Here is a 70,531-nt window from a genome sequence, read left to right as displayed (position 1 = left end):
TCCTAGTTCGAGGTCGATTGTGAACTCTTATTATCGATCTGGCGGCGGTCCAGGTAACACTTCGGGAAAAACGTCTGGAAATTCTCGTACGACATCGACGTCTTCCACTTTCCGTTCCTCCTTCTCCTCTCCGTGGAGATAGACGAGATATGCAGGACGCCCTTTTCGTATCATTGCGGTAGTTTGTAGCGCAGAGATTATAGTGGTTCGCCGGTTCATCGAGATTCCATGGTACACGATGGGTTCCTTTCCCGGAGCTTGTAGAGATATTTGTCTCTCCCTACAACGAATTGTTGCAAAATTCGCGGTCAACCAATCCATTCCTAGGATTACGTCGATATCTCCCATTGCCATAACTTGCAGATCGTGAGCGACTAACTTAAGCTCTCCTAATAAAATTTCTACGTTCGAGCATATTCAGGATATTTATATTGTCCCACCCACTGGTGAAGACACTAACATCTTATCGATCAACAATTATCACATTAAAAGTCATGCATACTTCAGAATAAGCAAGTAACAAAATAACATTTCGCATCTACTTTCAACCATTTTCTTCAAACTCACACTTTTTCCTCAAAGTTTCCATATCGCCTCGTATAACGATTTTGATCTCGAGTCTGGTGCTAACAAGAAACTATTCCTTCATCTTTTCTCCAAGCATCCGATTATAACAAATATCTAAATTCTCCGCTTCGTTATTCATGCATTGATCATCAGCTACTCGTAAGCATATTTCATTTCTCAAGAGTTTATTGCTTAAGTTCGATCATCTAGCAGCTTGTGGCAGGTAGTTCGTTGTTGCAGAATATCTAACGTCTTGTTTATTGGTTATGTCGACGCTTTTAGTTGGTGTATAAAATTCCACGCGTGAACTTATTCTTCGTGTGTATCCGAAAAGCACAACTCTAACATTTCCTTGAGTCTAGTATCAATAATTCGAAAATTGATCAAACAGCCTTACTTGGATAGAAACTGATTTCAACTCGAAGAAGCACAACCAAGAATGTCTTTAATCGGAAAGGCTCCAAACTTAATCAAGGAAACAAGAACAACATTTCTAGCTCGACACTCTCAAATCTCATCATTGACAATTGGTTCGAAATAAAGCAAGGACTAAGTTCCATTGAACTTAACCCGTCCATTTTGAGGATTAAATGGTTTACATGTATCAAATAAAACAAATAAAACCCATAGAGCTTGAGAATTTACTTCTGACGAGAGCTCGAAGAACACGAGATAGGTCATGAAAACAGGATGAAACTGCAATAAATCTCAAATTCCATAGCAGACTGCCCGATCAAAATTTGAAAAAAATTCCGAACAACAATGAATGATATCGTTCGAACATGTCGAGGCCTAAAATAATCAGTCGTGGCAGGATTTAGAAAAATAGAAATTATGTCATGAAGTAGCACTAAAATGGTTCAGCGACATCATGTTATTGAAAAATGGAATCACATCAATGAATTCGCGGTTTGTTAAAGGCAACTTAAAGTGAATGGAACTTTTTAGAAATTTAATACGATCGACCCGTTAAGGAAGAAGAGAACATGATAGCCTTAACTTGGTGTTGAATAAAGAAATATCATTGAGTATGAAATAATATATGTAGTGAAACCGAGGTAAAAAGAATTTCACTTCTGCCAGAAAGAGCTTGCCACAAACATGGTTACAAAATAAAGGGGTGAACCAAAGTTCCAAGAAGAATATTCCATCCTTTGAAGAAAATATGTCTGGAAATGTAATCATACTGAAGGTCATAACTGCAAACAACTTTAGGATTAAAGTTCAATGACGGAAGCTCATAAAATCAAAATATCGTCCTTATGATGAATCAAAGGAGACTACTGAATCAAGATATCCAAAGTTACAAAGGCAAACACCAACTTTCGAGACAAGTGACTCATGACTCGATATAGGAAAAGATAATGGGTATTACATGCAAATTGTGAGTCCAACAAGGTCTTAGATAAACAAGGGCTCACTTTTAATCGATAGGTTCCGAAAAAATTTCTTAGGATCCAAGTAAGTACTGTTGACTAAAAAGAATCGTTCATTCTACCTACGAAGGTCGCACTCCCTCGCACATTTTTCCCGAGCCTGAACATGGCAACGTCGTTCTATGAAACCGTGGATTCCAAGTTGAGATTCATCGTATCGTCAAAATTAATAACTATTTTTGATGGTCGCATCTTCAAAGACTTCTTCTTGCCATGTCACATAGTCATTTTCGATTGCCATTATAGACGTGGTCTTAATGTGTCATAAACGTCATCGTATTTGTGTCGCGTCGCCACTTTGGCATGGTATGCAAGACTGCATAGTTTTATTAGATCTTAGGTATGATCTCATCATTGTAAGGATACACCAAAGTTGTTAATATACTGTATATTTTTTCATTGGTTCTATCACTTAGGAAAGTGATATTGCGGTTGTCCTCTTACAACTAAGTTCTAGCCTACTTCTTAGGCACTTGATAATTTCAAGCATAGCTTGAAGTCTCATACTTCAACATATATTCGATCATTACTTAAATGCTATTAAAGCTTCACAGGGCTTCTACGTTCGCAACAAAGTTCAAAAATTTCACATTTCACTCTCATAGTGATTCTATATGATACCTTGTACTTCATCGGTCATAGATTATCACCACATAAAACTTCTTTCATACATAGCACAATCAAACATGTTTATCCCCATAAGTCATATGACGTTCCATAGCATATAACACCCATCGTATATTAATATATGTAAAGATTAACACTTAGTCAATGCATCATCCACAAAATCGAATTTCCAACTTCATGGAGTTCATGTCCATCTATTTCACAATCACATAACTGCAACTACACACGCGTCATACTTCGCCTTCACATTTTCAAAATCATACAAATAAAAATCCCCCTTACCTATATCTATTAACTAGGATACCATCCGGATTCCAGTCCAAGTAACATGTCATAAAATTTTAGAATATAATTGAATTCAAAAATCAAACGAACATCAGTAAGAATGTAATGCAAAAAGTTCAAAGTAATTGCCAGATGAGAATATTGATCATAATTATAATAATAATCGGAGAGCTGAAGTGTATAATTAAACAAAATGGAAACAAGGCAATCTGTGCGATTTTCGAATAGAAAGGGAAGAGTATACAGTCTCGGAAGACGATGTTATCGCCTCTCTGCGAAAGAACGAAGAACTGGGAGATCATTACGATGAACCGCTAATCGCCACAACTCGGAGCGAGTCACATTTGTATTGACTGGTGTCATTCACTTGAGGGGAATTTTCGTTTCATTATTCATATTCTTTTATAATTTATAATTATTAAAACTTGTTTTGTTCAAGAATTCATTTCCAGTCTTCGAACTCACATCAACTATAAACGAATGATCATTTAGGAATGTGATCAAATGAAAACTCTAAATATTGTACAAACTCAAAACTATGATCTGGACCATTGAAAAATGTCAACAGATCACAAAAAAGCATCAACAAGAAAATTTCAACAGAGTTTCAACGGTAGTCAATGATTGATGCTGTGTTGATATTGTGTTGATACTGCGTTGATAGTAAAATCTTGAAATTTTACACTATGTTGATATTGTATTGAAACAGTATTGAAGTTGTGTTGAGGAGTTTTGAGTTTATACAATATATAAGTTTGCATTATATTACTACCCTGATCATTTATATAAAAGGATGTTACAAATTTCCAATCCTGCTAAAAGTATAAACGAATGATCATTTATATAAACCGATATTGTTTAATTATTTGAGTCACATTTTTTACTAAAAATACTAAATTAATTTTGTCTATTTCTTTTATGGAATAGTATTTGATTAAAACTATTCAAAAATTTATTTTCAATCTCCAAATACACGTCGATTTTTACAAAACCGGTGATCACTATAAAAGTATAAATAAAATTTACCATTTAATTAAAGATTAGAATTAGAGTAATACTATAGTTTAAATTGTAGGAGTATCAGCAATTTGGTTTGATTAATAAAATTAACGAACAAGATAACCTATTTAATGCATATTTGATGTATTATGAGCACGAAATAATACTGTAAAGTGGAGTAATGTTTTTGTTTAAAATGAAGCACTAGAAAATATCGGAAATACTAATAATAATACTAAGAGTGTCCACAGTGGGAGGGCTGCGGCCCTTGGCCCGGGCTTGGGCAGGGCGCGGTCCCCCACTACTGAGCCGCGGGTGGACGCGGCCATGGGTGGTGGACGAGAGAGAGCCGAGCTCACGGCCAGGCCGAGGCTCTTGGGCACGCGGCTCGGCCCACCACTGCAAGGGCCGAGAGCCGCGGCCCTTGGCCACCGATTTTATTTTATTTATTTATTTTTTTTTTCAAAATTTTTTATATATTCATCCTTTTCTCCTCCAGTTTTTTACCCCAAACCAAACTCTACTCTTTCCAATTGATTTCAATTTAGTTTCAAAACATGAATTCCGACGTTGAAAATTTTCAACGAGCGATCGATGAGGAGTTCGAAGAACTCGTTGCAGCGGTGCAAGCTGAAGCCGATGAGGAGGAGGCGGCTTTGGCGGCGACGGCGGCCATCCCTCGGCCGAGATACCGTCGCCGGTATATCAACCGTGACCATGTCAGAGCTGACCAGCGGTTGATGGAAGACTACTTCGGCGATAACCCCCGTTATACGCCGGAGATTTTTCGTCGGCGATTCAGAATATCATAACGACTCTTCATCCACATTGTGGATTGTTTGTCTCAGCGATACAGGTGCTTCACCTTGCGGAGTGATGCCACCGGTCGACCCGGATTGTCGACATATCAGAAGTGCACGACCACAATTAGGCAACTTTCCTATGCCGGGCCTACTGACATGTTCGACGAATATCTACAGATGGGCGAAACGACTGCCCTTAAGATGCTGAGACAGTTTTGCAAGGGTATCAAAGAAATCTTCAAAGGGGAGTACCTACGGAAACCAACGGCCGAGGAATGCCAGAGACTGATAAATATGCACGGGACTGTGCATCATTTTCCGGGCATGATGGGCAGCATCGATTGCATGCACTGGGAGTGGAGGAACTGCCCGGTGGCTTGGAAGGGGCAATTCACTTCTGGTTTCAAAGGGCGACATCCCACGATGATCCTTAAAGCCGTTGCTGACTACCGCTTGCGAATCTGGCATGCGTATTTTGGTGTCGTTGGGTCAAACAATGACATCAACGTTCTACAATCATCGCATCTCTTCAATGATGAGTCCCGGGGTGAGGGTCCGCAAATCAGCTTCGTGGCCAATGGCACGCAGTACAACAAGGAATACTATTTGGCCGATGGAATATACCCTCGTTGGCCCGTGTTTGTCAAGACGATCCGACAACCAGTTGGGCTGAAGTAGACCTATTTTGCAAAAAACAAGTGGGTGCTAGAAAGGATGTTGAGCGGGCTTTTGGAGTCCTCCAATCGCGATGGGCCATTTTACGGTGTCCGATTCGACAATGGCACGAAAATGATGTCGCAGACATCATGACTACGTGTATCATATTGCACAATATGATAATAGAGGATGAAGGCTTTACCGCAGAGCGCTGGGCACCAGAAGATGGTGCTAGCACAAGTCACGGTATTGCAACCCCTACTCTACAGATGGGTGTACCACGCAGTAATGAATACTTGATTCAGCGCTTCACCAATATGCGGAGTGAAATATCACATTCAACACTGCAGGCTGATTTGGTTGAAGAGGTCTGGAACCGCAGAGGAGGGGGCGCAGCGTGATAGGGGTTCTCTTTGTTGTTCGCGTTGTATCGAAAATTTTCGTTGTATAATTTTCCCTTTTATAATAATACAGCGAAAATTTTGTTATAATTTTGTTTATTTTAATTATTTCTATGTATTTTAATTATTATATGCAAATAATATTTATGATAGCTAAAATTAAAATATAACAAAAAAATGTTAAAAATAATTATAATTGGTGGCCCGGAGGGCCACCATTGTGGTGGCCAAGTTTTCATGGGCATGGCCAAGTTTGTTGGGCATGCCCAAGAAATGGTGGCTTGGGCATGCCCACTAGGGCCACCATTGTGGACACCCTAATATAATAGAGTGAACTACAAAAATAGTCCCTGGACTATGCGTTTATCGCGCCAGTAAACCCTGTACTTTAAAATATCCCCAAACAACCCTTGACTAAGCGTTTATATCAAAATTTGTCCTTTTGCCCATTTTCGAACCAAAAATGCCCTTTTGACCATTTGGGCAATTTGGTCCATACACAATTTTAACTTTTTGTCAACATCACCATTAATGATTCACCATGATTTGCATGTACAGTTATGTATTTAATTAATGATTTTGCATAGAGAGAGAGTGAGTGAATGAGGTGTATAGATATAATGTATATATATGCTACCAGAGAGACACTCTCACTTTGGATCGCAAAATTAATTTTCATTTATCAGAACCCTCAAATTATAAGGTTTCCATAAATTCGATTGTCATAATGAGAATTTAAGCCATTAAAATAAATATAATCTATACCTTTTGGTTTGCATATTGTTTTTCCTTTCATATAATCGTTTTGTTCAGTTTTTCGTTTAATAAATCTGGATCATTTTTCAGAGATAGACGCACAATCAATGCACACAACCATACCTCTCTATCTTCATTAGACATCATTATCTGAATAAAATAACAAAAGGTGAGGACTTTGAGTAGAAGTAGCAATAGCAATGCAGAGAGAGAAACTAGAGTGAGAGAGAGATGGTAAGTCGGAGCACTCAAAAAGGGGTTTTCTTTCGAGAAGAACAAGAAGAGAGAGATATAGATAGAAATTAGAATGTTGTGGTTTTGTAGATATAGAGACAGATATATAGAGAGAGAAAGGTGTGCGTGGACGGTGAAGTGTTTGAAAGGGCGGCAATTAAAGGCAAAACTGCAGCATTTGGTCTACGTAATCCTCAAAATCCCTCTCCTCACCAAATTCCCCTCCACCGTGCCAATTCGCACAAAATAGCTATTTGCGACACATACTTTTCGTATTCAAATCGGAGCCACTTACACCCATTCCCTCCTCCTTCCGCTGAATAGTTCGCGAAGAACAAAATCAACAAATAGGAGCTTTGAAGAGGGCAGCGTGAGGAAGAAGAAGAAGAGAAGAGAGAAGATGTGTGTGTTGATGTCTCTATTTTAAATGAAACAAGAGAGAGAAAAAGGGACAAACAAATGACATCCTGGAAATCATTAATGATGCTGATGACATCTTTAAAAAGTTAAATTGTGTAATGACCAAATTGCCCAAACCCTCAAAGGGTATTTTCGAACGAAAACAGTGTAAAAGGACCAATTTTGAGATAAACGCTTAATCCCAGGGTTGTCTGGAGATATTTTTAAAATGCATGGTTCATTAGCGAGATAAATGCATAGTACGGAGACTATTTTTATAGTTCACTCAATATAATAATAGTAGTAATAATAATTCCAGCTTAGAACCCTAAACCCAACGGTGGCTCACTCCTCACCATACTTGTGAGAGTCAATGCAACTCTGAAACCCCCAAATTTGTCCTACCCTACCCATGATGTCCTCGATAATTTCAAAAATCCCCTCCATGTCCCTCGCTAGGTCTCTCTGCACCGTCGTCGAGACTCGAACCCAAAAGCTCGAGCGAATTGCCGAGGACCTGATTGGCCTCAACAAGATCGAGCGCCATGATTACGTCATTCTCTTTCGTCACAAAATGGGCTTGAATCGGTTCGGCGCCGCCGCCTCACCCGCCGCGCAATCGCCTTCATCACCCGGATCATCTGCCCCTGCTGCTGCCGCCAAAGAGAAGACCGCGTTCGATGTGAAATTGGAGAAATTCGACGCTTCGGCGAAGCTGAAGGTGATTAAGGAGATCAGATCTTTCACTGATTTGGGGTTGAAGGAGGCGAAAGATTTGGTGGAGAAAACACCGGCTGTGGTGAAGAAGGGGGTTACCAAGGAGGAGGCGGAGAAAATCGTGGCGAAGCTCAAGGAAATTGGCGCCACTGTGGTTTTGGAATGAGGCCAGATTTGAATTAGTTCGGTAGTTTTCCTTGGCAGCAATTTTCGGTATTTTGATTGTCGTGAATAGAAATGAAACATTGCTTCAATGATTTCTCAGTTATTCGAAGCAATAGCATATAAATTCGATCAAGTTCATCTTAGTTATAAAAGATGGAATTTTGGACGAGATCAGATCTTCAGTGTGAATGAATGCATTACTGAGAAATCATGTCATTGCTATTACTGTTCACTATCTATGAATAAATGCATTATCAATTGCTTTGGTGTTGCATAACAGAGCTTTCTCGATAATGCCTTGTTTCTATGTTCCTTATTGTGGTGAGAACATGAATACCATACAAATCTAGCTCAGGCATTTAGGTCTGGTTATCGTTCGAGCCTCTGTGTTGTCCTGAAATAGTTTATTTCTCCTGCAAAGAATGTTCAAAGGTATGGTTTTGCTAAGTTTCTGTGTTCAGAGTGGCCTTAATGCAGAAGAATAAAGGGACATTTTCCACATCTGAATTCTGAAAAGCTTTGCGTGATCATATTTCTTCTTGTTGATGCTTACTTAGCTGTTGAAGCCAGGTACTCTCCATATCCTGCTTTTCTTGTTTTCTGCTTCAAAACCATGATGTTTCCAGAATCGGGTGAATTAGGACTGGGCAGTCGATTTTACGTGTAAGAGTTTGCATTTGTCATGGCCAGTTTTCCTCCTAGTAGGGGTGAGTTGGTATGTTCTCTTTGCATAATGTTGAACAACAGGGTAGAGTTTTTTATTTGAGATGAGATTAAATAGTTGATTTAATTTAATTTATGATCTTTTTGTTGTTGTTCTTTGAGTTAATTTTCCTAATAGGATTAAACCTGAGTTCCATTAGCAGCCTATATATATGGCTTGTTTGACATTTGATTTGGGGTGTTGCAAAATTTGAGTTGTATTTCGTTTCACTTGGTGTTATTTTCTTCATGAATCAGTGGATTTTCCATCTTAGTCTATGTTTTCGTTGCATCAATTTTACTGTGCAACAAGCCTAGGTGTATATAAGCGTTGTAGTTAGGGGTGGCGAAACGGGTTACTCGTGGGTACCCGCACCCGACAAGTCGGGTACCCGTACCCGATTTTAGCAAAATTTGTTGTCCCAATACCCGCCCCGCGACATACCGGGATTACCCGATACCTGTGTCGGATATCCCGTACCCGACATTGCGAGTACCCGTACCCGACCCGAAATCCTAATAAAAAATTTGAAAACCATAATAAACGTCAATGGTCCCTAATTTACTTTATTAATATCGATGGTAAACGTTGAATAGATTGAGAATAAAAGTGAAGGGACACTCTATAACTAGTTCCTGTGAGTTTTCAATTGTATGTTCGTTGGAATATGAAAAAGTTTTCAAAGAACTCTTAGATTATACTATAAAGTATAAAGTACTTCCACTACTCCGCCTTAATAAAGATATTTCATTTTCTTCACTCATTTTGAAAATATAATAATATAAATATTCCTCTCTACATTATTATTTCTCTTACTTTATTTTTTCTCCGTTCTAAATATTTATTTTTAATTTTTCAAAATGAGTGCGTATATGACTATTATTATTTAACTATTTACTTTTTTTCATCCACTTTAACTATTTGAAACACTTCTATTAATATGAAAAGGATGGAGTATTAAAATTGGAATATGGCTAATACTAATAATAACGGGTATTATCAGGACTAACCGGTATACCCACGCGGGTAGCGGATATACCCGCTACCCACAAAATTCTAAAACACACTACCCGATCCCGCCCCGTTTCCCGTTATCGTCGGGTAGAGGGTACCCAATACCCGGCAGGTAGCGGGTCGAGATGGAAATTACCCATTATCCGCTACCCATTTTGCCACCCCTAGTTGTAGTGAGACAGAAATGTAGTAGGATTTTGTAGTTTGATTGCTGTTATAACTGAATCGAACAAGAAAGCCAGAATCTCAGGCTTACAGAAGATTGCTAAACGATGCATTAAGGTTTTGATTTTCTTTTTCCATTAACTTTAAAATGAAATTCAATAAACCACTGCATAATGCAATTCAATTGTCATAGGAGTTTTGCAAGAAAATTGGTGAGTTTGGGACACAAACAACAAGCCGATGAAACTGGCAAAATTCATAGAGTCACAAATCTGCAACTTATCTACAATATATATAGACACAGGCTTGCAAAAGATGAGCTCCCCACAGGATGGCCTTCCATGTTGTCAAATATTCTGCACAGAAACAACCGAACGAGGCAATCAAGCCGAAATCTTGGACAATCATTCAAGCAAGCAGAAATATAATATACGTAGAGGCTTCAACTATACCAGACACCGCATAGTTTGACAATTCAATGCCTTCTGGGCAGCATCAGCAAAACACTGTGCAGCTTCTGCTTCAGCCTCAGCTTCCTCGGCTTCCCTTGCTGCTGCCTCAGCTTCTGCTATCGCAGCTTCAGCCTCCGCAACTGCTATTGCAGCAGCTGCAGCAGCCTCCTCCGGGCTCATTCTCCTCATTTGCTCTAGCTCAGCATCAATCTCGGCTTTACTAAGAAGCACAACGCTGCTTCCCTCCGCTTGAAAATGATTCTTCTTAGCTCCATATTCAAGCAACAACGTTGGTTCTTCCCCAGCACTAAAAGAGATTAACTTTGGTGCAATTCTGTATTGATTCTTCACCTGTTAACCAGACGCTACAAATTATCAAGTTGAAGACCATAACGACTCGACCTCTTAATTTTTTACCTATGAGGAGGTAGATAATTTGATTTCTTATTGTATATATGACTCCATAAACGAAGCTCAAAAGGTTAGATACGACAACAAAAGCTCAGAAATCTTTTTCACTCTTGACACAATTATAGCACCAAAAGGACCCTCTTTTCCCCGGCCTCTCAGATATCTCCTGTTCATCGCATAACAATAACTACACAGTTTATGAAACACGTCCAATTAATCACCCAACTGGAAAGGAGTCAAATATCTAATACTCTCACATAGAAATCTCTGGTAGAGGTTCTTTGAAGAATCACCGCTGTCATAAGACCCAAATTTTAACAAATTTTCAAACAAAATGGCGAAGGATAGAAGAACTCATATTCAAGAAAGATGCAAATAAAAGAGCAACAGGGAATGGCCCCTATTGAAAATGAAGCTGCCAAGCAAACTACTGCTGCCAAAAGCACTAGTCTTCAAGCAATCCTAACTTGTGGCCTAACTCTAAGCCCCTAGGTGTACAATAAAATATACTCCCTCCATTCCCTAAAACTAGGAACATTTGTAACGGCACGGGTTTTAATGCAAAACTGGTAAAGTAAGAGAGAGGTAGAAAGAAAAGTGTGTTAGTAGAAAATGGGTCTCACCTCATTAGAGAGAAAGAAATTTCCTAAAAAATTGAAAGTTTCTATTTAGGGGACAAACCAAAAAGGAAAGAGTTTCTATTTTTAGGGGACGGAGGGAGTAAGAAACATAGCCGATTCCTCTAACCCATGCCAATGCCAAATAAGTGTATATTCAAAACATCTCAGCCAGGGTTGTTGGTTCACCCTCGCCCACTACATATATACCCAGAAATAAATGCCACCCTCCCAATTTTCTGCTAAACTAATTAAATGATTAGATCACTATGTCTTAAGAATCGCATCATTTGGATCCCCAGTGATGGCATGTTTACATTGCCAGGACATGAATGAAGTAGCATGCATGAAAAATGAATATATTTGACCAAGGCTAGTAGACACTAGGTACTTACTATCTAATAATCAGTAACTTACAGCACTAAAACATGTAAATTTGAGATTCCCCCGGAAAGAAACAGGAACTATTTTCTGAAGTGATATATATACCTTAATTAATCGTCCATTTTCTGTTAAAATCTTCAAATTTGCAGCCAAAGTCCTCTCAAGTTCTGGAGGGGCTGAGTAATTTTCCTACACATATATCATATATCATGTCAGATTCAGAAACTCATCCTCATAGAAGATATAAGAAAACTCTTAAAGGTAGGACTTGCTATTCGTGAAGCTATGCTTCAACCAAATCGTACAGTGGCTGTTCTCATATGAAAATTATAGCAGAAATGTGTGGTGAAGCAAAAGTTTCTTTTTGCAGGACATGAGTTTATCAAAAAGTAAATTATGTACCTTCAAAACTCTAGCGATCACAAAATATTATTGAACACCAGCATTTTCTCAGTTTTCAGCAGATTTGACTTTTCAGTCAATTTTATTTAGAAGTCTAAAAAACCATGTACATCAAAAGACAGAAAAGAAATACCTCTACATATTGCATAATAGCAGGCCGACTGGATCCTCGAGGCTCCTTTAACTTTGTTATAGCCTCCAGAATAACATCATCCATCCTGCATTCACAGCCAAAAGCCTCAAATGATGTATTTAAGAGCATCTAGAACAAATTCATTCTGTATGAATTATAGAAATATAATGATTTTCAGATCTAATTTGAGTTTAACGCATTTAGAACAGGAGCAACGCATCTTATGGAGCTTGTTCTTATACTAAATCAAGCAATGGACCAGTGTGCAGCCATAGTTCAAGCACATGAAGCAACATAACAAGTCCCTTCCTCCTCCTACCAGGTAGAAAGATTATCCGCGAACATGCACACACTAGAGAAACTGTCAAAGTTGCAAGTTCATCTTATGAAGCAACTAGGACAGATGTTTGAAAATAAATTATTGAAGGGATGTGATTTTCCTGTATGCTTAAAACAGGCCAACCTATCTTTACAGTCGGAAGGCATCAAATGAGTAATGACTCAATAAAAGCATCTATAACAGAATCATATGACTTCTAAAAACAGTGCTTATGATTCCCAAACATGCATACACATATAACAACCCATGGAAAATTCCAAATTAACCTTCCGAAGCGCCTAAGCCGCACCTCTGAAAATAAATTATCTAAAGAAAGGTGTTTTTCTACACGATTACAGCAGTTGCAACACGAGAGAACTGAGCACCCACAAGAATTATGGCAAGGAAAAATCAACATAGCCTTAAAATATTATTAAATAAATTAATTTTACTACATCCATTAAATGATCGGACGAGTTCTAAAAAGATAAAAGGAGAAAAAATAAGGAGGAAAGTGGGTTATGAAGAAGCTGGTCAGTAATATACATATTTAAAATTGGCACTTCACGAGGTTATGTATTCCAACCTTGATATGATTTTCTTGAATTTTACGTCCTGGGATATTTCATCGGATACTGCAATAGAAGTTACACCAAGAACTTCATCCTTATCCACCACCATGCTACTAGCCGTAGTGTCCTCTTGCTTGGGGGTAAGCTGGCTGCTTTTAATTGAAACCCTAGCCCTATGGCGGGATCCAAGACCATTTGCCATGCAATTCAAATTTCTCCACTTATCCTATACCAGAAGAAGTCCTCTGAAATATATTAATTTCTGCAATGCAAAGGATACAATAAAGATCTACTAATCAGTACCTTAAGGTCCACATTAGAACGTGACCGCAAGACTGTGGTGAACTGTGGATCTTTAAGAATAGTACTCCATTTTCCCATTCCATATTTTTGAATGCCAGCTTTAAGAGCAGCTTCTTCTTCCGATGTCCATTTCTGCTTAGGGGCACCCATCGCAGACCTAGTGAGTAATGCTAGTTTTTGTTAAACCTGCCAAATGCAGAGACATCGAACAATTAGAGAATAGATACAATACTAACACCTAGAATAAAAGAATGTAGTAATAACAAATAAAAGAAAGGAACGAAACGGTGTATTTTCCGTATACAGTTACCAAATTTGCACAGAAACTCCTTTATTTTTTTTAAAAGATGAGTATCTCGGCATTTAATGACTCCTAACAAAATCCCGAATACGACGAATACAATAATCAACCAAAAGATTATGGCACATCCTAAATAGGTAGATAATACCCTAAAGCAACACCCTATCACCAGCTATACTTTGCATATCAAATTTAGACATGCAAGAAACATACTATAATCAAAACACTGCAATCAAAATTCCAGTCTGAGGCTATAATAAATTGGATACGACACGTGCTTTAGATAAACTGATCAATAATAGAGAATGCAGCATTTGCAACTAATCACAAGCCACAAGAAGTATATAGAAACAAGTTTCAAGAACTCATAAACAAACTCCAACAATGATCTGGAAAACAGTGATGCAGAGAAATGCAGCACACCAGTTATCCCTACCAACCGATATACTTAAATTCATGTGAACATTAACCTTTACCAAAAAACACAGAACCTTAATTTTCTAAGTTATAACAAAACCGATATGAAAGTCAAAATTCCAAACTAAAACACAGAGCTGTCCAATAAAGTGAAGAGACCAGCTCTTTTTCATGAAAAGAAATCCTTTTGAGGTGAATCACGCATTAAATCGAGATGATTCTGCCCACTACCATCTTATTCAAGCTACATCATTCCATCACATGAAAAGGGCAGACGCAATTTCGTGTTTCAAAATTGAAAATAAAAAACAGGAAAGCAAAGACCATTCTTTCAAAGGTAAAGCTGAGAGCTCTGAATAGAGTAGCCATACCCGGAGTAGAGGCAGGCGAGTGATTCCTAAAAAATGTTGAAGGAGAAGTCTGATTTATACAATTGAAACCCTAATTAATATAAAGTCGGAAAGAGGAAGAATTAATGAGTTCCTACCTGGTTTGTGATTATCCGATGCATAGTTTCTGATTCTGGAAGAATCATCCAGCTATGAATACACTCTACTGTTGGTGTGAGCAATAAACTACACTCAATTTTGTAGTAATAATTTCATTTGGAAGCTTAACCTTGTATGGGACCAAATTATTTCCCAAGCATGTCCATTAGACTCTGATACCATGACTCCACTCACAATTTTTATTTACGCTGACCCAAACTTTTTTAACAGATTTGTGATAATAATTTTTCTTTTTCTATAGTAGATTTGGTTATTATCTACATTAAATCCAACCGGAATAGCAAACCCTCTTTTACAAAAAGATTATCGACTATCAATAAGGTATTCCAATATTGCATAAGGGTATAATTGGATCGTTTTATTTAATTTGTTGTCCATCAACTTGTATTCTAGTTTTGATATTAATTTTGTGAATTTAATTGGACCATTTTTGGAAATTATCCAATGAGATCTTTGATATTTCCCAGCAAGAGGCGTATCCGGCAATGCAACCCCACCGCGATGACGTTTTAGAGCGGTGGCGGTCAGGATTTGTCGCAGCGCTTTGAAGTTTGGGACACACATCCATCGCAACCACCTCGATTATTGAGCAAGGCGTTTCAAGTGCTTTGAGGAAGAATGACCCAACCACACCATGATGACTTCTTTGAGCGGTGTGTAGAGAAATCGCTAGCTCCAGGAATAAGACAAAGATTGCCTGGGAGAAGAAGCTAGCGGGGAAAATAAGCGGAAGAAGGAAGAGCTACTAGACTGAGGAGCATCAAATTGGAGGGCAAAATAGGGATCACATGAACAGTCTAGAAGCTCTATCCACTATAAATAAGAGCATGCGCTCAACATGAAGAGAACACGTTCCATCACTTTTTCGGCTCTTAGCTTAGTTTTCCACTTCTCTACACACACTTTCACGGGGAATTATCACGGGAGGTTCACGTTCTAGCTTGATTGTGGAGTAACACCGTCTCTACGGAGGCGAAGAAACAATTATCATTTGCTTTCCAGTTTACTTTTCGTACTTTCCGAGTCCTCGCTGTTCGAGGCTCGGCTCTGTTTCGTTATTGTCGTTGAATACTTCGTATTTTGCAATGGATGTCGCTACTTTTGTTTCGTTTACCTTATTGTTGTGTTGTTGGTTTGATTTGCTGATTATTGTTGGTTGATTTGAGTTTGGAGTTGGATTGTGAGAAATTTGTTGTTGATTGGTTGAATCTACGTAAACTTGTGAGGACCGGAGATGGAAATGATGTTTGATTGTTATGGATGGCTTGGATCTTGAGTGGATTAAGCGTCTCGTGGATGGATCTACTTATTTTCGCTTGATTTTGATGTTTAAATTCTACATTCTAGTTTGCCTCGTCTAGTATTCGTAGATCCACATTAGTTTTACCTGTTCTTCGTTTCTATCGTTTAATTTTGTTCACCTTGTTTCGATCTTCGTTTTGCTCTGTTTTTCACTGGTTGTTTCATGATAAAAGTTGGAGAAGATGATGTCGCTGTTAGTTAGTCCTTAGGTTAGTTATTTTGCAGCTTTTCAGTCGTACTATGTCATTTCGGGGATGGTCCCCACGTCTAATTCTTCCCAAGTCTAGGTTAGTTTAGGAAGCTGTTCGCTCGGTCCAGTAATTGTCTTGCTTTCTTCTGGTTTATGCATGCTTTAAAGATCCCGTCTAGATCTAGCTGTTAGGATAAGTTCTTTAAATTCCTAAGTCTAGGAAGTAAGTGTCAACCCCAAAAATTGCGTGGCAGCAGCCAAAAATAGTTTCCAGGTCTTTGAACATGTTTACTTACGCATCCATCTTTGTGGATTCGATCCCTGCTTCCCTGTACTAATCTTTTACCTAAAGCGGGTTGAGGGTTTTGAAGGGGGGGTTAAGGTAGTGATTGTGTGCCCAACGACAAGTAGCTCAAGATTCTCTGAGTTCCTAGACCTAACGTCTAGAGGATTTTCTAGATCGAGGGATATTAATTTTTAACACTCTTTCGCTGACCATTAAACTCACAGCTCTTCAAATGGCGCCGTTGTCAGGGATGGATGACGTAGTTTGTTTACGTGTTTAAGGATTTGGTGTATATAGTTTAAATTTCGTTCATTTGTTTTTCTTGCAGTTTATGAGCAGAGACTCACTGTTTGGGAACTGAAGTAACTCATCTGGATCAAGGAACATTCAAGTTAGGTGGCAGGTCAAGGAATCAACATCCACAATCACCACCAGATCGGGGTTTACGACAGTAGATTCATTTCCGTTCGAATCATAAAGTGAGGAAGAGTGGAACTCGTCAGGGAAAGAAGATCCAGAGTCGTCATCGGAAACAGGACAGTCAGAAAAAGAGGAAGAAGCAAGTGTAGACATGACAAACCTGGTGGATCCAGATCCCGAGATCGGTTCACTCACCACACATTTGGATGGCGAGCCTGCGCATGCCATAGTGTCGAATCAGCGCCAGAGGTCTATGGGCATAAAGACGAATGTGCTGGGTGTTTTACCTACATTCTCTGGACGGAGGAACGAGTGTCCTTACGAATTCCTAAATGAGTTTAGTAAGTTGTGCAGCATTCAAAAGCGCCCCAATGATGCCACTGAGGAGGACTACCGCCTGCGAGCAGTCCCATTTGCTCTAAAAGGGGAGGCCAACACATGGCTGCTGAGGCTACCACCCGACTCAATTCATACGTGGAAGGATTTCAAGCTGGAATTCTTGGACTATTTCTTTCCATCCAACAAAACAAATTCCTTGAAGAAGGAGATTTAGGAGTGTAAGCAGGACTATGATGAGTCCCTTAGTCAATATTGGTCCCGGTTCAAGGGGCTGCACGATGCTTGTCCAAATCATAGGATGATGGAGGCTGAAACGTTTTACTTGTTCTATGAAGGAGCTAATCTTGAGTCTAAGGACTTAATGAATTCCTCGAGCGGGGGGAATTTTACTAAAAACAAGGCAAGTGAAGCGCGAGAGATTTTGGGAAGGCTGATAGACGCAAAAAAGGCATACGACCACCCACGTATTATGAGGAGAGGCTCCGCCAATGCAGTAAAGGAGCAAGAAGGAGAAGGGGTCGGAGACAGGATAGATCGGTTGGAGAAGGCACTTCTGAGTGCGATTGAGAAAAAGGATTCCCCGACCTCGCAGGAGAAGGAGAAACCGCCAGGTCCAGAGGATAATCAACTCCAACTCTATTATGGTCCACCGCCCGATGGAGAATTCCAAGCCCAGGTGAACGCAGTGGGGAATTGGAATCAAAACAATCAGAATACAAGCTGGAATCAGTGGAAGATTAAGGAGGCACCATGGAGAGACAACCCCTTTTTCAGGTGGGCAGACGGAAACCAACAGCTCCAGCTACAGTACCCAGGTCCAGCAGAGATCCAGCAGAATTGGCCTAACCGCAGTCAGGACGGACCCCAACATAATTCGAATTAGTCAGGAAAAAATCAGGATGGGCCAAACAATTGGAGTTATCGCAATCAAGGGGATCAGACCAATTGGAACAATAGGAACCAGGGTAATCAAGGGAGCTCTTATGTGCCACCACACCAAAGGAACGCTTCTGGAAACAGTCAGAATTTCCATCATACACACCAGGGAAATCAAGAGTCAGAGAACCAGTTCGACAACAATCAAGGAGGTCAAGGGAACTATCGCCCAAGTCAAGGGAGTGGACCGAGCCACAATCAGGGGTCAAGTTCAAATCAATCGAACTATAAACCTCCGAGGAATCTGGATAATATGGTACACGACCTAGTCAGCTCTCAACAACACATGCAGAACAATATGCAGGCAAACAATGATGTGGTACACAAAATTCAAGATGCACAACAGGAGCATAAGTCTGTCATGGATATGTTGACCAAGCAAATGTCGCAATTGGCCACGTCATTGAATGAGATGAGGGGACACGAGGGAAGGATACTAGCTTCAGTAAAACCACCTGACCGGGCAAATATTAGTCAGATAACTTTGAGGTCAGGACGGGGCTATGAAGGTCCGGTGATGAAAGAAGATGAGAGTACACCTCTTTTGACGAGCAAGGAAGGCAGGAAACTGACCCCTGACCTAGAGGATACTGAGATAAGGAATATCAGAGTGGAAGACGGTCTTCAAAAAGGGGACCTGGAGAAACCACTACCTCGAATGGCTGATCCATTTTTCTTAGATCCAGAGCCTGGAGTGGAGATTGAGGAAGGAAGGAAAGAAGTCGGAGAATCGTCCGTCCCAGGTCCAGCAGAGACATTGAAACACACGAAGCCATTCCCTCATCGGGGGGAAGCCAAAAAGAAGAAGGACGACACCGAAGATTTCATGGAGATTTTCGGCAAACTGGAGATCAACCTGCCCTTCCTACAAGCTTTGAAGTTGCCTACATTCAGTAAATTCATTAAGGAGTTCATAGCGGGAAAAACCAAGCCCGACGGGAAGATAGTAATTGGAGAAAATGTGTCGGTTGTGATACAGAAGAGGAGGATGTCATCAAAATGCATAGACCCAGGTATGTTCACTTTGCCCATTTCTCTGGGTGACATAAAAATTGAGCATGCGATGTGTGATCTAGGAGCCTCGATAAATGTGTTACCGCTTTCGATATATAAGAAGTTGACAGGAGTGAGTCTGGTTGATACGAAAGTAGTAATTCAGTTAGCCGATAGAACATGCATTTCACCCGAAGGTGTGCTGGAGAATGTGATAGTAAAAGTGCATGATTTCCTGTATCCAGTTGATTTCCATGTAATAAAAATGAGTGATAACGAATCTGCTGAGTCTAGAGGAGTGTTATTAGGTAGACCATTTCTACGCACAGCTAAGACCATAATTGATGTGTTTGATGGAACAATATGCCTGGATTATCATGGGGAAAAATACACATTTAACATCGATGAAGCTATGAAAAAGCCACTGGATGCTGAGAATTTGCATTCCGTCGATATCATTAACCCCCTGGTCCAGGAATATCTTGAGACTGAATTAATGCAGGAACAGTTCAACAATTCGGAGTTGAGTCAGTCGGTTGAAAAGGAGGTAGCAGGATGGTGTGAAACCCTATTGGCTCGGGACCCGATAGATGAACAGATCAATGAAGCGATCATGGCATTTTGCCACCAACCACTGTCATTTGAGTCTACGGGGTCTGTTCAAGAAAGGAGCCCAGACGAAAGAACTGACTTGGGTAAAATGGCAGCAGGAGATCTGGAGAAAAACCCCCTGCCCCAGGAAGCCATTACACCAAAGAAGGAGTTGAAGAAACTACCCGAGACCCTAAAGTATGCCTACCTTGGGGAAGATGAAACATTCACAGTGATAATCAATAGCCGATTGACGGCTGAACAAGAGAATGAACTACTGGAAGTGATCCAGAAAAACAAAAAAGTCATCGGATGGACTCTCTCGGACCTGGTGGGAATCAGTCATGACCTTTGCATGCACCACATTAGACTCGAAGAAGGGGAAAAGGCTCACAGGGACCCACAGCGTAAGTTGAATCCGAATATGAGGGGGGAAGTTCTAAAGGAAGTCTTGAAGTTGTTATCTATGGGTATCATTTACTCCATTCCAGACAGTGAATGGGTCAGCCCAGTTCACATGGTGCCAAAGAAGTCAGGGATACAAGTGGTAGAAAACGAGAAGAATGAGCTGGTACTTACTCGATTGGTGACTGGATGGAGGATGTGCATTGATTACCGAAAGTTTAATGAAGCCACCAGGAAGGACCATTTTCCTTTACCTTTCATTGACCAGATGTTGGAAAGATTGGCGGGGAAGCAATACTTTTGCTTCCTAGGCAGATACAGTGGATACTTCCAGATATACGTGAATCCCGACGATCAGGAGAAGACAACTTTTACTTGCCCATTTGGCACGTATGCATATCGTAGAATGCCGCTTGGACTGTGCAATGCACCAGGCACTTTCCAGCATTGCACGATGAGCATCTTCTCGGACCTGTTGGAAGTATGTATTGAAATTTTTATGGATGATTTCACGGTGTATGGAAATTCTTTTGATTCGTGCTTGGCCAATCTAGATCTGGTACTAAAAAGATGTCAGGAGAAGAACCTTGTGCTAAATTTTGAGAAATGTCATTTCATGGTGCCCGAGGGAATAGTCCTCGGTCATGTAGTCTCTGAGAGAGGGATTCAAGTGGATAAAGCCAAGGTGGATGTAATCTCGAAGCTGCCCTACCCCACGAATCAGAAGGAGGTTAGAGGGTTCCTGGGTCATGCATGCTTTTATAGGAGGTTAATCAAGGATTTTGCAAAAATTGCCCAACCGCTTATGCATCTCTTGCACAATGATGTGGAGTTTGATTTTGATGAAGGGTGCAAGAAGGCGTTCCAAATGCTGAAGGATAGACTTGTCTCCGCCCCAATAATCCGCGCGCCAGACTGGAATTACCCCTTTGAAGTAATGTGCGATGCGAGTGATTTTGCAGTGGGAGCGGTCCTAGGTCAGAGGATTGACGAGAAAAGCTATGTCATCTTTTATGCCTCGAAGACCCTCAACCAGGCTCAGAAGAACTATGATACCACAGAAAAAGAGATGTTAGCAGGGGTATACTCATTCGAAAAATTTCGACCGTATCTATTAGGGTCGAAAGTAATAGTCTACACTGATCACGCGACGATTAAGTATCTCATGGCCAAGAGGGAGTCTAAGCCAAGGTTGATTAGATGGGTGTTGTTGCTGCAAGAATTCGATTAGGAGGTAAAAGATAAGAAAGGGAAGGAGAACAAAGTTGCATATCATTTAAGCCGAATATTCCAAGGGGATACGGATGAAGCTATACATGATGCCTTCCCCGAAGAACATCTTTATTATATATGGAAGTCTGCTAGACCTATTAACTGGGAAACAATGTTGACAGTAACAGGTCCAGGATCATCAGACAAAGGGAAGCATCCGATAAATGCAGAGCCATGGTTCGCTGACCTGGCTAATTACTTAGTCACAAGAGAAATGACAGGTTCCCAAGAAATTTCCCGGGCCCAGAGAATGAAGCTGAAGAGTGAAGCCAAATACTACTTCTGGGATGATCCCTACCTCTGGAAGATGTGCTCAGACCAGGTAATCCGACGATGCATTCCAGAATGGGAACAGAAAGATATCCTAAACCACTGCCATGCCTTAGCCTGTGGAGGTCATTTTGGACCTAGGAAAACTGCGAGGAAGGTTTTGGATAGAGCTGCCCAAGGTTTACCGAACCGGCGGTTAAAACCGAAATCGTAACCGGCGGTTACGGTTCCGAACCGAAACCGCGAAAAATATGCCAAACCGAAACCGTGAATTTTAGAACCGTGGTTTGGTTCATGTTCCAAATTTTTCGAACCGAAACCGCGACCAAACCGCCGGTTCCGGACGGTTCCGAACCGGCGGTTTCGCGGTTCTGAACCGCCAACGCAATGATAAATTTAAACATAGTTAAGCCTTATATTAAAACTATACTCCATTAAATAAAACATTGCTGAATGATTCGGTTTATGAGTTTTATACTCTTATATAAATAACTTTCATTTTTAGATTTGGTAATATCCGTAGAAACAATAATGTGGGACAAAATTTTGTAGCAAAAATAACTTTATAATACTATTTGGTAAAATTGGATGGTAAAAACATAAGATAAAAGATAATAAAATAAAAATAACTAAATTACAAGATGGAGTCTATGTTGTATGGTTTATGGTAATAACTTTATAATACTATTTCCGATTTTATTAATTAACACATTTTTTTACGTATGGAATCTATGGAGTATGGATAATTATTAATAAATATTTATCCAACATTTTAAAGTAAACTTAGAAGAATTGATTACTTTAAATAAAGTATAATAAATTAACATTGGTTAATGTTGTAGTCTTCAAAATTGATTAGTTGAGTCTTCAAAATTGGTTGGTTGACGGTGGGCGATGGCTGCACTATTCAAAATTGATTGCATAAAACACCATTTCTTTTATTTTTATTTATTTATTCTTAAATGTTGATTTTAAATTCAAATTGGATCTCATTTCTCTCTATTTTTATCTATATTAAATACTCCTCTCTATCCTTACTTACACTCACCTCATTTTAGTGTTAACAACTCAATTTAAACTATCCATTTCCTTGTTCCAATTTATTTTATAATTTCAAACTATATGGCAAAAAAAAATTAACGGAAAAAACCGTGAAACCGCGAAACCGAACCTAAACCGCTACGAACCGTCCAAAAACCGGCGGTTCTGAACCGAAACCGAAACCGCCGGTTTTCGAACCGAAACCGAAACCGTGAAACAGCCTCACGGTTCGGTTCCGGTTCCATATTTCCCAAAATCGGAATCGGCGGTTCCGAACCGAAACCGCCGGTTCATGAACCGTGGGCAGGTCTAGTTTTGGATAGTGGATTTTATTGGCCGACTCTGAACAAGGATTCTTTTGAATTTTGTCAAGTCTGTGAAAGATGCCAACTGACCGGGGGAATTTCTAGAAGAGATGAGATGCCGCAGAACCCGATAATAGTTTGTGAGATTTTCGATGTTTGGGCATGGACTTTATGGGCCCCTTCCCATCTTCTTATGGGAACACGTACATCTTGGTTGCAGTGGATTATGTATCCAAATGGATAGAAGGAAAGGCTACACCCACCTGTGAGTCAAAGGAGGTAGCTAAATGTCTGAAGACCAATATTTTCAACAGGTATGGGGTACCCAGAGCCATCATCTCAGACCAGGGAACACATTTCTGTAACTGCACAATAGAGGCTTTGATGAGAAAATATGGTGTACATCATCGGTTGTCTACACCATATCACCCCCAGTCGAATGGTCAAGCTGAAGTCTCGAACAGGGAAATCAAAAGCATCTTGGAAAAGACGGTGAACACCACAAGGAAAGATTGAAGTAAGCGCCTCGACGATGCTCTCTCGGCATACAGGACTGCTTACAAAACACCGATCGAGATGTCACCTTATAGATTGGTGTTCGGGAAAATGTGCCATTTACTCGTGGAGGTGGAACATAAATCTCACTGGGCCATTAAAGAGATAAATATGAAGGCGCCGGCCTGTGAAGAAGAACGGAAGCTGCAGCTACAAGAATTGGAGGAGCTAAGACTGGAGGCATTCGACTCGGCCATGTGGTATAAAGAAAGAACCAAACTCTGGCATGATAAGAACCTCCGGGTCAAGGAACTTCGAGTAGGGCAGAAAGTACTTCTTTTTCAATCTCGGCTGAAGCTAATGCCTGGTAAGTTGAAATCCAAGTGGATAGGGCCATACACGATCATTGGTCTCCGAGCAAATGGAGCAGTAGAGATTCAAGGAAGCGCCCCAAACTCAGTTCCTTTCCTAGTCAATGGGCACAGAGTGAAAGTATACAGAGATAATGCAGATCTGCATGTGGTGGAAGAGACGCCACTACATGCATCTCCTATTATTTCTTAAAGTGGTCAGGCAAGTGGATATCCTCAATGAATTCCTAGGTCAGGTAAAATGGGGAACGAAAGTTTAGTTGTATACTGACCTAGGAAATCTTGAGGATACTCATTTGCTATGTAAATAGTTCAGTTGCTTTTTAACACAAGAAAATCCAAACAAATTTTAAAAAAAAAAATATCTTCCAAAAATATTTTTCGAAGCACCAAACTCCCTGGGGAAATTGTTTTGTCACTCATGATCTCCGACTCGAGAATTTGGTGTTTCATTTCTTTTGTTTTATGAGTTGCTAGGGGGAGGAAGAGTCTTGCAAATTGGAGGGAAGACGGTTGCTTTTGGAATTTCGAATTTCGCTTTTCGAGGAACGTACGGTTGCTTACATCATATCACAACCGTTCGCCTGTCACTCTGAAAGGCCCAAAGATATTTTTCAAATCAGAAATCAACCAATCACTTCTCTCTCTACTCTCACAATTCTCTCTCTCAATAATTTCTCCCCAAAATTGTTTCAAACCCTAACCAAATCTATCCCAGAAATTGTGAGTTTTGCAGGTAAACATGAAGAAAGCACAGGATACCACCGTGAAGAAGGGAGACCCCGCCGCCAAACTACCGTCCGACGAGTCGTCCAGACAACCGCCGGCTCAGTCGATTTTCTCTGCGCTCGATATACGCTCAGAATGGAACCCGACTTCTGCTCCAGACTCCTCTACCGTCAAAAATCCCGAGGAGGAAGCATTCTTGAAAGAGTTGGAGGAGAAGTTCGGAAGTAAAGAGGAGGCCGAGAGACTTTTCTCCCGATTTTCGATGTTCCGCCAGCAACCGCAGGCAATTCCTGAAGAATTAGCGGCGCAACCACCGAGTTCAAACATAGAGGATTCCAAAACCCTAGATCCGACACATGCAGATGTTGGGCCGAGCCCAGACATTTTAGAACAGGGAAAGGGTGGCAGCGGAACTGAGGAGGAAAGCGTCAGCGGATTTGCGGACAAAATTGATAGGATGGCAATGGATTACTCTTTGGATGGAGTCGCAAGGGAAGGTAACGCAACTGCTCTACAGTCGGTGGAGGGGAAACCCTGTGGTTAAATTTGTGGAGGGGGAAACCCCTGTTTCCAAGAATGTGGAGGGGGAAACCCCGAGTTTGTATGTGGAGGGGGGAACCCCGTTTAATTTTGAGGGGGCTACCTCGACTTTGCTCGTCGAGGGGGAAAACCCAATTGTGTCTGAGGGAGAAATCCCTAACAAACCTGAGGAGGAGACTCCGAATAAATCTACGGGGGAAACCCCAACTATGTGTGCTGAGGGAGAAATCCCTAGGAATTCTGGAGGGGACGAGGTCCCCATTGTTGTTGTAGGACAGAGGCCCAGGGAGGACGGGCCGTTGGAAGTAGTAGATCTGGAGTAGGTGCCAAAGGACTCGCCGGTTGATCTGCGGCAGTCAAGGAGAATAGCACGGAGAAGCGTGCTAGATGAAATCGATGAAGGCAACCAGTCGAGGGGATCAGGGTTCCTGGCCCCAGGAGAAACCAGTGTGCAGGAGGGAGAAACTCCTGAGTCTGAGGAGGAAGTGGACGCTGCAGAAGAGCGTCGAATGGCCAAGGAGCGCAAGAGGAAAGGAAAGACAACCATTACTCATCGGCCTAGGAAGTCACAGAGGCTCCTCTCAGTCAGGGAATCTCCTCGTGCGTTGCCCAAAGCTCCTGGACCTGGTAAAGCCGACAGTGAGACAAAGGAAGAGTCTGAAGAAGAAGAGGAGGTCTCTAACTATGAGCGAGAGGAGATCTGGATCACAAAGAAGCTCTTGGGAGCTATGGCTAAGTTCAACGACCCAAGGAGGACACAAACGCATAAGGATCGAAGTACAATAGGGAAACTGGCCAAATCGGGGAAGAGATATGACAGGGACTCTCTGAGGCAGATAGAATCTGAGGAAGAATTCCTTGGCCACATCAAGGGAATAAGCTTCGAGTGGCTCCTGAACCATAGCGAACAGGAGGTGCCAGTGGAAGCGGCCCAGGAATTTTTTTCCACTTTCCGATTCAAGACAACTACCGATCCAGATGCGAATTCCATCTCCTTCCGTCTTTTCACCATCGAGCATACAATGAGTGTAAGGGACTGGTCCCTTAGGATGAGGCTATTTACAAATGCTGAGGATGACGAGGGCATTTGGGTTGATAGAGTATACGGCCCACCAAGAGACACCCCTGGATTCTCATCACAAACTACCTTGGAATATTTGACACACGCTAGGAGTGGGACTTTCAAAACCAGCGTATCGAAAGGGATTCACATCACTGACCATCTCCTCCGTTTTGCCCAGGAATTCATTGGTTACAATCTGATGGGCACGGCCAGTTCCAACATCACCACCACAGAGCTCTACTTTACATGGTGCATGTCTAAACGCATCAAAGTCCACCTTGGGTATTGGTTAGCCTAGGCCTGCCATCAGATGACTGCCAACCCTTCCAGCCACATGTACACCTGCCACCTTCTAGGCGCCTACATAGAGCGCAACTTCGTGATGAAGATTGGGAAGGCAGAGCCGAGTGTTACAATGTGCGAGCCCCCCGAGCTATTTAGCATGGAGTACTTTTTCAACAAGGGGCTCTTACACATCGAAGGGCAGGAGGTTGTGCTTCTACAACATAGGGGCCAATGTGGACACAGTGAAGCGTGAACCGGAGCTGGTGGAGGATGTGGTGACTGTGGACGTGGCAGAGCTACGGAAGGAGTGGGTGAGGTGAGAGAAGAAATTGGGGGAGTCAAGAAGGCGCTACAGGAGATTAAGGGGAGTCTGGATACCCTGGTCGGGCGATCATCTGCCCAGAATGAGAGGATGACCGATGCGGTCAAGCTTATGAAGAGAATGACAGAATGGTTGGGAGAGGTGCTTCCCCAGCACCAACAGAAGTTGTCCTCTGGACCCAGCAAAATGGTCCGGCAGCCCGGTCCGGGAAGTTCCTCCCAGCAGCAGCTTCCACCCCCCTCCAAGCCCTCGGTAGCCCCGCTTGTGTCTCCAGCCCTGGCGTCTATCTCTGTGAGAAAACCCCTGTCAAAACCCCCTGTAATGTCTGTAGAGGAAGTGTCGGTGTTGCCGGCGAAGAAGAAAGTGAAAGTGAACCGCCCCAACGTACCACCCAAGTCTGGCTCCCAAGGGAGCCAGACCCAGAATTGAATTCCCCCAGTTGACCAAGTAAATTTTATATTTCAGTCATTTCATTTTATTTTATTTTATATATATCCATGTTGCTTGTGCTGAGCATGTGTAATTGTTTTCTTGTGTGTTCTCCCACTTAGCCCAATCTTTGGTCTAAGTATGAGAAGTTTATGTGTTTCTTCAGCATGTGTTTTCTCTGCGATAATGTGGTCATCTCCCACTTAGCCCAATTCTTGGTCTAAGTGTGAGAAGTTTTTGTTTAGATTTCGTATGATATTTTCTGTTTCATGTCTTTGTTTTCTCCCACTTAGCCCGTTGCTCGGTCTAAGTGTGAGAAGTTATATTGTGTTTTTATTTTAATTGTGTGCACCAACTCCCTTATTTCCCCCCTTCACTAGGATAGCTTGGGAACAAGATGGAGTGAAGTGGGAGGGGGTGGGAGAGTTAGTGCAGTGTGTGCTCAGCATGTGTTAGAGTCTCTAAGTCTAGGAATTAGTTTTCTTTTTAGGATCTATGTGTTAGCATGAACTAGTGATAATAATAAGGCAAGATTCCCTTAGTAAAAGTAATTGAGAATAGGATGCATGTAACTTTGAGACCTCTGTCTTTTAAAAGCTGAAATCGGTTTGGAGGAGGCAAGAACGATAGAAGGTGCCTTAGCTGACCGAATTGTGAAGCCCCACTACTGATGTGAGTTAAAAGCCTTAACATTGAGTGCTAACATGATAAAAGGGGCTGCTACCTGATGCTTAGGGAGAAGAATTTAGAAAGGAGTAAAAAAAAAAACGGTTTCAAACCTGAAGGTATAAGCTGGACAAAGTCCAGAGGAGAAAAAAAAAATCTGGAGGTATAAGTTGGACGAAGTCCAGGGAAAAAAAGGAGGTATAAACTGGACGAAGTCCAGGGAAAGATGAGGTATAAGCTGGACGAAGTCCAGGGGAAAAAGAGAGAAAAATTAGGAAAGGAGGATAGAAGGAGAAATTCTCATAATCCGGAGCATCAGTGGCAGGAATTGACTAAGAGCGATCGATCCTAACATCCCTGGTAAGGAATGAGTAATCGAGCGAATCCAACAATTAGTAAGCTATAGGCCATCTGGACAAGCTGACAAACCGACTAGGTAGATAAAGGGAAGGGGAGGAATTAGAGTGTGTAGACTATTTGATTGACCTTAAGCTTGTGGGGGCGACTGCTTAAAATTTGAACTAGTTCATGCCTATGTGTTTTATTTTCTTAAGTGTTATTTTCTTTTCCTTTCCTTTCGTATGTTAGTGTCTAGGTCTAGGAGTTTTCTTTGGTCAGGGAATAACCATGCAGCGAAATTCGCCAAATTTCTCTTTTTTTTCTTGTCTTTATACTTGAGGACAAGTATGGTTTAAGTGTGAGCAGTTTGATAAGGCTAATTTCATGCATTGGTTATGTGGTAAAATTCTGTGATTTCCTGGGTCTAACAAAGTTTTATAAGGCAGGTGTGTAGAGAAATCGCTAGCCCCAAGAATAAGACGAAGATTGCCTGGGAGAAGAAGCTAGCGGGCAAAATGAGCGGAAGAATGAAGAGCTACTAGACTAAGGAGCATCAAATTGGAGGGGAAAATAGGGATCACAGGAACAGTCTAGAAGCTCTATCCACTATAAATAAGAGCATGCGCTCAACATGAAGAGAACACGTTCCATCACTTTTTCGGCTCTTAGCTTAGTTTTCCACTTCTCTACACACACTTTCACGGGGAATTATCACGGGGGGTTCACGTTCTAGCTTGATTGTGGAGCAACACCGTCTCTACGGAGGCGAAGAAACAATTATCATTTGCTTTCCAGTTTACTTTTCGTACTTTCCGAGTCCTCGCTTTTCGAGGCTCGGCTCTGTTTCGTTATTGTCTTTGAATACTTCGTATTTTGCAATGGATGTCGCTACTTTTTTTTCGTTTACCTTATTGTTGTGTTGTTGGTTTGATTTGTTGATTATTGTTGGTTGATTTGAGTTTGGAGTTGGATTGTGAGAAATTTGTTGTTGATTGGTTGAATCTACGTAAACTTGTGAGGATCGGAGATGGAAATGATGTTTGATTGTTGTGGATGGCTTGGATCCGGAGTGGATTGAGCGTCTCGTGGATGGATCTACTTATTTTCGCTTGATTTTGATGTTTAAATTCTGCATTCTAGTTTGCCTCGTCTAGTAGTCGTAGATCCGCATTAGTTTTATCTGTTCTTCGTTTCTATCGGTTTAATTTTGTTCACCTTGTTTCGATCTTCGTTTTGCTCTGTTTTTCACTGGTTGTTTCATGATAAAAGTTGGAGAAGATGATGTCGATGTTAGTTAGTCCTTAGGTTAGTTATTTTGCAGCTTTTCAGTCGTACTATGTCATTTTGGGGAATGGTCCCCACGTCTAATTCTTCCCAAGTCTAGGTTAGTTTAGGAAGTTGTTCGCTCGGTCCAATAATTGTCTTGCTTTCTTCTGGTTTATGCATGCTTTAAAGATCCCGTCTAGATCTAGCTGTTAGAATAAGTTCTTTAAATTTCTAAGTCTAGGAAGTAAGTCTCAACCCCAAAAATTGTGTGGCAGCAGCCAAAAATAGTTTCCAGGTCTTTGAACATGTTTACTTACGCATCCATCTCTGTGGATTCGATCCCTGCTTCCTTGTACTAATCTTTTAGCTAAAGCGGGTTGAGGGTTTTGAAGGGGGGGGGGTTAAGATAGTGATTGTGTGCCCAACGACAGGTAGCTCAAGATTCTCTGAGTTCCTAGACCCAACGTCTAGAGGATTTTTTGGATCGAGGGATTTTAATTTTGAACACTCTTTCGCTGACCATTAAACTCACAGCTCTTCACTCCCTCCGTCCCTAAAAAAGTATGAAGTCCGTCTCTAAAAAGTCTGAACTTTCTAATTTTAGAAATCCTTCTCTTTATCGAGGTGGGACCCATTTTGCACTAACAATACTTTATTTACCTTTCTTTCTATCTCTCTCTTACTAGACAAATTATAAAACCCGTATTGAACTAAATGTTCATTCTTTTTAAGGACAGATGGAGTATCTCAAACGGGTCCCACATTTCACTTCTTTTTCCACTCACTTTCTTTCATACTAGTATTTTTTAAAACCCATGTTGACTCAAATCAGTTTCATAATGGCGGATGGACGAAGGGAGTATTAACACTGAGCTGGTTTTCATGAAATCTAAAGTGGGAAATGGGATTCACCAGTACTCCTATAAAATAATGATATGTTTGGCTTAGTTCATTTTCTGTGACAAGATTATATATTGCAGACGAAGTTAATAGAAACCAATTGTGGGGATAGCTCAGTTGGGAGAGCGTCAGACTGAAGATCTGAAGGTCACGTGTTCGATCCACGTTCACCGCATTCACTTTTTTTTTTACTATTTCAGTTCAATTTTTGATACTTTCCCCCTTTTTTCTTACTTTATTTCGCAGCTAATATACAGTAACTATTTTTTATTTACACCAAGTTTGTTAAATAGGAATATAACTTGTTTTTTAATCGAATAGTTTAATTAATGTGAATTTGAAATATAACACTTTCTAATATATTTCTAGACAGTGTATTGCGTTATGCACACTTGAGGAAATAAGATAGAAATAATAGTATATTGATGAATTTATAATAACGATTAGGATTATGAAACAAAAACAATTAGAGTTTATAACAATCAAAGTTTACACTACAATAATTCTCGTAAGTTAATAGTATTTGAAATAGGGGTAAAATATGTTATTGGGAAATTGGAAACTAGGAGAGAACCAAAAATTGTTTTGTAATGATCTTACTTAAATCATAATGATCCAATTTAAATTTGTAATAACTCACTCTCACACGTTATGAACTGAGCGAGAATTAAAATTACTATTTTTAAATAATCAACAAATTCTTATTTTAATCCTTAATTTTCTCTTTTTCTTAATTGAATTAACTAATAAAAAATCATTATGGCTAATATATCCTTGTGATGACCTAAATCTCCTTCAAAATGATATACTACTCCATATGAGATAATTAATATAACTGGTTAATTTATGGGATTTTGGTCTCTACTACTATCATTAATTTTGCCAAAAATATGCTACACCGTTTCTCATAAACTATAAAAGTGGTATGAAAACCACGAACTTTGGCGTAGCAGCGTGTTTCATTCCCAAATCCCAACCCAACCCATTTTAAATTTTTTTTGGCAAAATGCATTCTACATAGACGATTATAAAGTGCGTGACACAACAAAAAAAATGAAATATTACTACGTCGGCGACTTTGTACGACATAACCATTTCTGCAAGAAAATCACGACACAACAAACAATGCAACATTCGAATCCCGTTGAAACCCACGACACAACAACGGTGCAACCATTTGACACGTGATACTCCACGCGAAGAGAAGTAGCTACACTACCTTTTAATCTTTCATACTAAATGACTGCATAACACTATTTGACCAAAGGTTAATAATTTAAGCTTTAATTCTACTAACAAAATTTAAAGTCGAGACTTTGGGTTTCAGACATTAATCACTCTATAATTAGGTTATATACGCACACGATTGACCTACTTCTTTTTTTTATTGATAAATAAAAAGAAATTTAAATATTGTGTCATAATAGACTCGAACATGAGACATTTGACCTCAAGTATTAACTACTACTCATTAACTTGCTTCTTATTATACAATTGAATGGTTCGGTTTGATGCAATTGGTACATTTAAACTATAAGAATTATTAAGATGATGTTCAATTTGTTATATAAAATAATATAAAGATACGATATGTGATAAACCATAATATGATTTCTCTACGGTTAGTTATAAGATATGATCTAATCTTGGTATTATGGGGTGTGTCAAAATACATTGTCACATAGATAAGAATACAATCGAATAAAAAGTAAAATTAATTATAATTAATCACAAATAATCACGACAACTGAACAAATAAACATTGGAGTTTTTGGCTATTCACTACATTGGAGTTTTATTCATGGTTTGTAATCAATGTTTGAAGAAGTATAAATTATTTGTTCTCTCATCACGAATATCATTTATATGATTTCTAATTATATAGAATATGATGTGTTTTGTTTTAATTTAAATATTTAAACTTTTTCCAACCTAAAACTAAAATAAAATTCTTGTTATATAAACATCAAAGAACCTCCGTTCTTACGAAATATTTTTAAGTAGTTAACACTAAAAAAAAAATCTTGTTTGCACACAATGAAGGGAGTCATTGTAAAAAAAATTGAGATAATAGAAAAAAAAATAATAATAATTGAATTTTAAATATCCAAATCACTATAAAATTCTGAATTCGCCACTGATTAATTACTGTGTAGACAAGATTAACATATGATTAACAGAGTAAAGTGATGTTCGATTTCTAAGATAAAATAATACCAAGATATAATCTAGGATTAAATTGTGAAATTATTTTAGTTATATGAGGTTAACTATGACTAATTATCCAATGATTATTCATCTAGGATTGAGTTGTGAGGTTAGATCTCATGAACCAAACACATTACAAATTTGAATATCGGATAGAATCTTGCAAACCGAACAGCATTCGAGTATGATTGACAAATCATTAATTATATTTTTTAATACATGATGAGTAATAAAATACTTAAAATACAAATGTAGAAGAAAAGTAGGAGTACTACTAGTTGAGATAAAAATGGCTGAATTTATGTTCACCTAAAAATATTTTCTCCTTTGGGGGCTATGTGGTGAAATATTGTCTCTGCCCCAAAAATTAGCATCAACAATTCTTCAAATAAGAAGCAGGAATCCGTTTCCGTGCAGTGATTCCAGCAATCTCGAAATGGCGAGCTCTCTTCGGCGGCTGGCGAGTGATTCCATTAAGATTTCTAGATCGGCAAGAGCATTCTCCACGGAAAGCGCATTGGTCGAAACAAAACCCGGCGAGATCGGTACGGTTTCGGGCATCCCCCAAGAGCACCTCCGCCGAAAGGTATACTTGCAATTTTTGCGGTTTTATTTGAATATGTTTAATCAAAAGATGAATTGATTTACCTAAATTTGTTTTGGTGTTGGATAGGTTATGATATTCTCACCTGCCAGAACTGCTACTCAGCAAGGAGCTGGGAAGGTCGGTAGATGGAAAATCAATTTCCTGTCCACGCAAAAGTATGCCTATCATCTCTTGATTGCTCAATCAGCCTTTATCTTTGATCAATTTGTCATCCACCTTATTTTTCCTTAAGAAACATTGGGCACAAATTGGACAAAATGTTCACTTTGCTGAATTTGAGCTGGATCAGATTGTAATTTCCATTATCTTTGTGAGGAAGGAATATTATTGGTCGATGCTAGAATTTTAGTCTAATGCATTTGAATTAATGGGTGTTATGAGCATTGGAGTTAGCAAGTTATCGTTCAATTCCACCAAGTTCGTTCTTTGCATTACTATCAATTTGATTGCCTTTGTTGAGTCAGTTCTCTTCTGGTACACGAAGGGAACAAGTTGACCCCAATGTGTTGAATTATTGTATCCATGAGAATCATAGGCTGACGAGCATTGTTCTTCAGCTCAAATACAGGTCTTAACACTTTATCGGTAAATTTGTACCTGAAACATTTTACCAGCAATGATAAAGTAAAGTTGAGATGTTTATGGCAAGGAAATTATGTGGCCACTAAGGAGAAGATAAAGGCACACAGGAAGAGAATTATAAAGGAATGAGATGAAAATGTGAATGGAACGAAGATGAAAAAGGATTCCATACTGGTTCTAGTGCTTGGTATGCTTAAGGAATTAAAGAATGGATTTCTTGATTTTCTTACAATTAAAGATGATGTCAATAGTCATAAGAATGTGATCAATTATTCACTGATTGTTTTTATCATTATGGTTGTTGAATATGCATATATTGTTTCTGATTTTCAGATGGGAGAATCCACTTATGGGTTGGACATCCACTGGAGACCCATATGCCAATGTTGGGGATTCTGCACTAAGCTTTGACAGTCAAGAAGCTGCAGTATCATTTGCTGAGAGACATGGTTGGGATTACACGGTATGGTCTCCTTGGTCTGAGATCCCGACAGAATAAAATTTCCAAGTTTAAAGTTCTATACTCACGTTTAGGCTCTTTATGCAAGGGTTAGATATTAGACTGTAAACCGCTCTTTATTTGTCAGCTGGAATCTTGAAATTCCATGAAACTGGACTATGCTATAAAAACTTGAGTTATTCGTAGTGTAATTAAATGAAATAGAAGCGAATTAGCATAGGCTTGTTTTTGTTCTCTTAAAGAATCTGATTTGGCATTTTATTGGTCTTCCTGTATTTTATGGAACTGGCCATCTTGACACAGCCATTAAATCATTAACTTAAGTGATCTTGATATCAGTATTTTGTCTATTTTGAGATTGGTTCAACATTGCACTGTGTCAAGACTCGAGTACATTCTAGTGCTATTGAATCGTTTGGCATGTATTAGTCATTTATCTAAAATTTGGCGCTGTGTCAAGACTCAAGAGTGAATTCTAGTGCTATTGAATCGTTTGGCACATATTAGTCATTTATCTACAATTTTGGCACTGTGTCAAGACTCAAGAGTGAATTCTAGTGCCATTGAATCGTTTGGCATGTATTAGTCATTTATCTAAAATTTTACTTTTGCAAATGATCTTTGCTTCTGACTTTCTGGTTCTGTTATAAGTTTATAATGCTACTTAACATCTTCCATGTATATTTGTTTCACCAGTTTTAAATACTCCATGACAGTGCTGGTCTAATATTTTCGAATATGAAAGTTTCTTATGTTTTCATACTGCTTCTTATTCACAGGTCAAGAAGCACCACACCCCATTATTGAAGGTTAGATATCCTTATTTTAAAAATTTAGTTCTTGTTTATGTTTGAGGTGATTTAGCAACAGCCTGTAAAGAGACTTGAACTCCTATTCCGATTGTACTTTTACTTGTACTAAACATGTCTAAATTTTCTGTTCTATGTTTTCTTTTCACTTGTGGTGATTTCATGTTTGGTATAGTTTGGTTCATATAGCACTCGCTGTTTTGACAAATAGTACTCTGAAACCAAATCACACGCCTTCATGTATAACACACTGTACACTATTAATTTTCATGGTTTATTGGTAGATGGCAAGAGGAACGTCTTGTCCTTTGGATGAAAGTTGTTATGGTTTACTTCCTTTCCAAGCAGTTTTTGACAGAATTACTTAAACAAGCTCTGGTAAACTAAATTGCTTTTGTAGTAGTGGCCTGTTACATATTTGACTGACCTTCTATTTAACATTTTGATAGTTATACTACTAATACATTAACTGTGGTAAGTGGTGATAGTGAGACCATTACCTTTTGTGATGAGGCTGACATACGTTTGATGATAGCTTGCTTGTTGATCTCTTATTGTTGTGTAGAGATTCTTTCTTTTGTTCTATGTGCACATCCCCCTCCCCACCTCCATTAGAATTCCTACAAAGCTGACTACAAAATGATATTTTGAGGTCTCTCAGGACTCACGGTAGTCTTCCTACTGGGTTTCGTTTGCAGGTGAAGGCATACGCAGACAACTTCAAATGGAAGGGCCCTCCTAAGTCCGAGGCGAGCTAATTTTTCAAGTTTTATCATTTGCTTGGGGTTTTTAGCCCAAGGATGAGTACTTTGTGTTATCCTTGAGTGAATAAATCACACAACATTTGGGTGCCTTCATGCTTGATTTGTTTGTGCAGATAGTTTTAATCCGCATTGCACTTGTTGTAAGACAAGATACTTGTGTATTACAGAATGATATCCCAACTTTTAGAGAGAAAAGAAAATTGTTATTTTGGACCTTGTTTGTTTTAATTGCTTTATTTTCTTCGATGTGTATCTTTACTGTGTCAAACAGAGCCATCTTGTTAGACTAAATTTACTAAGCTCAATTGTCCAATACAGTCGAACTTAAGGGAGAAATATCTACGTTTTCTACGCACGCATCATTACCCAAAAGTGGATTTTAAAATAAAGATAAAGATAAAAGGGGTGTGCCAAATTATTTCCCTATGAAGAGGCGAATTCATTATTTTTTCGAAAGTCTCTCTTTATATATTTTTGAATACAATAATACAATATCACTAACTAGCCGTGCTGTATGGTCAAGAAAACTCACTACATTTACATTTTTTTAATTTTATTTTTCTCTCGATGAAGATGGTTAAATTTCATAAAACTGCATTAATGACTTTCTTAGTGTTACTTGTAAAATACTCCACATTCGAATACTTAGATACTTAATCGTTACCAATAAACAGACATTGATTCGTCTACAACTCCGCATACACGCTATATATCCTCTTTAAATTTATTAATTTCATGCGTTTCCGATTCAAATTGGAAACTGAGATATACTATGCAAAATGATAACTGAAAGAAGAGCCTACCTCTTTGCTAATGAGTTGAGTTGCCAGGAGCTCTTAACCGCTGAGAAATTTAGCTAAAACATAATTTTGGCCAGTGTGAAACTGTGAATTTCTTCACATGTCCACATAGCATAAGCATTTCCCTTTTAGGTGCAAATATATAGAGTGTGTGTAGAGCTGTAGAGATTTATAACCATGTTACAACTTACAATCGAAGAGGGATATCTGTTATCTGTCTAGACTCAAGACTCACTTTACCTATATCTTTTATCCAAATATCTTCACCTATATACAAAACTGTGTAACAAATATATTACATCAGAGATATCTGTATATTGCAAAATTATTAGGGTGTGTTTGGTTTGTATGTTAGGAGCAGTTAGTGCATGGTAACTAGTGGATTCGGTTGTTTGGTTTCTTAGTTAGGCTAAATGCTTGGTCCGATGAAATGTGGCAGGCCCAAGCTAAAAATGCTGAAATAGGTGGTTTTCTTATCTTTCAAATTTGGTGTGATATGTATATGGATTTTGAACAGTAACTCATATAGAAACACAAAATGACATTATTGTCCTCAATTTTAACTCCACACAGAGCAGCTCATTTTGAATTAATTAACGCTGCTGAATTAGTTTTCTTTCACCTCCACGCAGTTGCTGCTCGAGATCAACCGGTCGACACCCATAATACGGCTGACTGCGCCGATTCGGAGAGTGGTGATGGAAAACGGCGCCGGCCATTTATTTTGTTCGAGGTTTGGTTTAATTTACCCCACTCCGAGATTTCCTCCGCACCATTGTATTTTAGATTTGGGTGTTTAATTGGTATTCAAATCTCGAGTTTTAACAGAATGTTTCCTCAATTTGATTCAAGTTGTCTGGTAATTTCATGTTTAATCTTTGTCAAAGGTTGATGGCAATTCCATGGCCACCAACAAGTTTAAAGATTTTCTTCCAAAAACTTGCAATTAAGTTTCGACATTAGACACCGATTCCACCGAATCCCCAACACCAAGTTTCTGCAAACAAATTAGTTCCATATGATTGCATTAAAATACGAATTAGGGCAGAAGGGCAAATGGTGTTATTTGGTGAAAATTAAGAGGATAAATTCGTCAATTCTAGTTGGTAATGTGTACTCCGTATATACAGCAGTACAGCACCAACAAAAGCTATGTGACAAGCCAAACGGTTGTCTACTAAATGACCACCCCAGAAAAGCTATTCAATTTCAGGCTGAAAACATTTTCTTGAGGAATGCTAAACGCCAAACCAAACGGACCCTTACCACCATACAAAATTTTGTACTAATAGCGTACCATCTCCAAGTTGATATCCTGTCCAGGAAAAGTGACGTGTTAGAATTCTTGCACCTGTGTAACAAAAGACAAATATATTTGCTGAAAGTGAAATCACTCAGACTTTAACATATTCGAAGATAACCTGTTGGTAGAACACTGCAGTGTAAATTTCCATCACGAAAGAAACACATGAGAAAGAGAGAAGCGTCAACTACCACACGCAACTATGCTAGATAATTCTTAATACTGATTCACATTCCTTAAGAATAAGGATCAAACTTTTCTCACCTTAGTAGTTGGTTAGGTTCAGAAAGAAATTATAATGCACTGGACTCCTATCAAAAGCTACACAGCTGAAACATGCCTAATGCTCATCTAGCAATAATCGTCAAAGATATTTAGATTTACATCGGTCACAATCAATTCCCAGTTACTGTTATAGCTACTTATAGCAAATTGGAGAGAGCAGTTGGTCAACTAAACTTGGTTAGTTTAGATTCTTTAGAAGGTTTACAGTGGTGATTCAACAAACAGAGGTGTGAATGAATCTTATAACCACTGAAACCATCTCCTCTGCTTATATGCATCCTCTTTCTTAGGAGCTAGGGTTATCCTATCGGCATGGGAGACAGCCCATCTGTTGAAATCTGGTGAAGCAACCAGCTCTTCCAAGGCTTTGCGTGTGGACTCCTTTGTGAATGCTTCCCATTCATCCTTGGCAAATTTTCTTTGATAAGGAGCATCGTGGAATGAAGAATAGAAAGTCTCCGAATCTTTTATTGGTGACTTACTAGTTTGACCTGAAAGGATAGCTAAATGTTAGCAAGGAATTTAATGACAGACGAAAATTCATTACATTTAAATTGAAGAAGCCACCTTGAATAGGAGTATATGAAGTTCTGATTGGAGGTCTGGAGGCAGAAGAATTGGCAATTGGCGATCCATATGGATAAACAGGTTCTCTCACGTTGCTCTTGGTCGATCTACTTAACTTTCTGCAGGTTATTTCATTATTTATATTGGAATGAATGATAAACTGAAAGGAGAAAAAAAAAAAGCACGATGCACTTAAAGACGCGTGTCATTGACTCACTTGTAAGCACGGCGAACAAGCTTCGGCTGGATGGACCTCAACCCCAAAGAGAATAAAATTCCACCAATCAATGCATCTATTGCCAATAAAGGATCTATAGAGCTCTGAAAAAGAAATCCATGAACATTTTACACGACATAAAAATACTCTTTGAAATTGGGGTTGATCATGATACATTTATAGTATGAAGAATCAGGAAACCTGAAGGATCAAGACAGAGGAAATAATACGAATTGACCAAGTGGCAAATTGAGATACACCATCATCAATAGATCCATCATCCGTGATTACAAGCTTGCGTACAGCCCAAAAACCCAACCAAGATCCAGCAATTAGAAGGAAAATAATCAGAAAAATTAGCAGCTGCAAGACATAAAGAGCATGCATTAGCACAATTGGAACATACCATCAATTCAGAAATTGGAAGTCAACGCAGTTTATGGCAAGAAGTTCAAATACAATACCTAATTAGTGCATAGGCTACACAACAAGTTTGATCTGAGACATCACATAGCAATATCAAGCATCAAGAGCCGCGGGTTATTCTCATCTAAAAACTAGATTACATTTTTCATTTTTTTTGCTAGTAATTTTTATTGATAAATCATAGTACTACAAGATAAACACATCAGTACTCAGTAGCATGTAAGTGTGGTTGTGTTTTTACTCTAAAAATTAATGGTTTGTATTGTCAAACCTTGAAATGGATCTGAAATCAGATTTTTTATGTAATGTAGTGGCATTAAGAATTTAAGAGTGATTTTTATAAAAGCACAATAAAAATGAGACTAGTATTGGTACCATAGAAGGGAATTTGCATCTTTGTGATTTTTATATTCTAATTTTTCCATCGGGGAAAGAGTAACTAAAAGAATTGGATAAAAGAAACTTACATACAGGATAATACATATCTTCTGAAAGTCCAATCTCGACCAATAGTGAACGTAGCAATCTTGGCACATAGCCAAGTAGAAAGGTTCCCGCGCCAACCTGAACCGAATGAACAAATAAAGTTATAATAGCAAATGAAAATAGCCAATTAGATGGGATGGCGTGTAAATTAACATACAAAGGAGGAGTACAAAACTATTGCAAATGAGCCTTTTCGGCCAGTTGGAAGTAGCTTCATCCCCTGTACCAAAGCACAAGACGATTAGTAGACGAATATCCAGGAAATCTTCGCTGCCCTTTCATAAATCACAGGACAGAGGCCTTTTCATTTGTTAATGGTGACCTATAATACTAGTACTCAAATTAGAAAATCTGAAGGAAGAAAACTTATTTACTGACCTGGAAAAGGACCATTAATATCACAAGTAAAGCCCCTGCAGCCATGGCACCACTGTAATAGAAAACTAAGGACTTGCTGAGCATAGAAGCCAAACTCATCAACACTATTCCAGAAATTAGGAATATTATCCTATACAAAAAGAACTCTGCAAAAGGAAATCAACACTGGTGAGTGTTTGCAAAACGAGTTTAATGTGCAAGACGAGTTTATGGAAAAAATCAGAGAATGCTAAAAGTTAGAAGCATTAAAATAAACACCCCCATGGTACTTTTAGAATTTCAGCTATTTATGGCATTATGCAAGCATAACTTGAGTTTGAATTTGAAAGCACTAAATTGCTAAGCACAAGCTAAATCATATTTACAGCTTTCATAAGTTCTTTTGCAAACGCTTGTGCAAGGTACAAACAAAGCTAAGAATCATATTAACCATTAACTAGCAAGCTAAAACAAATTACAGAAAGAAAATAAAATAGGGACGATAATAATATAATACTATGTGACCACGGATGACAAACCTTCATCAAGAGAAACTTGAATATTTTCAGAATAAGAAGCCCCCATCCTTATGTCTATGACTTTGTGATCAAAAGGAGACATTGGTTTAATCCATGACCCATTTGAAAGTCTTTCCCACTGGTCGTGTGGGCACATTCCTATCTCAAGAGTTACATTCCTGCTTCACTAAGCATGTTATTAAGTAGCTAAACCAATAAATATTTCCAAACAAATTTACCTGTGTAATTGTGTGTGCATGTTAGCACATGAAAAAAATAAACAATAAAAAATGTTGTCCATGGAAAATATGTTAGCACCTTACCAAGCAATAGTTTTTAATGGAGAGGAAGATGAAATATGTTCTTATTATCATATCAAAAAAATCAAACCCTTCCTTAAACATACGTTCAAAATCATCCAAATCTAAGATATATTCAACAGGAGATTCAATGCCTTTAATATCTCATGGAAACTATGGTGTGTCAAGATTCAATCAGGAAAAAAAAACCAAAAAATGCTTTCGCAAATGTAGTAGCATGAAAAGCAAATAGATCTATATGTTTCCAAGAAAAGATATGCAGTAGATTCCAGAATTAAGTTTAAGTGTTAACAATACAATAGTAATGTTAATCAACTAAGCTTACTCTGACAGAGTATTGCTAGAATACACAGCAAGAGCCAAAATCACCAAAGCAATTAAGCTTTCCATCACTTGAGCAATATAGTGTCATCAAACCAACTTACCTGTGGAAACAGACATATATATTTGGTGGACGGCCAGTTGAGGTTGCATGCGAAACTTTTACCTTCATTGAATTAGCAAACTTGTTTAAATGTTTGATCCTAGGCAAACCATGAATTAGAACTCTCCCACATTTAATTTTAGCTCCAGGCTTGGAACCTGGAGAATTTTCCACTATCAAGGTGGGAGATAGCTGCAATGTCGCAGGCCCATTAGCAGCTGCAACAAACAATACATAAGCCGTAAGCTAAAATATAGATAATTACTGAACAAGCATAGCTCTATCTCACAGATTAATCTGCAAATATAACTAAATTCACATGAATTAGGCAAGCAATTATGTATCATCATTGAATTTCTGAAGGCTCTTTAGTCTGTTAACAACAGTGGCAAGAATAATGTGCGGTATATGGTCCTTGAAGGAATCTTGTTCGGATTGTAAGGGGCGAAAAATCAAAAGAATTTGAAATTAGCAAAAGTCATTCCCGCTCAAACGTATTTATAAAACTATTTACAGAAATAAAATCGAAATCCAACCACGATAATCAAACCCGGGAAAGCAAATTAGAAGAATCCAAAATTCCATAACAGTAACTGCTCGAGAGTGAGTGTAAAGGATTGATTTCAGGCATAATAAACCCTAACCACTGGCACTCAAAGCTACGAGCTTTTGGTTTTGTTCTGTCAGATAATGAATAACCCTGAATATATAGTTACCCTAATTATGAAGAGTGTTTACCTGAGGAGAGTTCAGAATCAGCTCCCGCGGAGAGAAACGCCAAATGCGAGAGTGTAATAAAGCATAGAAACAGTGTTGTTGGAGTAGGCATGGCTCAACGAAAGCAGAAATGCAGAAGAATTGGGCGGTTTTGTTTGAGAAAATCAAATTTGTAGCAAAGAAATGTTGTGTTTCAAACTTTGAATTATTCCGTTGTACAAAGTGGTCCCCACCATCTTTTTTATCTAGCACAAGATTGGCCCAGACAGTGTATCTTAGATGCTAAGGGTCTGATTGACTTGAGTAAGAAGAAGAAGAAGATAGATAACGAGGGGTACATTATTTTTGTTGTCAAGATAGAAATGATTCAAATGACTGAGGTATTTTTTTTAGACAATGTATGATTATCTTATATATCAAATTATTAAGTATCGTCCCATTGAAAGATGACTCACCTTCCTTTTTGGTTTATCCCAATTAAGATGATCCATTACTTAAAATGGAAACACCTTTATCTCTACTTTATTTTCTCTCTCCTACTTTACTCTCTCCTCTTACCATACAAAATATAACTGCATAAAATTTCGTGCCGCCCAAGGAAGGGGTCATCTTCCTTGGGACGGAGGGAGTAGTAATTACTCCCTCCGTCCCACATTTATAGTCACATTTAGTTATGACACGGGTTTTAAGGAATTGGTGGAGTGTGTAATTAATGAAGTGAGAGGTGGAGTGTGTAAGGGTGTCCACTATACATGGCCGGGCCAAGCCACAAAGTGTGGCCGGGCCACCAATGCCCATGTTTCCCACTATAGTGGACATGGCCAAGCCACCAAAAATTTTATTTTTTCCATTTTGTTTATATTTTAATTAAAAACGGGTATATTTATAGAATTTGTGTAGGAAAGAGGTAAAAAAATGTGTATACTTATAGAATTTTAAAAAAAAAATCAAAAAATATGGAGAGCCGCGGCTCGTGGCCAATACTATAGGAGGGCCACGGCTCCCGCCCAAGAGCCGCGGCCGGGCCACGATCGTGGCGCGCCCACGTCCACCCCCCCCCCCCTCCCGCCGCGGCTGCCCACCCCAGTCACTATAGGGAGCCGCGGCTCGCGGCTCTCCCGTGGCCCGGCCGCGGCTCCCCTATAGTGGACACTCTAATAAATGAAATGAGATGATGAAGTGAGATTATAGAGTGTGTAATAAATGAAGTGAGATGATGGAGTGTGTAATAAATGAAGTAAGTTGGTTGAAGGTGAGTCCCTTTTTTACTTTTTGCTTTTTTATTTTAGTTTTGATTTATTTTAATGTAGATAATGACATTTGAGTGTAATTTTAGTGAATAATGAAGTAAAATTTTACGTACAAATATGGAAAGTTTTAAATGTGACTATAAATGTGGAACGAACTTTTATAGCAAAATGTGATTATAAATCCAGGAGAGAGGGAGTAGTTATTTATTGATGAAGCTATATTAATGATTAAATTAGTAATATGAATATTAATTAAAGTAATATACCAATTGATTATATATATATTACCCGTTTAGGATGTAATGAGGAGAACATCAATATATCATAAATCATCCCAAATTTATGGCAGTGACTAAGACTAAGAAATATTGAGTAATTTAAGTAAAACACTACGAAATTGAGATGTTATTACTTAATTAATAGTAATTATTAAAATATTAATTAATTAAAGCAAAGTTGAGATGGTGGAAGTAGCCGATTTTCCAGCAAAGAACAACTAGAAAGACGACGGAATAGGGATAAAACCATCGAGAACGATGATATCCTCCGTCCAATGACATCAAGAAACCAGTATTCACGACGATTACACATTGGTACATTTGCACGGTGTTGCACGAGGGGGGGGGGAGTCGATTGATGTGTTAAAGGATATGACAAAGTTACACGAAGAAAACAGCGCATGCCGCATGGAAATGAATAGACATATACAAAACCTCTTTGATTACAATATTATCTGAAAACGCAGCAGAAATAGCTGATATGAAATGCTGCAAAATGGCAGTGTTGAGCATCTTGGAGGTCTCATTGGTTACCCAGTGCAAGATCATGCCAAGCATCAGCCTCAACTGGTTGGTTTTCCTGGTCTGAAAACACAAACATATTCATCATATCAAACTCCTCAGAAAATGATTGTCAATACCCAGCAACATGAGAGGTCAAGGAGCATAAACACCATCGCACTAGCATATACAGTAACACTCCTATCAGTAATAAATACAGTTTTGAGACTGGTATATATGAACTCCTATCCAGAAGCCTCATGTCAGTCAGACTTTGTTCAGAAGAGAACATCGAGTTGAGAGTCAACTGCGGGCTAAGCATCATGTTTGATAATTTGTTGACATTTATATCTAAATTGTTTAATCCGAAGAAGAATATACCTAAAAATAATTCCAGCATGCGGCTTGTCCTCAGAACAGTTTGACTACTTTAACAAACCATGCAAACCCCTAGATTGGGACGAAATTGGACCTTATAAACTAAGGGGTCTAGGGACTAAGTGCATGCAATATTATTTGGTCAGCCTTTGCCCTCATGATCTAAATGGAAATGTGTTACTGAACATCCTTAGTGTTCATAACCAACTTCAATCTAATTTTATACCCAATTTGATCCATAATCCCTACTATAAGCCTATAATACTGTCACTGAAACTCTATGGGGAAGATAAAAGGCAATTACTTTAAATAGCTTTACATCATTTGACACAGTACCACCAACTAAATTCTTAACAAACGAGTAGTTACTTTCCATCATCCAAACAAAGCATGTAGTAGAAAAAGGAAATTCGAAAGAGGACATACTTGAATCTTCGGCGTCATCAGTCCTAGAATCAATTAGAGGCGGTAATGGAAGATCTGAGAGAAACAAATTAACACTACATCAAAACTCTAACAATGAAAGACAAGTGTTAACATACTCAGGGGAAATGCGCTCCTCAAATGACACAACAATGAAACAGCCAAAAAAGAAACAAAATGACGTACCATCATCAGGAAGAGTATCTCTCATCCATTCTTCATCCACAATGTCTATGAGGATGCCCAAGCTTAAATCCGCCATTTTTGCGATTCCCTTCATATTCAATTAAGTTTCCAAAATTCAAGGCCTCAAGGTTAGATAAGACATCAAAATGTAAAAATGAAGACAACCAAAAACTTCTTGATTAATAGGCCCAAATGGAAACTGCAGAGAATAATACCTACAATTGATCTATATATCTGTACAGGTGAACACTGGGGATTTGGAAAACAAGTAGTAGTATAAAAAATATGGGCTGAGGCCTAACCGAAGCGAGCCGAAAACAACCAGTCTAGAGCTCAACTGCTCGAGTCGTCAAAGAATTCGTGGATCAAACTCAATCCAACACAAATGTAAAGTTCGGATTCAGTTTGAGCTCTATTTGTGTTGTGAAATTTGTAGGAACAAGTGATTAAAAGAGGGGCGGTGATCTACCAAATTAAACCAGATAAATCTTTCCTTTCATTTCTCTTTATTGCAGGTTTCTACCCAATTACCAAACATGTAGTTATAACAGAGCTGGATTTCCAAACTTCAATCCTACTAAAAATAATTCTCCTACTTTCAATTTTTTCTTCTTCATTATAAGTTTTCCGCAGCAACGATCCATTTTCAATGATTCTGAGTTAAAATATTACTTACTGTTTACCAAAAGATCTCTTTAGAGCATGAGATGAAGATTATCCTATAATCTCCTAAAACATGTGGATTCTACTTCAAAAAGGAAATTACTCATATGGATTCTACTAACCTTAGCGGATGATAGGAGGAGTTTCCGGAAGCGGGTGGCGAGCGGTGGCGGGTCGAGAGCTGCGAAAGATTGAACAGAGAGGGTTTTTGGCTAACAATTTGGGGATTTCAAATTACAGCAGGGTAATTTTAGAATTTAATCTTAATAATGTATTACTCCTACTAAATGTAAATTTGGAGTTTTAATTAATTTAATAATCATTGTAAAGTAAGATTATGGAAAAATAAAAATAAATGTGGAGATTTATGATTTTAAAAATTGAAGGGAAAATTTTAAGATGTTGGGAATTGGGCGATGATTGTCGTGTCGTGTAGCTTGAATGTTCAATTTGAAAAGAATATCTTAGAAATGGTGCGAAATTCGAAAAGCAGGAAGGGCCACTCAGAATCATTTGAGCATCTCCGCATTTTTTTGAAGATCCATTCACCACCTATTTATTTTCTTCTCCAAATGAATTTGCTCATTTGCAGATTTCTGTGGCATCATTAATCTGTGTTAGCTTTCCACATTCGATCGCACAGTCGAATTCTCGACTTCTCTCTTTGCAGCGGCGTGCTCCTTCATTCCCCTTGCAATTAAGGTAGTTTTTCCTATCCTTATTGTTACGCAACAAAAATGCTAACTTTTCTTTTCGTGGTTGAATTGATGTCTCTTGATGAATTGCGTGTATTTATTGATTTTTGATGCTTATTTCGTGTTTAGGGGCAGAGAATGGGCAAGAATGAAGCGAATCGCAGTGCGGTGAAATCGTGCGATGCATCTGATGATAATTCAGGGGAAGGGAAAGGAAAGAAATTGTGGAAGAAGGTGAAATACCAGCTGGTGGAGTACCATGCGCTGCCTGGATATTTGAAGGATAATGAGTATATCCTTGCTCATTACAGAGCTGAATGGCCTTTGAAGCAGGCCTTGCTCAGCATTTTCTCCATTCACAATGAGACCCTCAACGTCTGGACGTAAGACTTTTATTCCACCCATGCTTTTTAATTTGTTTTTGTTACTATCGGTGTAGTTTCGATGGCTTTGGTTTGTAGCACGGTGATTAATGGATGCAATTTTTACATGACGCTCGTGATAATTGTCTTGAGAAATGTTATATTCTTCGCAAAGGGATGCATTTCATTTGAAATACTCCCTCCGTCCCGGAGTATTAGACTCGCTTCTTTTGGGCACATGATTTAAGGAATTGATATTTAAATAGTTAAAGTGGAGAGAGTAAAGTATGAGAGAGGGAAAAAGTAGGGGAGAGAAAAGAGAAAAAAGTAGGTGGAGAATAAAATAAGATAGATGCTTTTTGCTAAAAAATGAAATGAGTCTAATATATTGGGACATCCCAAAAAGGAAAGTTGGTCTAATACCTTGGAACGGAGGGAGTACTATATTTACTATAAAGAGAAAGGACTTGTGAACAAACTAATTGGAGCAAGCTGAACATGTCAAGGTGTCTGTGTCTAGCATTGCCATGATAGAAAATTCCGAAAATGGTAGTAGATGCGAGGAGGATCACGTGGTATTCCTGAGAATATGGATGTAACTAATCTAGTGCCATATGATATTGGTTCATTGATCATGGAGTTCTGCGTAGCTATTAGGTCCAGAGCTTGAGTTCAGGAGTAAAAACACAACGTTCAGGTTTATTATATGGAGACCTAAGGCAGGGATTAGTGTTTAGTTTAGTTCTCATTTATCGTATTCTGGTTTATCTGTTTGTTTCCGTACGTGCTCCTAGTTGTATCGACCAAACTATTCAATAAGTTGTTTACCTTAATGGAGTCAATTATTTTTTATATCATGTAACCTCATGTTTCTCCTTCCCCGAAAAATAGTTAGTGAGAGAGAAGCTGTAAAGCAATGGCCCCTGTGTTCCATAAATAGCAACTTCAAGTTTTCCCTCATTATTTAAGAGGACTAATTGTCACTATATCTAGTTTACCAGTGCAAGAGCTGTGGACAGATCTTTATTTGCTCTCTTTCTGGGCTCTTGGTACAACGCAAGACATTACTTTACTATTTTCAAACAAGGAACCAAGTTCCTCATAGCACAACCATCTAGCTAGTACCTTGAGAGCTAAGAAATTAGCTTTATGGTTTACTGCATTAAAAAATATTTCTACTTGGTTCTGCATCATATTGCACTCATAAGTAGTACTAGTAATTCAGTTTTCATCTGACTCAATGCTTCAATCTGTTTCCAGTACTAACAAATGACTGAGGTAGACATCATACATAATAGAATTGTTTTAATTGTTAAAGGAGTTGATGTATTAAGCTTAGCCTGCTGAAAGGTAGCCTTTACTGTGCATCTACCATCTTTCTACATTGATTTTGTTGGTTAGTAGGACTAGTTTTAATTTTTAAGGCATGTCTTCATATTCAATGCTGGTTTAGAATAAAGAACATGATATCATTTTGTAAAAGATGTTGGCGGCGTTGGAAAGACATCATTTTAATTATTTTCTGGATATCTCATTTGTTTTTTGCTATCATTACTTTGGACTTATGCTACAGTGGTGTTGATGCCTTTTTAACTTCCTTAGTATGATTACATTTTTTGGAATATTCCACATCATTCATTCAATCTCTGTTCTCTGTGCAGGCATTTGCTTGGCTTCTTCCTTTTCCTCTCTCTAACCATTTACACTGCTATGAAGGTTCCAAATGTCGTGGACCTGAATTTGCCGAGTGCGCTCAGAAATGCTGATTTTCAGAAATTGCATGCAGATCTCATTACTTGCCTCCCATCCTTGCCACATATGCCCGCTCTTCACAAACTTCGAGAGGAGTTGAAAACTTCATTGCCTTCAATGAACTTGTCACCATACTTATCCAACTGGCACATTATGGAACTCCTCTCTAACTGTTTACCTGAGAATCTGAATTACAGCAACCACACTGATACTTGTGTTCTGGTACTCTACTTCCCCTTTATGGTGGTGTTCTTAGTTGCTTATTATTCTCCTTATGGTTTCATCATGATCTACAAAATGTGAAAGTTGTCGTGAGATGCTCAGATGCATCCATTTATTTGGTGGTTACTTTTCTTAAGCCTTACAAATTTATCATTTTACTTGGCCTCTGATATCATGTTATATGACTACGTCATCTAAAATTTTAAGTTTGATACAAGTTAGAATGAGCATTCTGAGTTTCTTGACTCCACAATTCACATACTAGTCTTGGCCTCGCCAATATGATTTTTGATGAGATACTATTTCTGCAAATCTCGCTGAATCTTATAACATATTGGTGCAGTCAGGTGATATATTCCATGTGTAATCTTGCATATTACTAGCATCTTTTTTTGTGACATTTGCACTCTGTCACGTATAATTTGTATCAGTAGTTCTAATTTCATGTCCTGATATAATGGGAAACATATGTAGAACGTTTGGGTTGATTGGATGATTTGCTTATTTTCAGCATAATATGAAAGAGGATGTGGCGAACATAATAGCTCCATTGTTGGTGAGGCCAATCACGCGTTGGCCGTTCTTTGCTTTCTTGGGTGGGGCTATGTTCTGCTTGCTAGCCAGCAGCACATGCCATTTGCTCTCCTGTCACTCTGAACGCCTAGCATACTTCATGCTTCGGCTAGACTATGCAGGGATCGCTGCCCTCATCTCGACATCCTTCTACCCGCCCGTCTACTACTCCTTCATGTGCTATCCTTTCTTCTGCAATCTCTACATGGGGTTCATTACTTTACTAGGAATTGGGACAGTCCTGGCATCCCTTCTCCCAGTGTTCCAAACACCTGAATACCGCACCTTCCGAGCATCCCTTTTCTTCGCGATGGGTTTCTCCGGTGCAGCCCCCATCTTACACAAGTTAATCCTGTTCTGGCACCAGCCAGAGGCACTCCACACAACTGGATACGAAGTTTTGATGGGGCTATTTTATGGCGTAGGAGCACTGGTGTATGCAATGAGAATCCCGGAGAGATGGATGCCGGGGAAGTTTGACCTTGCCGGGCACAGTCACCAGCTCTTCCATGTTCTAGTCGTAGCCGGGGCTTATACGCATTATCGTGCCGGACTTGTGTATCTTAGGTGGAGAGACCTGCAAGGATGCTGAGAATTGTTAAGAGTAAGTTTAGGTGGTAAATATTTCTATTCAGTGGTAGCTTATATTGCCATCTTTGTGATGTTGTGCACAAAATAATTGGACTTAAAGGCTTCAACAAGAAACTACTAGTAGTATTACTACTGCACTGTAGTATTAAATCCCATTTCGTGTTAATGTTTTTTAAGTGACGTGCAATACTCAAAAAACGATCTAAGATTTTTTGTGCACATATATAAAACTATACACATAAAATAAGCTGGGTAAGGTCGACGTTTAATTTGTCCCACCAAACTAAATGGGTTGTGGCAACTTGCATTTAACTTATTTTCTTCTGATATCACAAAAACACAAAAAAAAATAATAATAAATAAATTATTTTCTTCTAAATTTGTTTTTAATTTATCAGCAAATAACCTGTAACATAATGAACAATTAAAGTAGGAGTATGTAAATAGTTAAGGGCATTATCGTTGACAAGTGTTTTTTTTTTTCTTTTTTTTTATTTCAATAATTTATTGTTCAAATTTCTAGTAGGCTATAGTACCAGGCCATGTTATTAATTAAAGAAAAATAAATAAATCAAAATTAATGAAATCGATCAGTTTTATGTTTCCGGAAAATAATTTTAGTAATAATTATAATTATTAATTAACTAAGCAATCAACTTATTTGTCTTCAATTATAATTTTAGTGCTATTATTATTACCACAAATTTGTAATTTGTTTAATTAACAGTATGATTTGTGGTGTTAGCATAAAATGATATACAACCGCCCGCAGTTTCATTACATATAAAGTAATTGCAAATTCGAACATGATTCCATATACTATTAACTCAAAAGTATAACTGAAAAATGGAAAAGATATTGTAAAGTTGCATCAATCAATAATATTAAACTAATTTATAATTAACGAGCAATTTAAAACAAAAACTATATTGTGTTAAATAGCATTCAAAAAAATACTTCCTCTGTCCCATTAGAAATGCAACGTTTTCCTTTTTGGGTTGTCCGATTAAAAATGAAACGTTTCCTAAAATGGAAACATCACTCTCTCTACTTTTCCTTCTCTCTTACTTTACTCTTTCTTCATTAACTCACAAAACAACATTGCATGAAATGCCGTGCTGGAAACCAAATGTTTCATATTTATTGGGACGGAGGGAGTATTAAGAGCATCAGCAATGGTCGGCTAGCGACCGGCTAGCCGATTCGTCGCGCTGGCCGATCGGCTAGCCGAACCATTGCAGTCGGCGAGAGCGAAACCGGCTAGCGCTTCGGCGTGGGCTGGCCGATCGCTCGTCGCTGGCCGATCGGCTAGCCACCATTGTGGCGGCCCGATCGACCAGCGCCCATTTTTGTTTTTTGTTTTTTGTTTTTTTAAAAAAAAACCTATATAAACGCGATTTTCGTTTCATTTTCATTTGCACCACTTGTTTTAACGAGTTTTCTCTCTCTCTAACTTTCTGTATAAGAGCATCATCGAGCGATGGATCACAACAACGAGTCCAGTCCAGCGACGAGTGGATCTCAGACTCCCACGGTACCTGTGGGATCTGGATGGGGGCAGATGGGCCCGGGGTTTAACATCCCTTGGAATCAGATGATGGGGATGATGGCCGGTGCGCCGGGGGGGGGGGGGGCGATGGGGGGTATGCCGTGGGGGAATGCCGGGCGGCGGGCAGTCAGCGCCCGGGTGGGGGGTATGCCCCAGATGCAGCAGCAGATGATGCTGCAGCAGATGATGGGGATGATGTGGCAGGGCGGGATGCCGGGGGCATGCAGCACGGTATGCATCCCGGGATGCAGGGGGGGGTTCAGGGGTCACCGGGAGGGGATACGGTATATCAGCCCTCGCTTGATTTTTTTACGGCTTCGTCTCACATGTCGACCCCAGTGGAGACGCAGTTCACTGGCGATGACCTTCTGTCATTGCATGATATGGGGATCGATCTCGAGGATCCGGATACTCCCGTTCCGGCGAGGCGGGCCGCGCCGAAGAAGAAGACGAGGGGGAAGGCCAAGGCGATCGGCGAGTCATCGCAGCCCGCTGTTGACCACACCCCTGGCCGGAGGAAGTGGACGGAGGATGAGTACGCCGGGGTGGCCAGGGGGTGGTTGGAGGTGTGCGACGATCCGCTGGTTGCGAACAACCAGCGGGTCGTCAACATGTGGTCGAAGATCAGAGCTACCTATAGGAGGCACTGCCCGCACGGGAAGGACTTCAGCAACGAGGAGATCCGGAAGGGGTGGGAGCGCACCAGGGCCGCGGTGGGCCGTTTTGCGAATTTGTACGCCAACGCCCTCCGTCAGCTCAGAAGTGGGCAGAATGAGGACGACGCCCGGAGGATAGCCGCGAGTCAGTTCCCCTTGGAGGGGAAGTATAAGGAGTTCACCTTCTGGGAGTGCTTCTTGTTGCTGAAGGACTCCGAGAAGTTCCGGGCGGGGTGCGACGCAGGGTTGCCGAAGAAGCAGCGACTGAACTATAGCGGCGACTACAGCGGCAGCAGCGGCGGATCCCACGACCTCCCCCCGGATGCTGAGGAGTTTCCATCCCCTCCTTCATTTACTGGTCGCCCCCGCCCGGTTGGACAGAAGCGGGCGCAACGGGCTGCGAGGGGCGGATCCCCCCTATCGCCCCGCGAGGTCCAGTCCTCCGCCCTCCCACCCGCCCCACTCGAGTACACTCTCTATTCGCGTAACCATACGCGGGATCAGATGTACAAGGTCTTCAAGAGTGGAAGGCCGCCACTGACCCCACGGAGAAGATGTTTCTTCACGAGATGCTCGAGAGCATGCGTGTTGATTTGGAGATCGCGAGGGCACGGCTAGCGGGTTTCGACGTGGGCTCAGATACCACGGGTGGCGGCAGCGGCAGCGGCGGCGGCGACGGCGACGGCGATGGCGATGAGGAGTAGAGAGCGGCGGGGCTCGTGTGTGGAAGCCCTTTTTTTTTAAAAAAAAATCATGTACTTTTTTTTTAAAATCTTTGTACTTTTTTTTTAATGGAATGGATTATTTTTCCCGTATATGTGTCGTAAATTTAATTCCGTAATTTAATCGTAATTTTAATTCCGTAAATGTAGTATATTTTGAATTATTTTTATTGCGGCTGACCTATGGCTGACCTAAATCTGATGTGGCAGGTGGATTTTTTAGTATTGCTGACGTGACAGGGGAGAGAATGACTGGTCTATTGCTGGCCTATGACTGACCAAAGTACCATTGCGGATGCTCTAAAGAACAGTATAGGAAGAGAGAAGTGGACCATAAACCACAATTTTGGACACTAGATCATGGGGTGCTACTTGATGACAAAACAATGGATCCTACTTCAGTCAGAAATTCAACAGTAATAGTGTCATGTCAGTAATTATAATCCATCAGTTTTTATAATTCATCAATTTTTATAATCCATTTCCAATTCACTTCTACTATCCATCAGTGAATCTCATGTTAACTTTACTCATCCATTATTCAATGACATATTCAGTCATCTTCTCTTTTCTTAGTACTATCTTTCAATTTTTCATCCATTTCACATTTATTATATACTCTAATTAACTTAACTATGCAATTTAATTAGATTAACATTCTAAAAAAATGAATTAAGTATCATCTAAAAACATCAAAATAGTTGAGTTTTGTACTACTCCACGTCCTTTGCATTTGCGAAAGGCATCCCAAAATGCTCTCGTTGAGAGTCGAACTCAAGACCTCCCGCTTACTAAACGGGTGCTCTAACCAACTGAGCTACGAGAGCATGTTGAAATCAACACTCAACGTTTTCTATCTAACATGACAATATTATTTTGAGCGCAATGCGTAGTCATTTTCATCCCTCGATTCCCGTGATAATTTGGGGTAGCCTATTTTGAGTTACCTATCGTATAAAGTTGTATCGCTCTCATCTCTATATTAATTGCTCTCTACCAATATTTCCATCTTTCCCTTTCCATGGAATTATTATCTCCCATGTAAATTTTGGCAGCGTTCTATGTTTATTAATTATTCAATTATCGTTTCGAGTAATATCATCACCAACAACCCCACGCCAAATTTCTCTTACCTTCTCGTCCTTTATGCAGTTTCATTATCAAGATAATATACAAAAATCTTTTCTTCTCATTTGTGCATACTAGTACTACCGTTTAAAATAGGGAAATTGGTCCCTAAAACCATGAATTTTGCCAAAAATTTGGTATTTCCCATGAACTTTGAAATTGGTATATAATATCACGAACTTTACATTTTGTTTGGTATTTCCCACGGCATGTTTATTACTATATTTGACTAACTTACGAGGCTTTTTAATCATACTTGACACAATTAAATCTGCATGGTTTTCAACGTGACTTTTTATCTTATATGTTATGAACTTAAAAAGTGGTTTAAAATATTATAAAACATATCACGGTTGCTTAAGTTAAATAAGATTTTGACGAAAATATCTTATGTGGGTGAGTTTGGGAAATACCAAACAAAATGCAAAGTTCATGATATTATATACCAATTTCAAAGTTCATGAGAAATACCAAATTTTTGACAAAGTTCATGGTTTTAGAGACCAATTTCCCTTTAAAATATGTAAAAAAGAAGAAAACTTTGCTGTTAATTACAAGCGCATAAATCACATAAAAAAGAGAAATCATGTTATTCATTTACTTGTACTATGTTATAAGTAGTGACATTTTAACATTGTTTAGCTAACTAAACATCCATCACATTCCGGCCTTCCCTTTGAATCGAGCCACCACCTCGACCGTTAGTCCCATGACTCAAGGCAATCGATGATAACCACCAACAATAGCAATGAGGGTCGATCGCCACAGTGTTAATTGGGAATACAATGTCGTGTTGTATTTCTATTAATTGAAGTAGTCGATCGTTTTGTTCTTGACTAATTGGGGATACAATGTCGTTTTGATTGTATTTCTATCAAAATTTACCCAATTTCTAATTTTTACAACATTTTATCCTATAAGGAGACATAGGGCATCTCCCAGTCAATTTTTTACAACAGAATGTTGGTAAAGTTGGCGATTCATGGAAGAATAAAATCAAATCGTACAACTATATAATTAATATCCAAAACATAACGATTTGATCATAAAATCTACTACTCCCATTGCTCTACGAGCTAGCTATTGCGGTGAAAAAGGTAGAACTAAATTGGAGAGTAAATCACGACGCTTGTCGGTGCTCCAAGCTAACGTGTCAGGCGCATACCCGAATACCCGGCCCCATTAACCCGTACTTTTATGACCACCTTTCTCCACAACCATAAAACCACCACTCCTCCCGCCGCTCCTCCTCACCCAAAAATGGACCAATCCCACTTCGTAATGCCCAAGCGCCCCAAAACGCCGTCGTTCCTCTCCGACCCCTACCGCCTCGCCGCCGGCTCTTTAGTAGCGTTCATGGTCGTCTGGACCATCTGGTCTTCCTTCCCCCCATCCCCAATTTCCACTCTTCCCGCCGCCAAAATATCCACCGTCGCCGCATCTCCTTCCGCCGCACCCGACCTGGCCTACGCCTCACCGGAGAAAAACTTCTACGACGACCCGAAGCTGAGCTACGCAATCGGGTCGGCGCCGGTGAGGAAATGGGACGAGAAGCGGCGGGAGTGGCTGCGGCAGCACCCGAGCTTCGGGGCCGGGTCGGCGACCCGGATCGTGATGGTGACCGGGTCGCAGTCGGGGCCGTGCAAGAACCGGGGCGGCGACCACCTCCTCCTGAAGCTGTTCAAGAACAAGGTGGACTACTGCCGGCGCCACGGCATCGACATCTTCTACAACAACGCCCTCCTCCACCCGCAAATGTTCTCCTTCTGGGCCAAGACCGCCGCCGTCCGCGCCGCCATGCTGGCCCACCCGGAGGCCGAGTGGATCTGGTGGGTCGACTCCGACGCCGCCTTCACCGACATGGACTTCCTCCCGCCCCTCCCCCGCTACAACGACTTCAACATGGTCGTCCACGGCTGGCCCCTCCTCCTCCAGCAGCGCCACACGTGGACGGGCATCAACGCCGGCGTCTTCCTCATCCGGAACTGCCAGTGGGGGCTTGACTTGTTGGACGTGTGGGCCAGCATGGGCCCACAGTCCCCCGACTATGCAAAATGGGGGAAAATCCTCAGCTCCGTCTTCAAGGACAAGATCTTCCCGGAATCCGACGACCAATCCGGCTTAATCTATTTATATTTAAAGGAAAAGGAAAAATGGGGTAACAAAATCTTCGTGGAGGGGGAGTACTATTTCGAGGGGTACTGGCTCGAAATCGTGGGGAATTTCGACAATATCACGGCGAGGTATGATGAGATTGAGAGGAATGTGGCGGCGCTGCGGCGGAGGCATGCGGAGAAGGTGAGCGAGGGGTATGCTAGGGTGTGGGAGGAGCAGCTGAAGGGGGCGGGGTACGGAAAAGGGAGCTGGAGGAGGCCGTTCGTCACGCACTTCACGGGGTGCCAGCCGTGCAGTGGGGTCCACAACCAGATGTATTCCGGCGAGAGCTGCTTTGATGCGATTACGAGGGCGCTTACGTTTGCGGATAATCAGGTGCTTAGGAATTATGGGTTCGTGCACCCGGATTTAGAGGATCCCTCCACTGTCAAGCCGCTTCCTTTTGATTATCCTGCTTGATTAAAGCTTTTTCCCACCTTTTTTTGACTTTATCAATCTTTACTAGAAAAATGTACTAATGGTTATATGGAGTATATATTTTGTGAGACGTATATAAGTAATTAAAGCTGAACTTAAATGCCTTTGCCTGTCTCTGCCGGTGTGAAACAGTCTTCATCATTTAATGGAAGAAGTAGTTTTTTCAATCAAATGCAAAATACAGTATGTGCTTTTTTTATATACTTTCTTCATAATAAAATTGATCTGGTGTAACATTTTCAAATATCTAAATGGAAATTGGAATTTATTTGGAGGAAGAACTATTGGTGATGGCAATTTGATTGAGACGATTGTTCTATGCTGCCAACTTCTCCAAACTTTTTGCAATTGGTCTTATGCTTATTTACGCACGTGTTTTTTTTTTTTGTAGACACATACACACACGTAGGCGATGTATGCATCTCCAAAGTAGTAGTATATCATAACCGTTAGAAAAATCATTTTACTACCCAATAAACCCAATTTTTTCTTATTTGGCGGCTTATATTTTCAAAATCATCATTTTACTTTGATTTACACATTTTGTGTACATAAAATGACTTAGTGATAGTTAAAAAAACAAACAAATCTTTCTGCCTTCTTTCATATCGTAAACTAGGTGATTTCCTTTCTAAATTAATTAGTTCAATATGAATGGTATTGATTTCCAGTGTTGGTTAAGAATTTAAGATAATGTGCCTTTGTAGAATTAATTTCTTGAATTTTAATTGTGTTCATTTCCAGTGTTGGTTAAGAAATTGTATGGAAGAGTTGATGGAGGCGTGAATGAGTGGTGGTGGAACCATAAATAGAGGCGGATGCCCCATATATTATGAGCAGAAAATTAATAAATATTTATGAGGAATTATGTCGTCCGTATTTATTAGGTAAGAGTTACATGTGATATGCTCGTGGTGCGCCCCATCTCCTGCTCGATTAATTCTATGTTTTGTAAATGTGGACCTCGGCTTACATTCGAACCACATTTTAATTCTCAACCCAGCCATTATATGGAGTCTAAAGGTTCATATCTAGAAAGTTAAATAGTACTCCCTCCGTCCAAGTTATTTGAGTCGTATTTTATTTTGGGTTGTCCCAAAGTACTTGAGTCATTTCTCTTTTTGTCTAAAAACAAAACATCTAATCACACTTACTTTATATTTCTTTTACTTTACTTCATTATTTCTTTTACTTTACTCTCTCTCTCCTCTTCCTTACTTTATTCTCTCTTGTTCATATCTAGAAAGTTAAATAGTACTCCCTCCGTCCAAGTTATTTGAGTCGTATTTCATTTTGGGTTGTCCCAAAGTACTTGAGTCATTTCTCTTTTTGTCTAAAAACAAAACATCTAATCACACTTACTTTATCTTTCTTTTACTTTACTTCATTATTTCTTTTACTTTACTCTCTCTCTCCTCTTCCTTACTTTATTCTCTCTTGTACTTTATTTAATTCACTAAACACAACTTTAAAAGAAACGCCCCAAGTAACGTGAGATGGAGGAAGTAGTAGTAATTCAACTCAGGTCATAAATTTTGGAAAAATGATAGCGTTGTCTCGAAGGTTCTCAAAACAATGTCATTCATTTAAACACTTGGTATGTCCATAAACAGTAAAGGAAATGGTCGATTTAAGGGAGGTGGATAAAATCTAAGTAAGCACTTGCATAAGCTATTACTATTACGCCATTTGTTTCATAAAAATAGTACATCTTGAGATAAACAGGTTTTAATTGCATAATTGTTGAAATAGGAAAGCTATAGAAAGAGAAAAAGTGATTGAAACGTTTTTCATTGAAACTAAAGCTCACTCCATTAGAGGGAAAAAGTTACTACTAGAAATAGAAATACCTATTTTTATAAGACGGAATAAAATGACAAAATTAATTTTTTTTATGGAACGAATTGAATTTCATTAGGTATCTCCAACTATTAAATGTCATATTAACTAGTGATTTTACTCTAATTATTTAGTCAAAACTCAAATTCAAAATAACATTATCTACTCACTTTTTATAACTCTTTCAATCATAACTACACTTTTTTCTAACTAAATTCCTATTAACCTCACAACACTTTATCAAAAATATTTAAATAATAATAAGATTTACGTATTAATATATTTAAATACTCTATTAAATAAAATTTACAAGATTTAAAAAAATAATTATACTACTATTAAACATGCTATAATAACATAAACTAAAATTAAAACGAATTTAAAGATACTAAAATTAAGTAAACATACATTATTTAGTGTTTGTAATTTAATTACCTGTCTTCTTTTTTTATAGTAATACTTTGGCTCGTGTTTTCTTTATATGTGTATTTTAATTATTAATATTACTTCAACTATTATTCTGTTAAATTTTATACTCCATATTAAGTAAATTCAGAAAATTAAATAAATGACATTAAGTACATTAAATCAAGTAAGTAATTTCATTAATCAAATCTCTTTCAATATACTAGTAACTTTATTTATTTCTCTTCCACCCTTTTCTCACTGTGAAAAATATACAATGATTTGAGTTATAAAGTCATCAATCAAAATTTGAAAACGTAAATTGGATTTGTTATAGTACAAATCTAATGAATTTTTACTTGTCAAAAACTTATAATAGAATGAATTGGAGATGGTAGGGAAGATGGCTTATATGCAATGTAAAGTAGTTTTACCGATCATGTAAAGCACGTGAACTAAGGTTTCATGATGATTATGTATGTTTTTTTCTTCCTCTTACTTTTCAATCTGCCACCTTTCAATTGTGCATCCCAAATTAAAGCTGAAATTAATGCGTGTATACTTAAATTTTGTTCTTGTATGCTAACAAATTTAATCAAACTGCATGATTAGCGCAGCGGATATTCAAACACGAATCTCATGAGGTCGATACTTTTTAATCAAGCGCACTCTCTTTTTCTGTCGATTACTTTGTTGTTTCTGTTAAAGTAAGCGCACTCAATAATTCTACTATCACTAAGTAAAAAGACGAGATATTCCCACTTTAAAAATAGCTGTTAAATTCTCTCAATTCTGTCCCACATCGACTTGATGATAATCCAATCTAATCTATATAAGTGTGGATAACCCTCCCCTTTATGAGGCCTTTTAAGGGGTGAGTGGCCCATTTCTAATATGGTATCAGAGCGGGCCCAAGTCGATGATGGTTTTCTCTTTATCTCTTATCTACCTCACGAGTGGAAGACCGATGTCCTTTTCGGCCCACATCGATGATGGTTCTCTTATCTCTAGCATTGCCTACCCACGTGATGGAAGACCGATGTCCTACTTATTAACTACATTCATGTTTATTGCAAATATGCATCTAAAATGAATAGTATAGGGTAGTGATGGTGGGTCATAATGTGGGATTCAAAATAGAATAGCAATGAAAAATAAATATTGAAATCATCTCAAGAATTAAACTTGAATAATTTTATTCTATTACATTAAATTATTTGTTTGACTGATTCCTATAGTAATTATGGTATATAAATAAATAGCAATTAATTTATTTAATTCTTGATATTTTCCCTTCTGTGTTTGATTCTTCTTAATTGCTTGATTTTGATTGATTTATCCAATACTATGTTTAATAAAAGAAATATGCGTTTTGTACAATGGTTTAAGATCAAGATTTAGAATGACTTATCAAAAATACCCGTAATCAATTAAGAACCACTCGATCTAAATCTCTAGCCATTCGACATTCTTTAGATAAGCGTTTGATAATTTTAGGTTATTACAGTATATTTTATTTGAGAGTTAGGCTAAAATTGGTCCTAAATATATGCTCATTTTATGATTTTAGTTTTAATATTTTTATTTTTATTTTTGTATCCTGAACATTTCAAATCGGATCACAATTGGTCCTAGACTAACTGTTCCAATTTTTAACGGCCAATGGATTTAATCCCGATTTTAACCTAATTAGACGGTTAATTATGATTTTAAATGAATATTCTCCTCTTTTCCCTATGCCTCATCCCAGCCATAGCCACCCGACCCAACTCCTCCGCCAACAACCAGGTTGGCGGCTTCTTCGGCGGCTCGGGATACCCGGCTACGACAACTACGGCGGCGGCCCAAGCGGAGGTGGTTCCACGCATGGCGGCATACACCCCAACGTTGTCTGCTCTGAAAAGGGACCCTGCTACAAGAAGAAGCTCACCTGTCCGACCAAGTGTTCAGCTCCTACGATTGCTCCGGGAAGGGCTACGGCGGCGGCAGCTGCTACACCGTCAACTGCAAGAAGAAATGCACTGCTTACTGCTGACCATATTTTAAATGAATATTTATTAAAATAATTAGGGAGTGAAAAATCATACTCCCTCTGTCCAAAAAGAAGAGACACATTTACCATTTTTGGCCGTCCAAAAAAATAGAGCACATTCATTTATGGAAAATTTTCATCAAATAATAAGGGTACACATCATTCCACTAACACTGCTTCTCACTTACTTTTTCTCCTTCTCTCTTACTTTTTTTCCCTTCTCTCTTACTTTACCAATTCTACAATAAAATCCGTGCCATACACCAATTGCCCTATTTTTTGTGGATGGAGAGAATAATTAACAGTCTAATTTGGTCAAAAACGGGATTAAACCAGTTGACTGTTAAAAACTAGCGGAACAGCTAGTCTAGAACCAATTGTGATCCTATTTGAAATGTTCAAGATGCAAAAATTCAAAAGATAAAATTTAGAACCAAAATCGTAAAATGGACATATGTTCAAGATCAATTTTGGCCTTTAATCTATTATATTATGAGCCAACTCTAGCTAATCATATTGGCTAATATTATACCACTAATTTTACTTTTATATTGGCAATGTTAATCAAGATTTGTATTATTATAGTAGTTGAAATTTACGGTCATTTAATTATATTTTAGGATTCATGTTTTTAGCTAATTTTTTGGTACTTATTTTATGAATAATCATCATTAATATTGTTGCAATTAAATTTTATAGTTTTCAAAAGATTTCTGAAAAATGCAAGGAAAAGCAAAACGACACGTTTGAAAAGAATTAAAACTGCATTTCATTCTTGTTATAACCGAAGTATATTCTCTTGTGCTTTTAGGCACATGATAAGAGAGAATCGTCTAAAACCCCCTTCGCATTAAATGTCCAAAATTTTCAGTGGACTCCTATTTTCATTATCTCATTTAACTCATATATTATTATAAAATTAATATATAAAAATAAAATATTTGTTATATTAATTTTTTTTATCTACTTTTTTAAAAAATTAAACAATTTCTTAAAATTCGAGCCGATCAAATATGAGACATTTATTCATTAAACAAGTAAAAATTCAGTAGCAACAATTGGGAATTCAAAAATCAATTTACTTTTGTAGTATGTTCTAAACAAAATTAAGCAGATTATATCACACCACATACTACCCTCAGCCGCAAACCCATTCTCAGGAGTGTGATCGAGCTCCAAGTTCACACACTGTTTGGGTGAAGAAAAGGTCCCACTTTTTAAGACCCTACAAATCTATCAACCAAAACCATAAAACTTTGATTCAAAGTGAAATGTATACATCTTTAATCTTTCTATTACTTCACTGCTGAAAAATCAACAAAATTTCACAGCGCCCAATTTCTTCACGTCTCTTTCACCGATTCCCATTCACACCCCTGATTGTGAATCCCATCCTATGTTACCCAAATACAAATCCAGAAATTGTACTACAGATTAACTGCAAAAAGTATGTAGATAGATTTACCTAATTCTGTTCTCCACCAAACAAAAAAAAAAAAAAAACCCAGAGAAATAATCAGTAAAACGGCAGAGGCCTAACAACGGAAACATTCCCCAAATCAGGATGCACAAACCCATAATTCCTCAAGACTTGATTATCCGCAAAATTAAGAGCCCTCTCCATCCCCACCGTACACGAATCCCCTTCATACGCCTCATTATGCTCCCCACTACACGGCTGACACCCCGTGAAATGCGTCACAAACGGCCACCTCTCTTTCTCGTCCGCCTCCTCCCCCTCCACCTCCGCATGCCGCCGCCGCCTCAACCCCACCTCCCCCTTCCTCCGCATCTCCTCAAACCTCCCCACTATCCCGATCCAATACCCATGCAGCGAGTAGACATTCTCCACGTAGATCTTCTCCCTCCACCTCCTCCCCCCCTTCACCAGCAAATACACCAGCGCCGACTGATCATCCGAATTCGGAAACGCCTTATCCTTGAGCGTCTCCCGCAGCGTCTCCCCCCACCTCACGTACCTCGCGCTCTTCGGCCCCATCTCCCCCCACGTGTCCAGAAACTCCATCGTCCACTGGCAATTCCTTATCAGAAACACCCCCGCGTTCAGCGACACCCAGCTCCTCTTCTCGAAGATCATATCATTCCATCCGTGCACCACCATGTTGTGATCCTTGTACCTCTCCAACGGCACCTTGAAATCCATGTTCGTGAAGATCGCGTCCGAGTCCACCCAGAACAGCCACTCCGCCTCCGGGTGCGCCACCATCGCCGCCCGGATCACCGGGATCTTCGCCCAGTACGACCGCATCTTCGGGTGTAAAAAAGCATTATTGTAAAAAATCCCATACCCGTTGATCCGGCAGTAATCCACCTTGTTTTTGAAGAATCGGAGCAGGAAATGGTCTCCAGATGGATTGTTGCATGGGGTGGATTGGGAGCCGGTGATGACGAATATCCGATTCTCCGATTGGGAGAATCGGGTGTTCTGCTTGAACCATGCGGCTCTCTTTTCGTCCCAGTCGGTGATGGGGTTGTCAGTGGTGTATGACGTGTCCGGGTCGTCGTAGAATGTCGGACCCTTCGATTCGGCGGGGGGCGGGTCGGGTGAGGCGTCGGATCCGGGGTAGAGGAGGCGGAGCCATGGATCGGCGAAGGTTAGCATTGGGATGAAGAGGAGAAGTGATGCGGCTGCTGTCACGCATGTTTTGAACCAATTTGAACCTTTTTTTTGGAGGATGGGTTTCGCCATTTTGTGTGTTGTTATGACTATATGGATGTGGTTTTATTATGGCTATGTTGAATCTTTTTATTTAATAGGGAATGTGTTTCTATTTTTGGTGAATATTATTTAAAGGGGATTGAATTTTGTGAAATGCAAATCTAATGCTTCCGGAAGAGGATGTGAATGTGATGTGTGTGCATTTAATTTACAGGGATTTCAAATTTGTATGGACTCGTTAGGATTTTAGATTTTAACGCCATAATCCAAGGGGAAGTTTTTTAGTCTTGGTCTTGATTCTTGAAAATCACAATGGAATTTGATTTGTCTCTGTTTATTTCCACATTTGATGGTGAGAAAAGTCATGATAGAAAAAGGAAATAGTAACTATTCATTATTCCTCTTTATTTGATGAGTGAAATAATGATATAATAATATTTTTCCATCTTTTCTTTTCCATCATAGAGAATATAGTAAAAGTTTCTCTCTTTTATTCTCTCATTTGAAATTTTGCAATGACGAGAACGTTCTTTTAATGAAAATTTGGCGTATGTCCATTTCTGTTTTTATTTTTTGGCTAGAAGAAATAAATGTTATTTTCTTGTCTATTTGGAGCAGTCAATGATATTATTAATTGTGGTTCATTTTATTCCTTTGTCTGCTTCTTTGTGCCAGGTGCAAAGATTCTTAGGCTTTTTCTACAAAGTAGTGGAGCTCTTCACGACTCCGGCCCATGGGCTTCTTCTGTGAAAATATGCAACAATTGTAATAGTGAAAGTTTTTTTTTTAAGGAAGTAGTACTAAAATAATGTCTCTCTATTTTTGTTAATGTCTCTTTATCATAATTACAGTAAATAACTAAGAGTATAATAATAATAATAATAATTTTGTTATATATTATTTTTACTATTACTATTACTGTTATTAGTATTATATTATCAATTAATAACTTAAGACGATTATAATGTACTTATTTAAATACAATTTTAAAATCATATTCAATAATAACAATAATTAAGAAATAATTATAATTGTCATTGCAATAATTAATAATTTTTGAAGAAAATATTAATGTAATTATTAAAATTATGAAACAAAATAATATTATAGTCATTATTATTATGATCTTGAATAATTACTTATAATGTGAATCTTAATGTAATTTTAAATTATGAATTATATAAACAGTTATAAACATAATTATTTTATCAATTAGAAATTTAATTTGAAATTTCTTATAAACTACTACTATGTTATTTAGTCAATTAAATTTAATTGATTACTATAAATCCAGAATCCTAAACACTCTTAATATTTTTAAATAATGAATAAGTAATCTACTATCAAATATCATATTTCTAGAAATCATATAATAAGGAATCATAATCCTCAGTAATAATTACTCCCCTGTTTCTTCATAATTGAGTTATTTTTCCATTTTAATAAGTTCTATTATAATTCATGAATCATTTTTTTTTTAGAAGTTCCATCGTAGTCGAGTTATTTTCATATATAATTCTCCCTCCTGTCCTAGATATTAAATTAAATTAATTTGCATATTAAATTAATTTCAGTATTTATATGCTTTAATTCTTAGTACATTGAATTCAGTAATTCTCATGGTATGATGAAATGATCACATATAAATTAAGAAGCCGGATCGGAGTTCATCATTATGTCTAAAGGAAGATGCGATGGACCTTTCTATAACAAAAAAAGAACTCAACTCAAGAAAAGACTATGATACGTTGGAAAGCAGAAAAGGAATCAATATCATCATTACTTCTCATTTTCAGCTTTAACAAGAAATACTACTCCTAATTGGTTTAAATTTTTGGTTTAAGTAGCCCGCAAAACAAAGACTCACGAAATCCAAAGACGATCCATGGACAAGGCAAAACAGAGGCCATGTTATAAACAATGAATATATAACCAAATTTTGTACAGCCAAAATACAAAAATAATTTATTTGAAAAAAAAATGTAATTTATTTATACATTTAATTAAAAAGTATAGATATATACATAGTATAGGAAACGTTCATAATATTATGGTATTTGTGTTTAATTTTTAAAATTTTTTTGAATCATAAAATATAATTAATACATATTTTAATTCAAATTTGAAAAATAATAGAGAAATAATTCAAATATAAAAATAAAAATTGAAAATGAGGCCAAAAACTAATAAAGTGTTTTTAATTTGTTAACTAACTATATTTATTATTTTAATATTTAATTAACACATCAAAATTACTAATATAATCTTGTTTTGGTTGTACAAAATTTGGTTGTTTATCATTACTCTGTTATAAATATGCAACATTACCACTAATAAGTATTTTTAAAATACTCATAAATGAAAGGAAAGAAAACGTTAAAAATAGTACTCCCCCGTTCCACAATAATTGTCATTTTTTTTTCATTTCGATCAATCCCATAATAATTGTCACACTTCATTTTTATTATAAATAGTAAATAGGTCACATATTTCACTAATTCATTTCACTTACATTTTATTATAAACCAATATAAAAAAGTTGGTCTCACATTCCACTAGTTTTTTTCAATCAGCTTTTTTTTATATTTCTTAAAATTTATGGCCACAATAAGAGTAACAATTATTGTAGGACGGAGAGAGTAATTAGGAGTCGAATTCACATGAATCATTGGACACGCCCGGTTAGTGTATGATCTCATACTTCTTTGATCGAATATAAATTTAGTTAATGTCACAACTCATAGTGGTGGCCAATATAAGTATTTCCACTATTGCATCAGTTTTTTGCACTTCTGCGCAAAGATAACATATATCTGCTTGATTTAAAAGGTGGTAAGGATTAGAATAATTCTTTTGACAAGTTCTTCTTCTCCCATCATCTTTGTATTTGGTGACCAACAAATAACACTCTGTCCTATTGTAAATTTGTTAAATGCCTATTGTTTTTCACAGTTGACAATTACAGAATAATGCAAGACATGGTCGGTGTAGTTCCAACTACACAAATAGAATTATAGAGAGTCGATATGTGTAGAATTAGCTTACACTCACACAAACAAACATATTGCTAAAAACTACTCCCTCCAGCCTCCGTTTCACTCTAAGTTAGTACACATGTTTTTTTTGAGATGTCTCATTCTAAATGACACATTAATATAGAAACAACACTCTCTTTACTTTTTCCTTTTCTCTTACTTTATCACTCTACTCTATTAACAAAACATCACTGTATAAAATCTCGTGTCAAATTAGAAATGATCCACACATGGTAGTAGCAGTAGTTATATTTTTCAAAAGATGTAGCTAGCTTCCTAAGAACCATCCGTGAATTATAATTAAGTGGCAATAAAATATTAAACCCCAAACCGAAAGGACCACCCAACTTAATTAATCACTTAATCACTTAATTTCATAATCATGTCTTTACAGGAGCGAACGTGCAGTTCTATATTATATACTACCACTCCTTAGCAGTTAGCAACATTAAAATAATTAATTAAGCCTTAACACCTTTTATTTTTCCTTGTTTTTCATTCCCTTGGCTGTGATCCATAGCAACTTTCACTTTGAATATCAAATGTCTACACATGAACACATATTGCCAATATAAGCCTTTTAAGAAAAATATAGACTCAAATCTAATCAATAAAAGTAACATACATTAGTGCCAACAAAACAACAAACATGACATTTACATAAATTACAAATCAACATTATTATCATAAACAGACATAAAAAAAAAAAAAATTGATCATGGGAGAAGCTTGAGTGTAGACGAATGTGCATAAGTTTTATTCCTGTGGTATACAAATTCTCCCAACAACCCCATTCTGTCGTCTTCCTCATTAATCCTTCCATGAGCAACCGTCTTGCTCCGCCTCAACCCTCCCGCTCCGGCCGGGGCAGCGGCCGGAGTGAGCCTCATGAGGTCCCGCAGTTGCTCGTCTGCACTTCTGAAGCCCGAGTTGACACTCGCGCTTCTGGGCAGACTAGCAATGTGCGGGGTCGGGCACCCCATGGCGTTGCCGTACGTCACGCAGCCGCCGCCCGTGGCCATGAGGCTCTGCATGTAGAGGTCCCGGGCCCGGGCCAGGGCCCGGAACGGGCATTTGATGTAACGGACGAATTTGCTCTGCGCTCCGACCCTTTTGGATCTCATTTGGAATGAAGCTAATTTGAAGATTAATGTGTTGTGGTATTTATATAAATGTTGGATAAGATTTGTTTATTAGTACAACATTATGATGCGATTTGGAAAGTGATACGTTGCGGGTTGTGAGGCTCTTTTGGCGGTGTGGGCCAAGGGGAGCACATGGAAGGATGCCATGCAATAACTCTAATGTTTTGATTATTCATTGTTGGTAAAAGTGGTGGACTTTTTCGGAAATTGTGATTGGATTTTAAAAATTGGTATCTATATCCCTACCTTTGTCTTGCAGCAGGCAGCAAGAGTGCCATATTTGAGGACTCTTGCTTGAATATAGTATAAGTATCAAGGGAAAGGCAACAGCTCATTTGTGGAGTAATAGGTTATAAAGTTTCTTGCCCCAAGTGTAACTCAAGAGGTCATGTTTTGTTTGTTTTTTTAAGGTTTTTCTGTTCTCATGTATATTAAGTTTCTGAAATTATTGATCCCTGCAAAATGAAGCTGTTCATGATATTGGTGCGATTTTTGTACTAAAAGTATTCCATCCATCCTAAAATAAGAGTTCATTTCATTTAGTGTGTCCCATATAAAAATTCTCATTTACTTTTACTATAAATAACAAATAGACTGCGCATTCAGAGTTAACGAGTGAAAAGTCCAAAATACGCAGAATACAAACAAAAACAAGCCAAAAGAACTAAAAGCTAAACTAATCTAAAAGAAAAACAACGGGAACATCTCTTGTCAAGAAAGCAAATCACCAAGCAGAATCAAAGAACAACGACTCAACACAATCAATCAGAGTTAGAGCAAAGAACAAACATACACATATACGATCGACTATAAGTAGATACCCAAAAATCAGGCCAAAAAAAACACCATACCAGAAGTTATGCGTTGCACCTTATTCTCTGATTATTCCTTGCACTAGTCCATGGGATTTTGCCCAAATTATCAAACAAATAGCCCGACGAGAATGCAAAATCTGGGCACCATCCTTTCGCCTAAATTCCAAGGAGCCAAAATAATTTTATTTTCTCAAACTCTCAATTGGGTTCGACATCTTGGAACACTATCTTGTTTTGTATGGGGATAGCCCACGTGACAACGCAAAACATGAAAATCTAATTTTTCTCATCAAATTCTATAAGGAGGTGTTTGGTTTCCGAGATAAAATTGTTAGAGTTTGTATACTAGAAATCACGTTTCGAGTGATTGAATATTGTAAAACTCTTATTTTATTTTCCAAGAAATAAAACAGATTATTTTTGTCATAATGTTGTTATGTTTTATATTTAATGGATGTTAATTGCATGATTTAATGTACAAGTTAACTTAACAAAGTCTAAGTCTTTGTTTTAGTAGACCGGTTGTGGGCGGCGTCCACTTTAAGGTAACACGGTCAATCCTAAACAAAGAAAAAGAAGAATTTCTAGATGGAATTAGACTATGCATCGTGAAAGGTTGCAATGTCAGTTCGCATATTTCTAAGCCTTACTGAAATAAGATGACATTGGTGTGGTAAAGCACTGAACGGATCTAACAGCAAGACTTGTCTTTGTGCTATCTACTTAAAGGCGAGGTCTTGATACATATTTGTTTCTTAATCAATGTAGGTTAGCATTGAGCATACGGTATTGATTATGCATTACTTTGACTTATCAAATGGTGCGGGTTTTTCGTAACCCAATAATCCTGATATATTGGGTAGTGGTGATTAATATCTAGCGGTGCTAGGATTGCTATTATATTGAATCATGGGCGAGGTGGGTCTCGTTTGATAATGTCCTCAAGAGGAGCGCGAAACGAGGTTTTATTATTCGGAACCTAGCTAGTTGGAGTTTGATCACTCTATGAATAATAAATAAGCGTTCATGCTAAGTTCACTCTTGGAATTAATAAGAAATTAATTAATTAAGTCCATAGCAGACATTAATTAATTAATGAACATTTTTATCTTAAGCGCGGGAAATGAAAGTTAAAACGGAAACTCGGATTACTTATAATTTCGGATTTGGATGGGGAGAGTTCAATATTACTTCTGTAGTGGCTGCTCGTGATATTCCAATTAAAGCTTAGTATTAAATTGTGGGTTCAATTTAATTAGTAAAAAGTAAATTGGATGAGCCCATATCCAAAACCTTCCATAGATTCCTGTCTGGGCCCAAAAGGAACTTAATATAAATAGGAGAATAAAGGAGACATAAATAATAATTATTATTTCTCAAATTTTCGTCCCCCTCTCTTAGTAGGGATCGAAATTTTCTCCTCTTAGGGTAGGATTTCTTCTGTCTTCTTTATTTAAGTCCTAGTATTCCGGTGAGATCAGCCCACACTGATATTGGAGTACAGTTCAGGAACCAGAGAGAAGATCTGTGGTCTAGTATTCAAAGCGTCACGTGGAGAAGTTGCTAGCCATCATCAATTCTTTGGAGAATTAATTAGGTATTATTTCTGCTCCGTAGAAAAGCATGTTTTAGGTTTCTATATACTTAAAGCACGATCAATTCAAGTTATGAGCATGATACATGTGAGAATTACGCGAATAGATTTT

General features: G+C 38.5%; 7 protein-coding genes, 2 non-coding genes and 2 pseudogenes across 12 annotated transcripts; 5 read left to right on the top strand and 6 right to left on the bottom strand.

Moving 5' to 3' along the window:
- Positions 1-10,099: 10,099 nt before the first annotated feature.
- LOC125202498 (single myb histone 1-like) lies at positions 10,100-14,903 on the bottom strand. Of its 3 annotated transcripts, none has more exons than XM_048100899.2 (8): positions 14,727-14,903; positions 14,611-14,659; positions 13,522-13,707; positions 13,233-13,444; positions 12,328-12,412; positions 11,898-11,981; positions 10,381-10,731; positions 10,100-10,284 (listed from the first exon to the last, which is right to left on the bottom strand). In XM_048100899.2, exons 3-8 carry the CDS (start codon positions 13,669-13,671, stop codon positions 10,276-10,278), a joined length of 891 nt encoding a protein of 296 aa, XP_047956856.1. In that variant the 5' UTR covers positions 13,672-13,707; positions 14,611-14,659; positions 14,727-14,903; the 3' UTR covers positions 10,100-10,275. The 3 variants fall into 3 exon arrangements, with proteins under 3 accessions (XP_047956856.1, XP_047956855.1, XP_047956857.1); XM_048100898.2 differs by having other exon boundaries at positions 14,611-14,636; XM_048100900.2 differs by lacking the exon at positions 14,611-14,659.
- Positions 14,904-30,605: 15,702 nt separating this feature from the next.
- TRNAF-GAA (transfer RNA phenylalanine (anticodon GAA)) lies at positions 30,606-30,678 on the top strand. Its single transcript has one exon. It is a non-coding gene; the product is annotated as a tRNA-Phe (tRNA).
- A 2,327-nt stretch (positions 30,679-33,005) lies between these two features.
- Positions 33,006-36,146, top strand: LOC125203294 (NADH dehydrogenase [ubiquinone] iron-sulfur protein 4, mitochondrial-like). Its single transcript, XM_048101611.2, has 5 exons — positions 33,006-33,297; positions 33,385-33,473; positions 34,234-34,363; positions 35,140-35,169; positions 35,868-36,146. Exons 1-5 carry the CDS (start codon positions 33,148-33,150, stop codon positions 35,925-35,927), a joined length of 459 nt encoding a protein of 152 aa, XP_047957568.1. The 5' UTR covers positions 33,006-33,147; the 3' UTR covers positions 35,928-36,146.
- A 2,078-nt stretch (positions 36,147-38,224) lies between these two features.
- On the bottom strand, positions 38,225-42,541 carry LOC125203916 (transmembrane protein (DUF2215)). Its single transcript, XM_048102434.2, has 10 exons — positions 42,375-42,541; positions 41,638-41,854; positions 40,914-41,071; positions 40,396-40,541; positions 40,175-40,237; positions 40,003-40,095; positions 39,307-39,468; positions 39,106-39,209; positions 38,889-39,007; positions 38,225-38,812 (listed from the first exon to the last, which is right to left on the bottom strand). Exons 1-10 carry the CDS (start codon positions 42,463-42,465, stop codon positions 38,562-38,564), a joined length of 1,404 nt encoding a protein of 467 aa, XP_047958391.1. The 5' UTR covers positions 42,466-42,541; the 3' UTR covers positions 38,225-38,561.
- A 1,518-nt stretch (positions 42,542-44,059) lies between these two features.
- BNS (bonsai) lies at positions 44,060-46,293 on the bottom strand. 2 transcript variants are annotated; one of them, XM_048101317.2, is made up of 4 exons: positions 46,155-46,293; positions 45,370-45,457; positions 45,187-45,240; positions 44,060-44,466 (listed from the first exon to the last, which is right to left on the bottom strand). In XM_048101317.2, the coding sequence occupies exons 2-4, from the start codon at positions 45,443-45,445 to the stop codon at positions 44,405-44,407; spliced, it is 192 nt and encodes a 63-aa protein (XP_047957274.1). In that variant the 5' UTR covers positions 45,446-45,457; positions 46,155-46,293; the 3' UTR covers positions 44,060-44,404. The 2 variants fall into 2 exon arrangements, with proteins under 2 accessions (XP_047957274.1, XP_088922131.1); XM_089066005.1 differs by lacking the exon at positions 46,155-46,293 and having other exon boundaries at positions 45,370-45,463.
- On the top strand, positions 46,148-50,380 carry LOC125202839 (heptahelical transmembrane protein 4-like). The gene is made up of 5 exons (XM_048101313.2): positions 46,148-46,276; positions 46,625-46,734; positions 46,857-47,110; positions 48,751-49,063; positions 49,575-50,380. Exons 3-5 carry the CDS (start codon positions 46,866-46,868, stop codon positions 50,226-50,228), a joined length of 1,212 nt encoding a protein of 403 aa, XP_047957270.1. The 5' UTR covers positions 46,148-46,276; positions 46,625-46,734; positions 46,857-46,865; the 3' UTR covers positions 50,229-50,380.
- A 3,527-nt stretch (positions 50,381-53,907) lies between these two features.
- TRNAT-AGU (transfer RNA threonine (anticodon AGU)) lies at positions 53,908-53,981 on the bottom strand. The gene has a single exon. It is a non-coding gene; the product is annotated as a tRNA-Thr (tRNA).
- A 1,407-nt stretch (positions 53,982-55,388) lies between these two features.
- On the top strand, positions 55,389-56,974 carry LOC125212114 (glycosyltransferase 6-like). Its single transcript, XM_048112178.2, has one exon. The coding sequence runs from the start codon at positions 55,480-55,482 to the stop codon at positions 56,854-56,856; it is 1,377 nt and encodes a 458-aa protein (XP_047968135.2). The 5' UTR covers positions 55,389-55,479; the 3' UTR covers positions 56,857-56,974.
- Positions 56,975-60,831: 3,857 nt separating this feature from the next.
- Positions 60,832-61,153, top strand: LOC148931640 (uncharacterized; annotated as a pseudogene).
- A 1,231-nt stretch (positions 61,154-62,384) lies between these two features.
- On the bottom strand, positions 62,385-64,001 carry LOC148931639 (glycosyltransferase 6 pseudogene; annotated as a pseudogene).
- Positions 64,002-67,426: 3,425 nt separating this feature from the next.
- On the bottom strand, positions 67,427-67,990 carry LOC148931638 (uncharacterized). The gene has a single exon (XM_089063477.1). The coding sequence runs from the start codon at positions 67,987-67,989 to the stop codon at positions 67,582-67,584; it is 408 nt and encodes a 135-aa protein (XP_088919603.1). The 5' UTR covers position 67,990; the 3' UTR covers positions 67,427-67,581.
- Positions 67,991-70,531: the final 2,541 nt, after the last annotated feature.

This window comes from Salvia hispanica, chromosome 2, assembly GCF_029641045.1.
Source record: "Salvia hispanica isolate PSC_SH4W2 chromosome 2, Shi_PSC_v1, whole genome shotgun sequence".
Lineage (NCBI taxonomy): Eukaryota > Viridiplantae > Streptophyta > Magnoliopsida > Lamiales > Lamiaceae > Salvia > Salvia hispanica.
This window is presented reverse-complemented; position numbering and strand designations above follow the sequence as displayed.

Bases quoted from the DNA above. Each gene is read 5' to 3' on its own strand.
- LOC125202498 (XM_048100899.2), bottom strand. From the start codon at position 13,671: ATGGGTGCCCCTAAGCAGAAATGGACATCGGAAGAAGAAGCTGCTCTT. The intron at 13,445-13,521 runs GTACTGATTAGT...CTTCTGGTATAG, and splicing joins GTTCTAATGTGGACCTTAAG to GATAAGTGGAGAAATTTGAA. The intron at 10,732-11,897 runs GTATATATATCA...TCTGGTTAACAG, and splicing joins AAAATGGACGATTAATTAAG to GTGAAGAATCAATACAGAAT.
- LOC125203294 (XM_048101611.2), top strand. From the start codon at position 33,148: ATGGCGAGCTCTCTTCGGCGGCTGGCGAGTGATTCCATTAAGATTTCT. The intron at 33,298-33,384 runs GTATACTTGCAA...GGTGTTGGATAG, and splicing joins AAGAGCACCTCCGCCGAAAG to GTTATGATATTCTCACCTGC. The intron at 34,364-35,139 runs GTATGGTCTCCT...TCTTATTCACAG, and splicing joins GACATGGTTGGGATTACACG to GTCAAGAAGCACCACACCCC.
- LOC125203916 (XM_048102434.2), bottom strand. From the start codon at position 42,465: ATGCCTACTCCAACAACACTGTTTCTATGCTTTATTACACTCTCGCAT. The intron at 41,072-41,637 runs GTAAGTTGGTTT...TTAGTGAAGCAG, and splicing joins ATATATGTCTGTTTCCACAG to GAATGTAACTCTTGAGATAG. The intron at 39,008-39,105 runs GTGAGTCAATGA...AATAACCTGCAG, and splicing joins CTTGTTCGCCGTGCTTACAA to AAAGTTAAGTAGATCGACCA.
- BNS (XM_089066005.1), bottom strand. From the start codon at position 45,463: ATGAAGGGAATCGCAAAAATGGCGGATTTAAGCTTGGGCATCCTCATA. The intron at 45,241-45,369 runs GTACGTCATTTT...TGTTTCTCTCAG, and splicing joins AGATACTCTTCCTGATGATG to ATCTTCCATTACCGCCTCTA. The intron at 44,467-45,186 runs GTATGTCCTCTT...TTGTGTTTTCAG, and splicing joins TGATGACGCCGAAGATTCAA to ACCAGGAAAACCAACCAGTT.
- LOC125202839 (XM_048101313.2), top strand. From the start codon at position 46,866: ATGGGCAAGAATGAAGCGAATCGCAGTGCGGTGAAATCGTGCGATGCA. The intron at 47,111-48,750 runs GTAAGACTTTTA...TTCTCTGTGCAG, and splicing joins GAGACCCTCAACGTCTGGAC to GCATTTGCTTGGCTTCTTCC. The intron at 49,064-49,574 runs GTACTCTACTTC...GCTTATTTTCAG, and splicing joins ACACTGATACTTGTGTTCTG to CATAATATGAAAGAGGATGT.
- LOC125212114 (XM_048112178.2), top strand. From the start codon at position 55,480: ATGACCACCTTTCTCCACAACCATAAAACCACCACTCCTCCCGCCGCT.
- LOC148931638 (XM_089063477.1), bottom strand. From the start codon at position 67,989: ATGAGATCCAAAAGGGTCGGAGCGCAGAGCAAATTCGTCCGTTACATC.